This window comes from Nicotiana tabacum, chromosome 18 (assembly GCF_000715075.1).
Source record: "Nicotiana tabacum cultivar K326 chromosome 18, ASM71507v2, whole genome shotgun sequence".
Classification (NCBI taxonomy): Eukaryota; Viridiplantae; Streptophyta; class Magnoliopsida; order Solanales; family Solanaceae; genus Nicotiana; species Nicotiana tabacum.
Window position 1 is genome coordinate 5,175,337 of NC_134097.1, and position 72,089 is coordinate 5,247,425.

The window sequence follows — 72,089 nt, forward strand, 5'->3', positions numbered from 1 at the left end:
CGGGAACTTAGTCGCATTTGCGACGCTGCACCTGCGGAAAAACCATCGCAGGTGCGGATTCCACTTATGGCCATGGTTTCTGCTTCTGCGGACCAGGGAACGCACCTGTGATCCCGCTTCTGCGGAGACCCTTCTGCTTCTGCGATCCCAAGCCTCCTAGGCCTCTCCGCTTCTGCGCTCAATCTTCCGCAGAAGCGACTCCGCTTCTGCGGCCTTCATGTCACACCTGTGACCACATGCCAAACTCCTACAGACCACACCTGCACCCCTTGGCTCACTTCTGTTGGTTCGCACCTGCGGTCAACCTTGTGCAGGTGTGATTACTCCAGAACTAGTGCCTTCAGCCATTCTCCCAAAACCAAATTTGATTCGTTAACCATCCGGAATCCACCTGAGGCCCCTGGGACCGCAACTAAATATACCAACAAGTCCTAAAATACCATACGAACTTAGTCGAGCCCTCAAATCACATCGAACAATGCTAAAACCACGAATCACCCTCCAATTCAAACTTAATGAACTTTGAAACCTCAAACTTTTACAACAGATGCCGAAACTTATTAAACCACATCCGATTGACCTCAAATTTTGCACACAAGTCATAATTGACATTTCAGACCTACTCTAATTTCCAGAATCGGAATCCAACCCCGATATCAAAAAGTACACTTCCGGTCAAACTTCCCAAAAATTCAACTTTCGTCTTTTCAAGCCTAATTTAGCTACAAACCTCTAAAACACAATACAGACACACTCCTAAGTCCAAGATCACCCAACGGAGCTAACGGAACTGACGAAACTTCATTCTGGAGTCATTTTCACACAGTTCCAACTACAGCCAAAATCCTAAGACTTAAACTTCCATTTTTAGGGACTAAGTGTCCCAAATCACTCCGAAACCACAACAAAATCTCCCGGCAAATCACATAAGCAGAAAAAGATACGGGGGAAGTAGTAAATAGGGCATCGGGTCTAATACACTCAAAATGACCGGCCGGGTCGCTACACCTCGATCACCAATTCTGTATCTCGAGATATTGCTACTAGTGTTATGTGCTTTAGAACTACAAAGGAAGTTTGGACTGGTATTATTGAGAGGTTTGGACAATCAAATGGATCCAAATATCTCCAGATGCAGAGAGAAATAAGTGGTACTGTTCAGGGGTCTTCAGATATTGCCACCTATTTCACCAAACTTAGAAGTCTTTGGGATGAGTTGAATTCCTCATATGTAGGGCCCATATGCTCCTATGGGGCCCTTCCCAAGTTTATAGAAGATCAATAACTTTTGCAATTCTTAAATGGTCTCAATGACTCCTACTCAACCGTGAAAAGTGCAATAATGATCATGAATCCACTTCCACCTATTAGCAAGGCTTATTCTCTCCTACAACAGGATGAAAGTCAAAGGAAAACTCCATCTACTATTCCAAACTTCTCAACTGATTTTGCTTCTTTCTGTGTCTCTTCAACTCCTACTACAAATAGAACTTTCACACATAAGGTCAACTTTGACTCTAGGAAGAATATGTCTTTTGTTTCTTGCAAGTATTGCAAGAAACCTGGTCATACAGCAGACAAGTGCTACATGTTACATTGGTTTCCTGCAGACTTTAAGTTTACTAAAAACAAGAAGTCACCCTCTTGTGTTCAAACCAACATTCCTCATGGACTGCCAAGTGTTCCTACATCTCCATATTCTGACAGTTCTCCTCATGGGTTCACAAAGGAACAATAACATCACCTAATGACTTTATTCCAACAAGTTCAAATGTCTCTTGGTACTAGTTCTGAGACTTTTCCTGCTGAGAACTTTGGCTTTGCACACTTTGCGGGTTTGTTTACTACTTATGTTGTTGATTCTGATAATTCTCATGTATGTGCAACTTCTCAATTAGGAATAAATCCTTGGATATTAGACTCAGGGGCAACAAATCACATAACTCCACATAAACATTTACTTCACAACCTTGTACCCTTACCTAAACCTTTTCTTGTTACTTTACCTAATGGATATAAAGTTAAGGTAATGTCAACTGGTTCTTTACACCTTAGACATGATATAACCTTACTTAATGTCCTTCTTGTACCATCTTTCCACTTCAATCTAATTTCCATACATTAGCTGATTTCTCAGTTGGATTTTATAGCTATTCTTACCAAGTTCAATTGTTCTTTACAGGGCACTTCTCTGAAGAGGCCACTGGTAATTGGTAAGGCTGCTAGAAGGTTGTACTATCTTCATCCTGATGCTGATTTGTTCCCTAATCAGCTTTATTTTCTTTTTCTAGTTGTATGTCATGTAATAAGTCTGAGTCCACTATTCCCTCTGTAAATACTATTCCATGTGATCAGACACCTATTGTAAATAAAATGAATTTGTTTTGGCATCAAAGATTGGGTCATATGCCTTTTCATAGAATGAAGTCTATTCCTTTCATATCTGATAAAGTCTCTTCCAAGCAATCTTTTATTTGTTCAATTTGCCCAATGGCAAGGCAGCAAAGGTTGCCTTTCCCTGATAGTCAAATTCATTCAACTGCCCCATTTCAACCAGTACATATTGATATATGGGGGCCTTATAACTCTAAAACTTACAATGGTTTCAGATATTTTTTAACCTTAATTGATGACTACAGTAGAGCCACATGGACTCATTTGTTTTCTTGTAAAAGCAATGCACTTCCTATCCTTAAAGCTTTTACTTCCATGGTTACAGTCCATTTTCATTCTTCAGTTCAAACTTTCAGATCTGATAATGCTTATAAACTTGGCAGCAGTCATGAAACTGCTTCTTTCTTTTCTAACCAAGGAATTTTGCATCAATCCACCATTCCTCGCACTCCACAACAGAATGGGTTTGTGGAAAGGAAACACAAACATCTCCTAGAAGTATCTAGGGCTCTTCTCTTTCAATCTAAACTACCTCTCAAATTTTGGGGAGACTATGTATTGACTGCTACCTACCTTATTAATAGGATGCCTTTTAACATTTTAAACAATATCTCTCCATTTGAAAAGTTGCATGGCCACCAACCTCCTTATGCTCTCTTAAGGTCTTTTGGTTGCCTGTTGTCACGACCCCAAAATCCTAATCTATCGTGATGGCGCCTAACATGGTACTAGGCAAGCCAACTTCTCACAAAATATTTCCAATACTTTTAACAAGAATGAACTAAAACAGTTCTCATAAACGGGATTAAAAAAAACCCAAACAAAACGCGGAATTCCCAACTATCGGGGTGTCACAGAGTACATGAGCATCTATACATCATAAGACTGGGAAACACGGTTCATAATAGTCTGAGACCAATTATAGTAAACAAGAAGATAGGGAAGGAGAGACAAGGTCTGTGAAACATCGGCAGCTACCTCGGAATCTCTGAAAAATCAAATGTGCGAAGGAATCAACACCCACTGTGTCCTGGAATACCTGGATCTACACATGAATTGCAGGGTGTAGTATGAGTACAACCAACTCAGTAAGTAAGAATACTAAATAAAGAACTGAAAGTAGTGACGAGCTTCACAGCTAAGTCCAATTGCAGTAGTTTCCAACATAAGAAGGTAGGCATGCTTTCAAGTTCGACATTTAAGACCCAGACAGTAATTTCATATCAAGTTCAACTGAAACAGAAGATAATATCTCTCAGAAATCTTTCCAAAAATAGTGATATATAACAGCTAAACTGCAATAATAATGAAACCAATGCATCATCTCAGATCAACAGTCACTCAGTCCTCCCATTCACTCCAATCTCACAATCACTCTTTCGTCAGAGTCACTCATTCCTCTCAATCACTCAGCACTCGGCACTCGCACTCAGTAGGTACATGTGCTTACTGGAGATGTGTACAGACTCCGGAGGGGCTCTTTTAGCCCAAGTGCTATAACAAGCCAATCATGGCATAAATCAATGAAATATGCTGCGGCGTGCAGCCCGATCCCATAAATATCCTCACAATCAGGCCCTCGGCTTCACTCAGTCATCAACCTCTCCAGTCTCTTGGGTTCAAGATGTCATGAAAATCAGCCCAAAATGATAATATGATGTATCAATAAATAGCAATAGAGACTGAGATATGATATGAAATGAATGAACATGACTGAGTGTGAAATTATAATTTGAACATATAATTCAACCGCAGAAATGACCCCAGCGGGTACCAATAATAACAGCATATGCCTAAGCATGATTTTTAATACGAGTCTCAGCTCAATTTTTCTAACACGTGGAAAATGTACGGATATCGACTGATTATTCAACTACATAGTTCCATGGAATTGACCAAGTCACAATTCCTACGGTTCACGCTCACACGCCCGTCACCTAGCATGTGCGTCACCTCAAAACCAATCACATATCACAAAATCTGGGGTTTCATACCCTCAGGACCAAATTTAGAATTGTTACTTACCTCAATCCGAGCAATTCTTTATTCTGCTATGCCTTTGCCTCGCGAATCGGCCTCTGAACGCCTCAAATCTATTCACAATTAATTCGATTCATTTAATACATATTATAGGAATTAATTCCATTTAAAAATACTAATTTTCCAACAAAAATCCGGAATTAACTCAAAACTCGTCAGTGGGGCCCACGTTTCGGAACCCGACAAAAGTTACAAAATATGAACGACCCTTCAACCACGAGTCCAACCATACCAAATTTACCAAATTCCAATATCAACTCAACCTTTAAATCCTCAAATCAAGGCATGGAACGGAGTTTAATTCATCGCGATAGTATTTGTGATTGTTCTAGAAGAAGGCCCAAACCTTCGAATTTCACTCCAAAACAAGTAATCTAGTAGGAATATTCGATGATAATTCCATATTATTGACTAACAATCACCACAAGTGACTTACCTCAAGTTTCCCATGAATTCTCGCTTAAAAATTGCCCAAAAACGAAATTGAAAACTAGGGTATGGAACCTTATCTCTTAGATGAAGAACTTGAGGGATTTCTTGTTGGATTTCAAGGCTTGGACAAGATTTTGATGAACAAAGCACTTGAGCTTCTTCCTCTCTCTAAAACACTCTCTCTTATCTCTAAAATATGAGATATTCCCTTCAAAAATAGTCCCTTACATCTATTTAACGAGATAGGGTCGGGTTGTAAAGATAGAAGAATGGACCCTCCAAATTTCGGAGAGGGCTACAGACCAGGCTAGGCACACTATGTAGAGAGCTATAGACCAGGATTTGCGAGCTCTGTAGCGAGCTATAGATCAGGCTTCAGGAGGGATATAGCGCGGTCTAGCACGCTACAGACCTGGCCTCGCGAGGTATATAGCACGGTTTAGTGCGCTACAGACCTGGCTTTGCGAGGTATATAGCACGGCTAGCGTGCTACAGACTTGGCTTCGCGAAGTCGAAATGATTCAACTCCCCAATGCACTGTTCAACCCAAAAGTCTGAAAATGCAATACAAACTTAGTAAAGGCCTCAAACCATGTCAAACAACATCGAAATTACGAATCGCGCATCGAATCGAATTATGAGTTTTCAAATCTTCCAACTTCTATATTTTGGGCCGAAACATATCTAAGCAAGTCCGATTGACCTGAAATTTTGCACACAAGTCATAAACGACATAACGGACCTATAAAAAATTTTAGAACTGGATTCTGACCCCGATATCAAAAAGTCAACTCCCCGGTCAAACTTCCAAACTTAAATTTCTCATTTTTGCCATTTCAAGCCTAATTTAGCTACGGACCTCAAAATAAATATCCGGACATACTTCTAAGTCCGAAATTATCATATGGAGCTATTAGAACCATCAAAATTCTATTTCGGGGTTATTTACATATATTTCATCATCCGGTCAATTATTTCAACTTAACATTTCATCCATGAGACTAAGTGTCTCAATTCATTCTGAAACCTCACCGGACCTGAACCAATTACCCCGACAAGTTATATAATAACTGTAAAGCACAAAATGAGTAGTAAATGGGGAAATAGGGCTGAAATGCCCAAAAAGACTGGTTGGGTCATTACACTTGTGTTTTTCCACTTCTCCCAGAATTGGTAGAGATAAATTTCAATCTAGGGCCATTCCTAGTCTTTTCCTGGGTTACCCTTGTGGTAAAAAGGGTTACAAGCTTCTAAATCTTTCCACCTCATCTGTTTTTTACTCTAGAGATTGTCTTCCATGAACATGTCTTCCCCTTTCACTCTTCCAACCATACTGTGCATGCCTCTCCTCCACAGCTCTTTGTGGACATTCCTTCTACACCTACATCTTCTTCTCCTCCTTCTTCCAGTCTTCCCAATTCATCCCCTACCAACTGTTCCATAACTTCACCCAGTCCTCCCTCCCCTACTGTACATGTTCAAGTTGTCAGGAAATCCACTAGGGTTGTTACTCAACCCTCTTATCTCAAATACTACATATGTACTTTTGTTCTACCCAATGTTCTTATCCCTGATCCTTCTAAGGTGTCCCACACTGAGTTGCATATGCATGAGCCTCAGTTCTACCAGCAGGCAGCTTCACATCCTGCTTGGCAAGAGGCCAGGCTACATGAATTTCAAGCTCTTCAGTCCAATCAGACTTGGGACATTGTTCCACTCCCTCCCCACAAGAAGGTTATTCCTTATAAATGGGTTTACAAGATTAAACAGAGGGAAGATGGTTCCATTGAGAGGTACAAGGAAAGGATGGTCATCAGGGGTGATACTCAAATGGAGGGCATATATTTCACTGAAACATTTTCCCATGTTGTTAAATTGACCGCCATCAAAAGTCTCCTCACTTTGGCTGCTAAAAGAGGTTGGACTGTTTATCAGTTAGATGTCAATAATTCTTTTTTGCATGGTGACCTTCATGACGAGGTTTATATGAAGATTCCTCCTGATTTGGATGTATCTTCTCCTTCTGCCTTTTCTCCTTTAGCTTGCAGACTCAAGAAATATTTATATGGCCTTAGGCAGGCTTCCAAACAGTGGTTTTCTAAACTGTCTGAAGCCTTGCACTCTAGGGGCTATATTTTTAGTCTCAATGACTATTCCTTTTTCACCAAGTCATCTTCTGGTTCTCTTGTTGTGCTGGTTGTCTATGTTGATGACATATTGCTAGATGGGGATGATGTTGCTGAGTTAGACTCCTTGAAGTTGTTTCTGGACAACCAGTTTAAAATCAAGGATTTGGGAACAGTTCATTACTTCCATGGGTTGGAAATCTCCTCTCATCCTCAGGGCTATCTTATGACTCAGTCCAAATACACCACTTGTCTCCTAGCTGAGTTCAACTGCCAGCATTTTTCTCCTGTTTCCACACCTCTGGATCCTTCTGTCAAGCTTTATTTCCGATCCTAGTCTATATAAAAGGCTGATTAGGAAGCTGAACTTTCTATAACACACAAGGCCTGACACATCTTTCTCTGTTTAGCATCTCAACCAATTTCTTCAACATCCTCAAGTTCCCCACATGCTAGCTGCACTTCATGTTTTGAGTTATCTCATGAATGACCCCACACATGGTATTTTTCTTTCCAATTCTGCTGACATGTCCCTTATGGGTTTTTATGATTCTGATTAGGGTTCTTGCACTATTTCTCGAAAGTCTGTCAGTGGTTATTATATCACTTTTGGTGGGAGTCTTGTTTCTTGGAAGAGCAAGAAAGAGCCTACTATATCATTGTCTTCAGCAGAAGCTGAATATAGAGCTCTGGAGAAATTTGCTGCTGAAATAGCTTGGCTGATCAGATTGTTTGGTGACCTTGGCTTGACAATCTCCAATCATGTTCCTGTGTATTGTGATAGTTAGGTTGCTCTGCATATAGACAAGAATCTTGTCTTCCATGAGCGCACAAAGCATATTGAAATTGATTGTCATTATGTGCGTGAATGCCTACATGCTGGACTTCTTTCTTTACATTTTGTTTCCAGTGCAGATCAGTTGGCTGATATCATGACCAAGACTTTGTCTACTCAACTGATTTTGGTATACTTGGCAAGCTTGCCATTTCTTCACCCTCAAGGGGGAGGGAGGGTTAGAGCCCAAACTGCTGGTCCTTCTACATAACAGGCCTAATAAGACATTGTATAGGACCCGAGCCCAATTACTTGTAAATAACCATTTATTGATGTAAATATAAATACTTCAATAATGAAATAAAGAAAGCATGATGGTCATTTTCTTTCTCTCTATCTCTCTCCTCTTCTCGACCCTTCTAGGGTTTTCTTATTCAATTTCTTCCATAGCTCGTCTGAGTTTCATTCCAACATAATTGTACTAATATTTAGAATTTAGCATATAGTGAACTTTGAATTTGATTAGAGTTGTGTCCTTTTAAATCTTTTGTAAATCCACGTGCAATTCAAATAGAAGAAGGATCAACATCACGGTTAAATGTATGAATTGTTTATCTTTATTCTTTTCACATTATCTTATTTTAGAATTTTGTCCTATTAGAGGGGCAGATATGTCACGACCCCAAATTCCCTCCGTAGGATGTAGTGATGGCATCTAGTTGTGATGCCCCAAAAGGTCATATTATGTTTTAGAACTCAAATTTGTGCTCTTAAGCCTTAAAAATCTCATTTTTACCCTCCTCAATTTGCGTGCGCAGTCCGGGCAGGTTTCCGAAAAGCTTTTATGTTAAAAACTGATGAAAATAAAAAATTTTGCCTTAAAAGTTGATTTTTTGGTAAACGGGCCCGGATCCGTACTTTGACGGTCTCGGTAGGTCCGTATCGAATTATGGGACGTGGGCGTATGCCCAGAATCGAATTCGGAGGTCCCTAGCTCAAGTTATGAATTTTTGATGAAAATAAAAAGTCTGAAAATTATTTATTTTTAAGAATCAATTGATGTTTGGCATTGTTAGTACCGGATCCGTATTTTGGTTTCGGAGTCCGGTACAGGTTCATTATGATATTTAAGAGATGTCTATGAAATTTGCTGAGAAATGGAATTGATTTGATGTGATTCGGACGTCCAGTTGAGAAATTAGAAGTTTTAAAGTGTTCTTGAGAATTTCATTTGATATGGTTCTAAATTTAGAGTTCTAGGTGTTATTTTGGCGATTTGATCACGCGAGCAAGTTTGTATGATATTTTTGGACTTGTGTGCATGTTTGGTTTGGAGCCCCGAGGGCTCGGGTGAGTTTCAGATAGGCCACGAGATGTTTTGGACTTGGGAAAATTCTAGTTTCTGCAGATTCTGGTGTCTGTCATATCCTTCTTCGCGTTCGCGAAGGTCCTCTCGCGAATGCGAAGAGTAATCTGATGAGGCTGAGACTTCTTCTTTGCGAACGCGACCGGCTCAACGCGAACGCAAAGCATGTGGGGACCTGGGGGAAGGGGGGTGGTCGTTTCTTCAGCGCGAACGCGAGACATTCCTCGCGAACGCGAAGGCCAGAGGGGAGTGATCATCGCGAACGCGAAGGCTTGGCAGCCAGTACCCTTTGCGAACGCGATAGTGCTCTCGAGAACGCGATGAACACTGTCACCCAGCATTTAACAGAATCCAAAACGGGATTTTTGCCAAAAAACTCATTTTTCTCAGAATCCAAACGGTGAGGGGCGATTTTTCAAGAGTCATTCCTTCACCAAATTATTGGTAAGTGATTCTAAACCATTTCTTTCAATTACCCATTGCATTTCTTGAATTTTCCGCCTAAAATCTAGAGTTTTTATGGTAGAATTATGGGTTAGGGTAGAAAATAGAGATTTCGGGAATTTGGGGATTTAGACCTCAATTTGAGGTCGGATTCCAAAACTAATTACATATTCGGGGCTCGGGGGTGAATGGGTAAAAGGATTTTGGTCCGAACCTCGGGTTTTGACCAAGCGGGCCCGGGGTTGATTTTTCGACTTTTTTGGAGGAAAATTTGGGAAACTTAATTTATGCAATATAATTGATTCCTTTAGCAATATTTGATATTATTGTGTCATTTTTGAATAGATACGAGTGGTTTGGAGGTGAATTCCAAAGGAAAAGCTGTGATTGAGAATTAAGTGGCCTTCGAAGCGAGGTAAGTGTTGTGTCGAACCCTGACTTGAGGGAATTAGGAACCTTAGATTATTTGCTAAGTGAAATTCATGTGAGCGGCATATATGTGAGGTGACGAGTACCTATGCGCCACCAATTTACCTGTTTTCCATGTTTCTTTGTTTTTCTGATATTGTCTCATTCGTATGTAAATTTTCTACGTGTTATACTAGTGTTGTTCAAATTATCGTTCTTATCATATTTACGGAATTTTCTGGTAATAATTGAGTTTTTATTTCAAAGTTAAGATTGATATTATGGAACCAAATGTTGAAGTAAGGTTTGTACTTGTTATTCTATCTCTCTATTGTTATTTATGCATTGCATTATGGTAATGGAGAGTGTTAATGCACGAAGGCTGATGCCGTGCCGTATTGTGAGTATTAATGCACGAAGGGTGATGCCGTGCCATATTATGAGTGTTAATGCATGAAGGGTGATGCCGTGCCGTATTGTGAGTATTAATGCATGGAGGGTGATGTCGTGCCATATTGTGAGTGTTAATACACGAAGGGTGAGCCGTGCCATATTTTGAGTGTTAATGCACGAAGGGTGATGTTGTGCCATGATATGAGAGTAAAAGCACGAAGGGTGATGCCGTGATGTTTCTATTAATTTTATGGTGAGATTGAGAGTAAAAGCACGAAGGGTGATGTCGTGCATTCTTCTTTACTATATTCACTATTCCTGTTGATTCATGGTATATTGACTACTTCGGTGATCATTATGTTGTAGTTCTTTATCTTGTATTCCCCTCAGTATGTCTCCCCTCCCGACATTTCTGTTTAGTTCTCCATTCCTGTTATTTGCGTATACACTGTTAAATTGTACATGTTGATTGTAGGTGCCTTGCCTTAGCCTTGTTACTACTTCGTCGAGGTTAGGCTCGACACTTACCAGTACATGGGGTCGGTTGTACTGATGCTGCACTCTGCTCTTTCTGTGCAGATTTTGATACTGGCTCAAGTTGATCGAGATTTGCTATTGGTCCGCTGTCCGGAGACTCAAGGTAGATCTGTCAGCGTTCACAGACCTTGAAGTCCCCATCTATCTTTTTATGTCCTATTGTTTTCTTTCATTCAGACAGTTGTATTTCTTTTAGAATATTACTTGTAGTAAGTTCTAAAATGCTCGTGAATTGTGACTCCAGATCCGGGTGGTAGTAGTTAATACAGATTTATGATATTCCGCACTTGTTATATTTCATCGTAGTTAATTATTGCCAATTACTGAACGGAAATAAGGAATTGGTAAATGATTCTCTAACATTGGCTTGACTAGTAAGTGAAATGTTAGATGCCATCACGGTCCCGTCCGTGGAAAATTTCGGGTCGTGACAGTTGTTATCAGAGCACTAGGTTGCCTAGGTCTCACGATTCGCGAGCAAGCTTAGTAGAGTCTGGAGGATCGGTACGGAGACGTCTGTTCTTATCTTCTAGAGGCTATGAAGTTAGGAACAAGTTTCATTTCTTTTCTTCTCTGTCGTGCGATTTTGCTTCCTCAATGTTGATTGAACTCTTCTACTCTTATTCTCTCACAGATGGCGAGAACATGTACTACTTCCTCAGCTGAGCAGCAGCCAGAGCCCCTAGTGACAGCTCCTACACGGGGCAGAGGTCGAGGATTTGCCAGAGGCCGAGGGAGGGGCAGGGCTCAGCCTAGAGCCCGAGCAGCAGCCCCAGCAGTGGAGACTCAGATAGAGCTTGACAAGGAGGTTCCATCCCAGACTGTTCCTGCCGGACCAGCTAAGGTTCCGGAGGGGTTCATTGCCACCCCAGTACTTCAGGACGCTTTGGTCCGTTTGGTGAGCCTTATGGAGAGTGTGGCCCAGACTGGCGCATTTCCCATGGCACCAGCAGTCTCTCAGGATGGAGGAGGAGCCCAGACTCCCACTACTCCCGCTTCGGAGCAGATAGCTCCCCAATATCAGGCTCCAGCAGCTCAGCCAATCGGATTAGTTCCGTCGGTTATTGCGGTGCAGGTCGGAGATGGGCCAGCTATGTCTTCTGAGGCTTTATGGAGATTGGACAGGTTTACCAAGCTCTTTCGTGTTCACTTCAGTGGTGCTCCTTCAGAGGACCCCCAAGAGTATCTTGACAGCTGTCACGAGGTTCTACAGAACATGGGTATAATGGAGACCAATGGGGTTGATTTTGCTGCATTTCAGATGACTGGTTCCGCCAAGAAATGGTGGAGAGATTACTTGTTGACCAGACCAGTTGGGTCGCCTGCTCTTACTTGGGACCAGTTCTCTCAGCTAGAAATAGAGAAGTTTCTGCCTATCACATTGAGAGAGGAGCGTCGCCATCAGTTTGAGCATCTCCAGCAGAGCGGTATGACTATTACTCAGTATGAGACCCATTTTGTGAATTTGGCCCGTCATGCCATTCTTCTGCTTCCCACCGAGAGAGAGAGAGAGAGAGAGAGAGAGAGAGAGAGAGAGAGAGAGAGAGAGAGAGAGAGAGAGAGAGAGAGAGAGAGAGAGAGAGAGAGAGAGAGAGAGAGAGTGAGGAGAGAGGTTTATTGATGGACTTGCTCAGCCTATCAGATTGCAGATGGCTAAAGAGACTAGGGTGAGATTTCTTTTTAGGCAGCTGCTAATGTTACCAGACGAGTCGAGATGGTTCTTACTCAGGGAGATCAGGGGTCTGACAAGAGGCCTCATCATTCCGGTGAGTTCAGAGGTGCCTCATCTAGAGGAAGGAGTACATTTGGTAAAGGCCATCCTCCCAGGCCATTTCATTTAGCACTCCAGGTATCCCACGGTTCCTCGGGTGGTCGTGGCCCTCAGATGCATTATTTCGACCAGCTAGCCTACAGTGCACCACCAGTTCCTATTAGTGCACCTCCACTCTAGAGTTATCAGGGTGGTCATTCAGGTCGACGGGGTCAGTTTCAGGGTCAGTAGTCACAGCAGCCAAGGTTATGTAATACTTGTGGTGATCTGAGGCACATTGCTAGATTTTGCCCCCGGGAAACGGGCAACTCAAAGCATCGGAGTTCTCGTGCCATGGTTCTGGCACTAGTTGATGCACCACCTACTCAACCAGCCAGAGGCAGGGGTCAGGCAGCCAGAGGTAGAGGCCAGACAGTTAGAGGTGGAGGTCAGGCCGTTAGAGGTGGAGACCAGCCAGCTAGAGATTGTCCCAGGGACGTAGTTCAGAGTGGTGGGGCCCAGCCCCGGTGTTATGCTTTCCCAACCAGGCCTGAGGCTGATTCATCTGATGATGTTATCACAGGTACTGTTTCAGTTTGCAGTAGAGATGCTTCAGTTCTATTTGATTCGGGATCTACTTACTCCTATGTGTCATCCTATTTTGCTTCCTATTTGGTTATGCCCCGTGATTCTTTGAGTGCTCCTATGTGTGTGTCCACACCAGTGGGAGATGCTATTGTTGTAGATCGTGTTTATTGTTCATGTGTGGTCACTATTGGGAGTCTTGAGACTCATGTAGATCTTTTACTTCTCGACATGGTTGATTTTGATGTCATACTGGTATGGATTGGCTGTCACCTTATCATGTTATATTAGATTGTCACACCAAGACGGTGACCTTAGCCTTGCAGGGGTTGCCTCTATTAGAGTGGAGAGGGAATCTTGGCTATTCTGCCAGCAGGGTTATCTCTTATGTGAAGGCTCGACATATGGTCAAGAAGGGGTGTCTAGCTTATTTGGCTTATGTCCGCGATTCTAGTGCCGAGGTTCCTTCCATGGATTCAGTGCCGGTTATTCGTGAGTTTCCAGAGGTGTTTCCTGCAGACCTGCCGGGGATGCCACTTGACAGGGATATTGATTTCTATATTGATTTGGCTCTGGGAACTCAGCCCATTTCCAATCTGCTATACCGCATGGCCCCGCCAGAGTTGAAAGAATTAAAGGAGAAGTTGCAAGATTTTCTTGATAAGGTCTTCATTATACCTAGTGTCTCGCCCTAGGGTGCACCTGTGTTGTTTGTGAAGAAGACAGATGGATCGATAAGGATGTGTATAGACTATCGGCAATTAAACAAAGTCACCGTCAAGAACAAGTATCCATTGCCGAGGATTAATGATTTATTTGATCAGCTTCAGGGTGCCAAGGTATTTTCAAAGATTGATTTGAGATCTAGCTACCATCAGTTGAGGATTAGGGCATCTGATGTTCCTAAGACAGCTTTTCGGACTCGTTATGGGCATTATGAGTTTCTAGTAATGTCATTTGGGCTGACAAATACCCCAGCAGCATTCATGGATTTAATGAACCGGGTATTAAAACCCTACCTGGATTCCTTTGTGGTTGTGTTTATTGATGATATCTTGATCTACTCCCACAGTCGAGAGAAGCATGAGCAGCACCTTCGAATCGTTCTTCAAACTCTGAAAGACAGCCAGTTATATGCTAAGTTCTCAAAATGCGAGTTTTGGTTGAGTTCAGTTGCTTTCTTGGGTCACATTGTATCAGCGGAGGGTATTCAGGTAGATCCTAAGAAGATTGAGGCAGTCCAGAATTGGCCTAGACCCACATCAGCTACAGAGATCCGTAGTTTCCTGGGTTTGGCGGGCTATTACCGTTGATTTGTAGAGGGGTTTTCATCCATAGTAGCCTCGTTGACCAGACTGACCCAGAAGGGTGCCCTGTTTAGGTGGTCAGATGAGTGTAAAGCGAGCTTTCAGAAGCTCAAGACAGCTTTGACTACGGCACCAGTATTGGTGTTACCCATAGGTTCAGGATCTTATACAGTATATTGTGATGCATCTCATATTGGTCTGGGTGCGGTATTGATGCAGGGTGGCAAGGTTATTGCATATGCGTCATGGCAGCTGAAGGTTCACGAGAAGAATTACCCTGTTCATGATCTAGGGCTGGCGGTCATCGTTCACGCACTAAAGATTTGGAGGCACTATCTTTACGGCGTGCCATGTGAGGTATTCACTGATCATCGGAGCTTGCAGTATTTGTTCTAGCAGAAGGAACTCAATTTGAGGCAGAGGAGGTGGCTGGAGCTATTGAAAGACTATGATATCACCATATTGTATCATCCCGGGAAGGCAAATGTGGTGGCCGATGCTTTGAGTAGAAAGTTAGTCAGTATGGGTAGCCTTGCATATATTCTAGTTAGTGAGAGACCGCTTACATTAGATGTTCAAGCCTTGGCCAACCAGTTTGTGAGGTTAGATGTTTCTGAGCCCAGCCGTGTTCTAGATTGTACAGTTGCTCGGTCTTCTTTATTTGATCGCATCAGAGATCGGAAGGATGACGATCCTCATTTACTTGTCCTTAGAGACACAGTGCGGCACGGTGGTGCCAAGCAGGTTACTGTTGGATATGACAGAGTTTTGAGGATGCAGGGTCGTATTTGTGTGCCTAATATGGATGGACTTTGTGAGTTGATACTTGAGGAGTCCCACAGTTCCCGGTATTCTATTCATACGGGTGCCGCCAAGATGTATCAGGACTTGAGGCAGCATTATTGGTGGAGGCGAATGAAGAAGGACATAGTTGCCTATGTAGCTCGGTGCCTAAATTGCCAGCAGGTAAAGTGTGAACATCATAGACCTGGTGGTTTACTTCAGAGGCTAGATATTCCTGAGTGGAAGTGGGAGCGTATCACTATGGACTTTGTTGTTGGACTCCCATGGACTTAGAGGAAGTTCGATGCAGTTTAGGTCATTGTGGACAGGCTGACTAAGTCTGTGCATTTCATTCCTGTGGCTGTTACTTATTCCTCAGAGCAGTTGGCAGAGATTTATATTCGTGAGATCGTCCGTCTTCACGGCGTGCCCGTGTCTATCATTTTTGATCAAGGTACGTAGTTTACCTCGCACTTTTGGAGGGCAGCTCAGCGTGAGTTGGATATGCGGGTTGAGTTGAGCACAACATTTCATCCTCAGACGGACGGGCAGTCCCATCGTACTACTCAGATCTTAAAAGATATGCTCCACGCCTGTGTTATTGACTTTAGAGGTTCTTAGGATCAGTTTTTGCCGTTAGCGCAGTTTGCCTACAATAACATCTACCAGTCGAGCATTCAGATGGCTCCCTATAAGGCATTATATGGTAGACGGTGCAGGTCGCCAGTTGGGTGGTTCGAGCCGGGGGAGGCTCGGTTATTGGGTACAGATTTAGTTTAGGAGGCCTTGGACAAGGTCAAGATTATACAGGATCGACTTCGTGCAGCTCAGTCTAGGCAAAAGAGTTATGCTGACCGTAAAGTTTGTGATATTGCATTCATGGTTGGAGAAAGAATATTGCTTTGGGTATCACCCATGAAGGGTGTTATGAGATTTGGGAAGAAGGGCAAGTTGAGCCCTAGGTATATCGGGCCATTTGAGATTCTCGAGAGAGTGGGGGAGGTAGCTTATAGACTTGCGTTGCCTCCAGGGTTATCCTCAGTTCATCCGGTATTCCATGTGTCTATGCTCCGAAAATATCATGGTGACCCGTCCCACGTGTTAGATTTCAGCTATGTCCAGTTGGACAAGGATTTGACTTACGAGAAGGAGCCGGTGGCCATTCTAGTGCAGTTGAGGTCAAAGAGTTACCCTTCAGTTCGAGTGCAGTGGAGAGGTCAGCCTGTTGAGGCAGCTACTTGGGAGTCTGAGTCCGATATGCGGAGTAGATATCCTCATATTTTCACCAGCCCAGGTATTTTTCTATGTCCGTTCGAGGACGAATGATTATTTTAGAGGTGGAGAATGTGATGACCCAAAAGGTCATCTTATGTTTTAGAACTCGAATTTGCGCTCTTAAGCCTTAAAAATCTTATTTTTACCCTTCTCGATTTGCGTGCGCAATCCGGGCAGGTTTTCGGAAAGCTTTTATGTTAAAAACTGATGAAAATAAGAATTTTTGCCTTAAAAGTTGATTTTAGTTGACTTCGGTCAACATTTTTGGTAAACAGGCCCGGATCCGTGCTTTGATGGTCCCGGTAGGTCCGTTTCGAATTATGGGATGTGGGTGTATGCCCGAAATCGAATTCGGAGATTCCTAGCTCAAGTTATGAATTTTTGATGAAAATTAAAAGTCTGAAAATTAATTATTTTTAAGAATCAATTGATGTTTGGCATTGTTAGTACCGAATCTGTATTTTGGTTCTGGAGCCCGGTACAGGTTCATTATGATATTTAAGACATGTCTGTGAAATTTGGTGAGAAATAGAATTGATTTGACGTGATTCGGACGTCCAGTTGAGAAATTAGAAGTTTTAAAGTGTTCTTGAGAATTTCATTTGATATGGTTCTAAATTTAGAGTTCTAGGTGTTATTTTGGTGATTTGATCGCGCGAGCAAGTTTGTATGATATTTTTGGACTTGTGTGCATGTTTGGTTTGGCGCCCCGAGGGCTCGGGTGAATTTCGGATAGGCCACGGGATGTTTTGGACTTGGGAAAAATCTAGTTTCTGTAGATTCTGGTGTCTGTCATATCCTTCTTCGCGTTTGCAAAGGTCCTCTCGCGAACGCGAAGTGTAATCTGATGAGGCTGAGACTTCTTCTTCGCGAACGCGACCGACTCAACGCGAACGCGAAGCATGTGGGGACCTGGGGGGAGGGGGGTTGGTCATTCCTTCAGCGCGAACGCGAGACATTCCCCGCGAACGCGAAGGCCAGAGTTGAGTGATCATCGCGAATGCGAGCTGGGCCTCGCGAACGCAAAGTCTTGGCAGCCAGTACCCTTTGCGAATGCGATAGTGCTCTCGCGAACGCGATGAATACTATCGCCCAGCATTTAACAGAATCCAAAACGGGATTTTTTCCAAAAAACTCATTTTTCTCAAAAACCAAACGGTGAGGGGCGATTTTTCAAGAGTCATTCCTTCCCCAAATTGTTGGTAGGTGATTCTAAACCATTTTCCTTCAATTACCCATTGCATTTCTTGAATTTTCAGCCTAAAATCTAGAGTTTTCATGGTAGAATTAGGGGTTAGGGTAGAAAATAGAGATTTCGGGAATTTGGGGATTTAGACCTCAATTTGAGGTCAGATACCAAAACTAATTACATATTCGGGGCTCGGGGGTGAATGGGTAAAAGGATTTTGGTCCGAACCTCGGGTTTTGACCAAGCGGGTCCGGGATTTTGGTCATTTTTTAATAGATACGAGTGGTTTGGAGGTGAATTCAAAAGAAAAAGCTGTGATTGAGAATTAAGTAGCCTTCAGAGCGAGGTAGGTGTTGTGTCTAACCCTGAATTGAGGGAATTAGGAACCTTAGATTATTTGCTAAGTGAAATTCATGTGAGCGGCGTATATGTGAGGTGACGAGTACCTATGCGCCACCAATTTACCTGTTTTTCCATGTTTCTCTATTTTTCTAATATTGTCTCATTCCTATGCAAACTTTCTACGTGCTATACTAGTATTGTTCAAATTATCATTCTTATCATGTTTACGGAATTTTCTAGTGATAATTGAGTTTTTATTTCAAAGTTGTGATTGATATTATGGAACCAAATGTTGAAGTAAGGTTTGTACTTGTTATTCTATCTCCCTATTGTTATTTATGCATTGCATTATGGTAAGGGAGAGTGTTAATGCACGAAGGGTGATGTCTTGCTGTATTGTGAGTATTAATGCATGAAGGGTGATGCCGTGCCATCTTGTGAGTGTTAATGCACGAAGGGTGATGTCGTGCCGTATTGTGAGTATTAATGCACGAAGGGTGATGTCGTGCCATATTGTGAGTGGTAATGCACGAAGGGTGATGTCGTGCCATATTGTGAGTGGTAATGCATGAAGGGTGATGTCGTGCCATGATATGAGAGTAAAAGCACGAAGGGTGATGTCGTGTCGTTTCTATTAATTTTATGGTGAGATTGAGAGTAAAAGCACAAAGGGTGATGCCGTGCATTCTTCTTTACTGTATTCACTATTCATGTTGATTCATGGTATATTGACTGCTCCGGTGATCATTTTGTTGTAGTTCTTTATCTTGTTTTTCCCTCAGTACGTCTCCTCTCCCGACATTTCTGTTTAGTTCTCCATTCCTGTTATTTGCGTATACACCGTTAAATTGTACAGGTAGATTGTAGGTGCCTTACCTTAGCCTCATCACTACTTCGTCGAGGTTAGGCTCGACACTTACCAGTACATAGGGTCGGTTGTACTGATGCTGCACTCTGCACTTTCTGTGCAGATTTTGATATCGGCTCAAGTTGATCGAGATTTACTATTGGTCCGCTGTCCGGAGACTCAAGGTAGATCTGTTGGCGTTCACAGACCTTGATGTCCCCGTCTATCTTTTTATGTCCTACTATTTTCTTTCATTCAGACAGTTGTATTTCTTTCAGACTATTACTTGTAGTAAGTTCTAGAATGCTCGTGAATTGTGACTCCAGATCCGGGTAGTAGTAGTTAATACATATTTATGATATTCCGCACTTGTTATATTTCATCGTAGTTAATTATTGCTAATTATTGAATGGAAATAAGGAATTGGTAAATGATTCTCTAACGTTGGCTTGCCTAGTAAGTGAAATGTTAGGTGCCATCACAGTCCTGTCCGTGGGAAATTTTGGGTCGTGACACTAGTCTCTAAGACTAGGTAAACCTATCAATGCGGAATAACTGAATATAAACTGAAATTCAATCCTTAACAGTTGAATAAATAAGAACTACAAATTTAATAATTTCAACTCCCAAAATCCGGTAGGAATAAGTCACAAGCTTCTAAGAATTTATCCTCAGTGTCTCTATACATCAGAGTCTAAAGAAAATAACGAAAAAGACATAATAAGGATAGAAGGGGACTCTAAGGTCTGCGGACGCTGGCAGATATACCTTGAAGTCTCCGCGTACGGCTAGTTCACTGATGCCTGGTCTGATAGGAAGTACCTGGAACTGCACAAAAAGATATGCAGAAGTGTAGTATGAGTACACCACAGTGGTATCCAGTAAGTGCCAAGCCTCACCTCTGTAGAGTAGTGACGAGGTCAGGTCAGGCCCTACTGGAATAATAAAAGATATGGTGAAAAGTTTAACAATATAATAATAAAAATGACAATGGGGGTGAATCAAGTAAGTAGTATGTGACAATTTAACTACATAGAATCAGGGCAAATAACACCTCGCAGAAGGAAAACAGAAATTTACAACCTTAAGAAAAACATCAAAATAACCAAAGGCAAATGCAGCCATAAAGAAATATCAACAAGGGCACTCCCTAGGTACTGCCTCGTAGTCCCAAATAATAAATAAATTCACAATATCTCATTTTCTTATATCACCGCGGGAGCTTTCACATTTAATTTTAAAGAAAAACTTTTTCCCGAAATAGCATCATGCGCTTTAGCCACCCTTATCACACCGCATGACTTCTAGTAGCTCCCCTACTAGCCACGCGTATCAAGCCACCCTTATCTCATCGCATGCGTTTCAACACCCAGACATTATACCATCGCATGCGTATCAATATCACAATATATCACAATTTACACCTCAAGTGTCCAAATATTTTGACTTGCCAAAATAAATCAACAACAATAATATTTTCTACAATAAGGAGCTCATATCTCAATCACAAATGAGTATAAAAATCTCATAAAATATTCGAGAATAAATAACTCAGCAAAAATAATATTTCACAATTTTTTTAGCATGTTGCCTCAATACCAAATTTAAAAATGTCAAATACTTTATATTAATACTAATTCAATTAAGAAATTCAATCTTCGATAAATGCACAGAATCAAAGAAATAAAGTTTTAACTAAACAAGTAAGGCAATTAGCAAGAAAAGGTCAGGCAAATTTCAGAAATATAAAAATAGATCAATGATGATGAATATAACAGGATAAAATGATTTAATTAATATGCAACAGTGATATACACAATTTAAAGACATAACCTTCCAAATTTAGTCCGTATACACACTCGTCACCACGCGTACACGACTTTCAACACATCACAATTATCACATCAATACCAATCCTAAGGGAAATTTTTTCCACACAAGGTTAGACAAGTCACTTACCTCGAACCGGGTAATTCATTACTCTGCTATGACCTTGCCTCGTGAATTGGCCTCTGAAAGCCTCGTATTTAGTCACAATTAATTCGATTAAATCAATACAAATTATTGAAAATTAATTCTATATGAAAATACTACTTTTCCAACAAAATCCGAAATTTAACTAAAAATAATTGCCCGTGAGGCCCACATCTCAGAACACGGGTAAAGTTACAAAATATGAACGTCCATTCAACCACGATTCCAACCATATAAATTTTACTAATATCCGACATCAACTCGACCCTCAAATCTTTAAATTAAACAAAGAGGGTTTCCTAAATCTTCCAACTTAAATCCTCAATTAAATGTTAAAAACAACCATGGATTCTGGTAATTTGACAAATATTGAGTTAAGAACACTTACCCTGTTGGTTTCCTTGAAAATCTCCCGAAAATCGTCTCTCCCCGAGCTCCAAATCGGTAAAAATGGAAAATGGGACGAAGTCCCATTTTTAGAACTTAAAGTTTCTGCCCAGAGATTTCTTCTTCGCGAACGCGACCCTTGCCTCGCGTTCGCGAAGCACAAAATGTCCTGCCCAAAATTTCCTCTTCACGTACGTGAGGGTCCTCTCGTGAATGACCAGGGGTCCCATACCATCGCGAACGTGTAGGCTAACGCGTGAACTCCACCCCAACCCTCACTCTTATTCGCTAACGCGTGGCCTCTCTCTCGCGTTCGCGATGCACACTGGCTCTCACCCTTCGTGAACGCGTCCCTTGCTTCGCGAACGCGAAGAACAAACTATTGTTTGCCCCAGTTCCCCTTCTCGAACGCGAGACCTCTCTCGCGAATGCGAAGAAGGAAACTAGAGTTGGACATCAGAAATTCTTCAGATGTTCTCCAAGTCCAAAATTGATCTGTTAACCTTCCGAAACTCACCCGAGGCCCCCGGGACCTCAACCAAATATACCAACAATTCCTACAACAGCATACAAACTTAGTCGAAACCTCAAATCACATCAAACAATGCTAAAACCATGAATCATACCCCAATTCAAGCTTAAGGAACTTAAGAATTTCCAGCTTCCACATTCGATGCCGAAACGTATCAAATCAAGTCTGATTGACCTCAAACTTTGCACACAAGTCATAAATGATATAACTGAGCTATGAAAATTTTCAAAGCTAGATTTTGACTCCGATATCAAAAAGTCAACTTCCCGGACAAACTTCTAAACTTAAACCTCTATTTTAGCCATTTAAAGCCTAATTTAACTACGGACTTCCAAATAAAATTTCGGACACGCTCCTAAGTAAAAACTCACCATACGGAGCTATTGGAATCATCAAAACTCTATTCTGGGGTCGTTTACACATAAGTCGACATCCGGTCGACCTTTTCAACTTAAATTTTTATTTTAGAGACTAAGTATCTCAATTCATTTAAAAACCTCATCGGACCTGAACCGATTACCCCGACAAGTCACATAACATCTATAAAGCACAAATTGAGAAGTAAATGAGGGAACGGGACTACAACTCTCAAAACGACTGGCAGGGTCGTTACATCCTCCCCCTCTTAAACAAATATTCGTCCTCGAACGGGTTTAGAATTATACCTGGAGTGGTGAAAAGATAAGGATAACATCTGCGAATATCATGCTCGGTCTCCCAAGTCGCCTCCTCGACCGGATGACCCCTCCACTATACTTTTACTGAAGCAATGCTCTTTGATCTTAGCTTTCTAACCTGTCTGTCCAAAATGGCCATTGGTTCCTCAATATAAGATAGATCCTTGTCCAACTAGACTGAGTTGAACTCTAACACATGAGATGGATCGCCGTGATACTTTCGGAGCATGGAAACATGGAACACTAGATGAACTGCAGAGAGACTAGGTGGTAGTGCAAGTCTGTAAGCCACCTCTCCAACTCTCTCAAGAATCTCAAAAGGTCTGATATATCTCGGGCTCAACTTTCCCTTCTTTCCGAACCTCATAACACCCTTCATAGGCAAAACCCATAGCAAGACCCGCTCACCAACCATGAATGCAACATCACGAACCTTCTGATCCGCATAAATCTTCTGTCTAGATTGGGCTGTACGGAGCTGATCCTGAATCAATTTATCCTTTTCCTAGGCATCCTGAACAAGGTTTGTACCTAATAGCCTAGCCTCACCCCGCTCGAACCAACCCACTAGAGACTGGCACCGCCTACCATACAAGGCCTCATACGGAGCCATTTGAATGCTCGATTGGTAGTTGTTGTTGTAAGCAAACTCCGCAAATGGAAATAACTGATCCCAAGCACCCCCAAAATCCATCAGACACGCACGGAGCATATCCTCTAATATCTGAATAGTGCGGTCGGACTGTCCGTCCGTCTGAGGATGAAATATTATACTCAACTCCACACGAGTACCCAACTCTCGTTGTACGATTCTCCAAAACCGTGATGTAAACTGCGTACCCCGGTCAGAGATGATAAATACTGGTACGCCATGAAGCCTAATAATCTAGCGAATGTAAACCTGAGCTAGCTGCTCCGAAGAGTAAGTAGTAACTACAAGAATTAAATGAGCTCACTTTGTCAATCTATCCACAATCACCCAAACTGCATCGAACTTCCTCTGAGTCTGTGGGAGCCCAACAACTAAATCCATAGTGATCCGCTCCCATTTCCATTCTGGAATCTCTAACTTCTGAAGCAATCCACCCGGTCGATGATGCTCATACTTCACCTGCTGAAAATTTAGGCACCGAGCTAGATACTCCACTATGTCTTTCTTCATCCGCCTCCACCGATAGTGCTGTCTCAAGTCCTGATACATCTTTGCAGTACCCGGATGAATGGAGTACCGCGAACTGTGAGCCTCCTAGAGAATCAACTCACACAAACCATATACATTGGGCACACATAGCATGTCCTACATCAGTAATACACTGTCATCTCCAATAGTAACTTCCTTTGCATCACTGTGCTAAACTGTGTCCTTAAGGACGAGCAGATGGGGGTCATCATACTGACGCTCTCTAATACGATCATAAAGAGAAGACTGAGAAAACACACAAGCCAAAACTTGGCTCGGCTCAGAAATATCCAGTCTAACAAACTGGTTGGCCAAGGCCTGAACATCCAAGGCTAATGGCCTCTCTGCTACCGGTAAATATACTAAATTGCCCAAACTCTCCGTCTTACGACTCAAGGTATTGGCCACTACATTGGCCTTCTCGGGATGATAAAGAATGGTGATGTCATAATCCTTAAGCAACTCCAACCACCTCCGCTGCCGCAAATTAACATCCTTCTGTTTAAACAAAAGTTGTACACTCCGGTGATTAGTGTAGACCTCACAATGGACACCATATAAATAATGCCGCCAAATCTTCAAGGCCTGAACAATAGCTGCTAACTCGAGGTCGTGGATCGAATAATTCTTCTCATGTACCTTAAACTGTTTGGACGCATAGGCAATCACCTTACCGTCTTGCATCAACACTGTCCCGAGACCAATGCGCGACGCATCACAATACAAAGTATAAGACCCTGAACCTATAGTTAATACCAATACTAGGGCTGTAGTCAAAGCTGTCTTGAGCTTTTGAAAGCTCTCATCGCATTCCTCAGTCCACCTGAACGGAGCACCCTTCTGAGTCAATTTGGTCATAGGTGCAGTAATAGAAGAGAAACCCTCTACAAATTGGCGATAATACCACACCAAGCCAAGAAAACTCTGGATCTCAGTAGCTGATGGCGGTCTGGGCCAACTCTGCACTGCTTCAATTTTCTTCGGATCTACCTGGATCCCTTCACACGAAACTATATGACCCAAAATTCCCACTAAATCAAGACAGAATTCACACTTTGAAAATTTTGCATACAACTTATTTTCTCTCAAAGTCTAAAGCACAGTCCTCAGGTGTTGTTCATGATCCTCCCGACTTCGGGAATACACCAGAATGTCGTCAATAAACATAATGACGAAAGAATCAAGATAGGGCTGAAATACAGTATTCATTAAGTGCATATATGATGCTGGGGCGTTGGTCAGCCCAAATGACATTACAAGGAACTCATAATGACCATACCGAGTCCTGAAAGTAGTCTTCGGGATATCTTGCTCCTGAATCTTCAACTGATGATAGCCTGAACGCAAGTCAATGTTAGAGAACACCCTGGCACCCTGAAGTTGATCAAATAGGTCATCAATACGAGGCAATGAGTACCTGTTCTTCACTGTAACCTTGTTCAACTGGTGGTAATCAATACACATCCACATAGAACCATCCTTCTTCTTCACAAATAAGACAGGAGCACCCCAAGGTAATAAACTGGGCTGAATGAAGCCTTTATCAAGCAGCTCCTGTAACTGCTCTTTTAATTCCTTCAATTCTGCTGGGGCCATACGATATGGTAGAATAGAAATGTGCTGAGTGCCCAGTAATAAATCAATGCCAAAATCAATATCCCTGTCGGGTGGCATACCTGAAAGAATCGCTGGAAATACATCGGGAAAATCCCTTACTACCGGAACTAACTCGATGGTAGGAGTATCAACACTAGCATCTCTAACATAGGCCAGATACGCATCACACCCCTTCTCAACCATTCGTTGAGCCTTAAGAAATGAAACAACCCTGCTAGGAATATAATCCAAGGTACCTCTCCACTCTAGTCGTGGTAGACCTGGCATAGCCAACGTCACCGTCTTGGCGTAACAATCAAGGATAGCGTGATAGGGCGACAACCAGTCCATGCCCAAAATAATATTGAAATCCACCATACTAAGCAATAATAAATCAGCTCTAGTCTCAAAACCACTGATAATAATCAAACATGACCGATACACGGTCAATAATAATAGAATCACCCACGGGTATAGATACATAAACAGGAGAACTCAAAGAATCATAGGATACACCCAAATACAGGGCAAAATAAGATGATACATAAGAATAAGTGGATCCTGGATCAAATAAGACTGATGCATCCCTATGACTGACCGGAACAATACATGTGATAACAGAATCGGATGCAACTGCCTCCATCCTAGCAGGAAGGGCATAATATCTGGCCTGGCCTCCATCTCTAGCTGGCTGTGCAGGTGGAGTGGCAATTGGTGCAGTAATCATGGCTTGAGAAACCTGAGTGCCCTGTGGAATAGGTGGGGCCTGAGAAATCTATGAAGGTGCGCCCCTCCTAAGTCTGGGGCAATCCCTCATTATATGATGAGTGTCACAACACTCAAAACAAGCCCTTGGAGGACATGGCTGCTGGGACTGGCTCGGGCCTGATCGGCTAGACTGACCGCTGAAAGCACCCCATGCAGGAGGTACACTAGACAATGACAGTGCATAATAAGGAGCCTAAGGTCTGGGCGTAGCCGAAATACTGTTGGAAGCTGGAAGTGCTGAATGAATAAGACGGATCACATAGCCTTTACCATGACGGGCTGCAGCTGGGGCACAAGAATTGTTATATGTACCAGAATCTCGAGGTCTCTTAGCTTCCCCCTCTTCTCTCTCCCCCACACTGAATCTGATACTAGGGTGGAGCCCCTCAATAAATCGACGAACCCGTTCTTGAACAGTAGCAACCAAGGCTGGTGCATGCCTAGCCAAATCACTAAATCGGACCGCATACTTTGACACGGTCATAGAACCCTAGCACAACTGCTTAAACTCCACGCGCCATATATCTCTGAGACTCTGAGGAACATACTCCCTCAAGAACATATATGAAAACTGAGTCCAAGTGAGTGAAGTTGCCTCAGCCAGACTATCTAACTCATATGCTCGCCACCACTAGTAGGCCGCTTCTCTAAGCTGGAATGCCGTGAAAGAAACCTCGCTAGAATCCACAATACCCATAGTATAGAGCATACGGTGACATTCCTCAAGAAAACCCCGAGCATCCTCTCAAGCTAAACCGCTGAAAGTGGGAGGGTGGTACTTCTTGTACCTCTCGAGCCTGAGTTGCTCCCCCTCCGAAACTGTTGCCCTAGCCTCGGGCCAAACTGGGACAACTGGCTGCACTAGTATAACCTCTGGAACATGGTCAACCTGGGCCAGTGGCTCTAGGGGTACGGGCAGCGGGAGTCTGTGCTCCTCTTCCAGCCTGAGATGTGGTAGGAGCAAATGGAATCAACCCTGCCTGAGCTAGAGTGCCAAACATGCTCAGAAACTACGCAAGAGTCTCCTGAAGTGCAGGGCTAGTAACACGCGTCTCAGGTGCATGCTCTCTAACTGGAGCTACTGGTGGCTCAACTACAGAAGCTCGTGCAGGTGCTCTGGCTGCACCATGTGGTCTTCCTCGGCCTCTGGCTCGACCTCTGCCCCGGCCCCGGCATCTTGTGGCTCCAACAGGAGGTGCGAGTGTCTGATCATCGGATCTAGTTGTGCGTGTCCTCACCATCTGTGAGAGAATAGGAAGACAATGGTTTAGAATTTCGAAGTCAACAATGAGCACGATAAGGAAATCAAAGAAGTGAACATTTTCCTAACAGTTCCATAGCCTCTCGAAGATAAGTACAGGCGTCTCCGTACTGATCCGCAAGACTCTACTAAACCTGCTTGTGACTCATAACACCTATGAACCTAGAGCTCTGATACCAACTTGTCACGACCCCAAATTCCCTCTGTAGGAGGTCGTGATGGCACCTAGTCTCTAAGACTAGGTAAGTCTATCAATGCGGAATAACTGAATATAAACTGAAATTTAATCCTTAACAGTCGAATAAATAAGAACTGCAAATTTAACAATTTCAACTCCCAAAACCCGGTAGGAATAAGTCACAAGCTTCTAAGAATTTATCCTTAGTGTCTCTATACATCAGAGTCTAAAGAAAATAAGGAAAACAACATAATAAGGATAGAAGGGGACTCCGAGGTCTGCGGACGCTGTCAGATATACCTTGAAGTCTCCGTGTACGGCTAGTTCACCGATGCCTGGTCTGATAGGAAGTACTTGGATCTGCACAAAAGGATGTGCAGAAGTATAGTATGAGTATACCACAGTGGTACCCAGTAAGTGCCAAGCCTAACCTCGGTAGAGTAGTGACCAGGGATCCCATGCCTTCTGTTAGGACCCAAAATCCCACCACAGACGTCGTGATGGCACTTAGTCTCTAAGACTAGGTAAGCCAATTACAATTACATTTCAAGCCTTTTTTTTAAAATTTAATACAGGTGCCAAAAACCAACTGCGAAAACAATTATGAAAACTTCCCAAGACTGGTAATATTGAGTCACGAACTCTAACTGAATACATGGAATGATCTCAAGGATCGAATACTCAATAATATTTGATTAATAATTAACAGTACAATAAAATGGAAAGACTCCAAGGTACTGTGACGACCAAGCAACTCTACCTTGAGTCCTTGCGATCACGCTTTAACTTTGTCCGAGTCCGATATCTCCAATACCCAGCTCTGCACAAAAATATGCAGAAGTGTAGTATGAGTACACCACAGTCGGTACCCAGTAAGTATCAAGACTAACCTCAGTGGAGTAGTGACGAGGTACAGTCAAGACACTCACTAGTGTAATAACTTGTGCAATATAGTATACAAAAATAATAGGAAACAAAAAACAATAATGGAAACACTAATCAACCAGTGATATACACAGCAGGGCAACAAGAACACCATTAATATTGCTCAAAAAATAATAAATACAAGTACAACCAATTAATCTAGTCCTTCAAACATAAATCTTTCGCTTATATATTTCTCAAATAATAATCTTCAGAATATAATACTTTCCAATAAATACATTTCAAATATACTCCCTTCAAATAAATATTTTTCAAATATAATTCTTTCAAATATAATTCTTCAAATAAATATCTTTCGAATAAAAGTCACAATGTGACACCTCATTTCAAAATCATAGAATACGGGTCTCAACCCACTTTCATAGTTCCACGGCACCTCGTGCCAATATCTCTATCACAACTGCACGGACAACACACATGCCAATATCATCATTATTTAACCACGGCACCTCGTGCCCACATTTCATATCACAACTGCACGGACAATTCACGTGCCAATATCATTATTATTTACTCACGGCATCTCGTGCCCGCATTTGATTTCATAATCCGCCTGGCAATAGCCAGAGGCTCCCAATTTAAACATAGATCAGACTACTATCAAGTTTACCGAAACAACAAGACAAATTGCACAAGATATAAAAATAAACACAAGGAAAATCACAACATCACATAACAATTACCAACACAGTAACTCCACATCATCACATATCATCCCTGACAATAGCCACCCTTATCTCTACTATAGCCACCCTTATCACTCCTATAATAGCTACCCTTATCGCTCATATATTAGCCTCCCTTATCACTCCGTTTAATAGCCACCCTTATCGCTTCGCACAGACAATATCCCAACACACATAACCACAGTGAAATGCCACCCTTATACCCATATAATATCAACAGTGGAATGCCACCCTTATCCGCCGCATAACAGTAACCTAAATCACACAACAATTTACACGGATATTACCACGATAACACAAAACAACAATTCATATTATAAATTTCCCGTATGCCACAACCAATTCCAAAGATGCAACAAAATTAATTAATTTCACAGCAAATAGCCCAAGGCTCCACACAATATATATAAACCTCGAAAACAACAATAAGGAAGGAAAATTATCTCAGCATAACACAACACCTTCTTTAGTCCAAATGTTTGAAAAATATATTAGTACCTCAATTTAAACTTATTTAATAAATTATTTGCATACGGAAAAATTCATAATATAATTATTTTCAGAAAATATCAAATCAACAAACACACGAAATTCTCATAAAATTTCAAGTCGCAATCACACCAAATTATCATATAAATACAAACTCAACAAACAAAGAATGAGGCATGACAAATCAAGGATTTCCTAAATTTCCAAAATTTTTCAATTTAATACATAAGGGTGTCTACAAATTTTTAACCGATATAGTTTGCACATGTAAACCAAGTACGTACTTGTCACCTCACGTACATGGTTTTCCGATCACACAATTTCCACATAACACTCAATGCCTAGGGGAAATTCTCCCACATAAGGTTAGGCAAGATACTTACCTTTTTTAAGCTAGGCCGATATTCCAAAATTGCCTTCTTGCTTGATTGACCTTTGGACAGCTCAAATCTATCCAAATTAATTCAATTCAGTCAATACTAATTATAGGAATTAATTCCATATGAAAATACTAATTTTCCAACAAAATCCGAAATTTAACTCAAAAAGCGCCTGTGGGGCCCATGTCTCAGAATCCGACGAAACTCACAAAATCCGATAACTCATTCAATTACGAGTCCACTCATACCAATTTTATCAAATTCCGATAACAATTCGACCTCCAAATCTAAAATTTTCATTCTTGAAAAGTTTTGCAAAAATCTTGATTTCTTCCATTTAAATCTGAAATAAATGATGAATATAACCATGGATTTATGAAATATAATCACTTTTGGATATAGGACACTTACTCAAGTCGAAGTCATGAAGAAATCCTCAAAATCGCCCAAGAACCGAACTCCAAAAATCCAAAAATGAAATGAAGGAAATGACCATTTTTGGTCCTTAAGTTTCTGCCCATCTGTCACTAAAAGTCCATTTTCCGTCACTAAAATTCTACACCAGAACTTGCTTGCACCAGCAGTTAAGGTAATAATAATAATAATAATAATAATAATAATAATAATAATAATAATAATAATAATAATAATAATAATAATAATAATAATAATAATAATAATAATAATAATAATAATAATAATAATAATAATAATAATAATAATAATAATAATAATAATAATAATAATAATAATAATAATAATAATAATAATAATAATAATAATAATAATAATAATAATAATAATAATAATAATAATAATAATAATAATAATAATAATAATAATAATAACTCGTTAAACAATTAACTCATGTTTCGCATTAAAAACCCAATGGCGACTTGATAAAATTAGACCAAACTTTCCAGATCACTCCTATAATTCATTATCAAAATCTCGGAAGTCTCGAAATCAAATTTCGATCTCTAGAACTAAAAATAGACCTTTGGATCATTACATGCTTATGCTGAAAACATCAAACTCTTCCAAAACTCTTCCCCGACAGCCTGTAGTGTATCAACCATAACTTCTTGAACTTAACTCCAACTACAAAACGGTTTATATTTCTGCAAACTAGATACAAAGGGATACAACTTTCATGTTTTTCTCATCATCCAACTCCCTATAGATTGCGAGATATAAGCTCCCAAAGTCAACCCTGTGCAGCAGAAATATCTGGCGATGCACACTGTTGTAGCCAAAATCTCCAGTACTAGCTTCAGCCAATTGATCATAACTTTTTGTATAAATGTCCGAATGATGAATGATTTATCATTCTAGAAACTAGAATCAAAGGGATACAACTTTCATGTTTTGATAATTTCCATATTCCTTATAGATTTCGAGATATAAGCTTCCAAAATCAGCTCTGCGCATCAGAAATTTCGCACATTGCTGTAAAAAACACAGCAATTAACAATGATCTGAAACCACTCTGAAACTCACCCGAGGCCCTCGGGACCTCAACCCAATACACCAACAAGTCCCAAAACATCATACGAACTTAATTGAAACTTCAAATCACATAAAACAATGCTAAAACCACGAATCATACCCCAAATCAAGGTTAAGGAACTTAAGAAATTTCAACTTCTACATTCAATGCCGAAACCTATCAAATCAATTCCGATTGACCTAAAATTTTGCACACAAGTCATAAATGACATAACGGATCTATGAAAATTTTTAGAACTAGATTCCGACCCCAATATCAAAAAGTCAACTCCCCAGTCAAACTTCCCAAAAATTCAACTTTCGCCATTTCAAGCAAAATTTTACTACGGACTTCCAAAAATATTTTTGGATACGCTCCTAATTCCAAAATTACCATACGGAGCTATTGGAATCATCAAAATTTTATTTCGGGGTTTACACATAATTCACCATCCGGTCAATTATTTCAACCTAAGCTTCTAAAACAAGAATTGTTCTTTCAATTAAATCCTGAATCATCCGAAAACCAAATTTGACCACCCTCGCAAGTCATAATACACATTTCAAAGTTGCTTGAGATCTTAAGCCATCGAACGGAACGTAAATTCTTAAAATGACAAGTTGGGTCGTTACATCCTCCCCCTCTTAAAACATACTTTCGTCCTCGAACGTGCCAAAAATTATTCTGAGGATATTAAATTTCTTAGTGTATTATTACATACATACTCGCGGGTGATTCTACGTTACCACAATTTAGCATGGGTCCGACAATATCATCTCAGTTGAGATTATTTCTTTTATCCTCATTTATAAACTTTAAAACCAACTTCTTACACTCTAATTAATTTCAAAAGGTCATATTATCACATCAACGCACGGTATTAGTTTTAACCAGCTATAGAAACTCGTGCCTACGCACACATCAACGTATGCCCATAACCACATCTCTGGTCATAATAGTTGTTTATAATTAATTCCAGCATCCTCAATTAATCTCATTTTAACTAAAATCTCATTTTAAATTTTTGCAACATTGACAACAACACGCGGGACATGAAGACCTCATAATTATTTATTCGAATTAACGAGTCGCATTTAACACCACCTGTGCACTCACCTTATAGGCTAAAATACAATGTTTACAGCACGAATATGGCTAAATATTCACAGAAACATATAAAAAAATTATAAAATAAGCCTAACAGGCATGACTCCCCATTAATACTATAGTTCAAATTTAATTTCACAAAGGGAGAATTTAAACACATAAAGTTTTCACCACAAGGACCTCGTCCTTATATAACTTCCACTGCGGCTTGTAGTCCCGTTTAAATATTCCACATCATATAAAAATGTGAGGATCTCGTCCTCATCTCTTAATCACAAGTAATTTGCACATTGTGCCAATTGAAATTTTCCATTTCCTTTCTTTCTTCTTTTGAATAAGTTCCGTAAACAATTTTCACAACATATAATGAAACCCCATACCGGTAGGGCATATAATTCATAAAATTGAATTCAATTATTCCGAAATCACATCAAAACCCACTGTAGAGAGTAATAGAAAGTCACTTTTGGACTTATAACCCTCAATAGTGTACAAAATAAAAATGTTAGACATGGGCTAGCATCATCGAATCTCCCAACAGGGATAAACATATAAGTGAGTCACAAAATTACGAAGTTCACCCATAAGCGGAGCATAATAGAAAGACTCACCTCAATATTCAGAAACGAATCAAATTAAGGAAAAATATCCTTTTATAACAAATCAGGATCATACCTGTAACGACACCATCTGACGTAGTGGCCTTAGCCACACCATAGAAAATATATCAACGGACTGGGCCTTCCTCTCTAGGGCGCCCTCTACCCGCCTGTCCTCCACCTCTAACTGGTTGTGCGCGTGGGGTAGTAACTACATTGGGGCCCATCGCCTGAGTGTTCTGATAAAATCCACCCCTCCAAAGTCTGAGACAATCTCTCATGATGTGCCTAGCATCACTACACTCATAACAACCTCTCTGCAGGTTCGGCTTCTCATACTGAGCCTGTGCCGGATAACTGAAATAACCATTATAGGAACCCCGTGTCGGTGGTACATTAAAAAAACTTACTGGAGCACCACGAGTATTCTGAAATTGTTTCCATGACCCCGCTGATACTGAAATGTATAATTATTAAGGACGCGGGAATACCGCAAGTCCCAACATCATCCCATAAAAATCTCAGCTCTTAATTATATACAAGTTTCGGAGAACCTTTCAATACCACATAAATACATCTCAGGCCAAAACTGATATAACACATGACCCCGAAATCTGATCATTGATAGTGGACTCCCCTCACTTGGCGTGAAGCCATAGGACACATTCCGATGATCCACAATACTAACCTTCATCGCTCGTACGACACCGGTCATAAGACACTTCAAGCCATTTATTTGGCGTATGTCATTCTCGTGACAGATAAACTCGCTTCCTCCACCATCTTGGATGCTAGTATGTACCCTTCGCTAAATAGAATTGGATACGCACCACATAGTCTCTAATACCACCAATTATCTTCAGGTCTACATCCACCTCGTGACCCTACCACGATTGTGACGATTAGGCAACTAATTAAACCTTCTTAAGATCGTACTTATCAACCAGATGTAAGAACCTGTTGCACCCCCATGTGCACAACTGAATGATCTCTCAATACTTCCACATCCTCGATCTGGACGACACGTGGTAATAATGGTTAAGCAACCTGGCTCCCTTATAACCCCTCCGTAGTATCACGAACCATTGGCGCATAGTTGATACCGAGTGCGCAATTTCATACACGAGTGGATGCAAAAAAACATAAGATATATGCTTCAAGCTGAATAAATGTCGCACGATAAGGAATGAAAGAAGTGTAAATTTTTCTTACTAGTTCTACAGCCTCTCGAAGATAAGTACAGACGTCTCCGTACCGATCCGCAAGACTCTACTAAACTCGTTCATGACTCGTAGAACCTATGAACCTAGAGCTCTGATACCAACTTGTCACGGCCCAAAATCCAACCACATGCGTTGTGATGGCACTTAGTCTCTAAGACTAGGTAAGCCAATTATAATTACATTTCAAGCCTTTTTTTTAAATTCAATACAGGTGCCAAAAACCAACTGCGAAAACAATTATGAAAACCTTCCAAGACTGGTAATATTGAGTCACGAACTCTAACTGAATACATGGAATGATCTCAAGGATCGAATACTCAATAATATTTGTTTAACAATTAAGAGTACAATAAAATGGAAAGACTCCAAGGTACTGCGACGACCAAGCAACTCTACCTTGAGTCCTTGCGATCACGCTTTAACTCTGTCCGAGTCCGATATCTCCAATACCCGGCTCTGCACAAAAATATGCAGAAGTGTAGTATGAGTACACCACAGTCGGTACCCAATAAGTATCAAGACTAATCTCAGTAGAGTAGTGACGAGGTACAGTCAAGACACTCACTAGTCTAATAACCTGTGCAATATAGTATACAAAAATAATAGGAAACAAATAACAATAATGGAAACACTAATCGACCAGTGATATACACAGCAGGGCAACAAGAACACCATTAATATTGCTCAACAAATAATAAATACAAGTACAACGAATTAATCTAGTCCTTCAAACATAAATCTTTCGCCTATATACTTCTTAAATAATAATCTTCAAGATATAATACTTTCCAATAAATACATTTCAAATATACTCCCTTCAAATAAATATTTTTCAAATATAATTCTTTCAAATAAATCTCTTTCAAATATAATTCTTCAAATAAATATTTTTCAAATAAAAGTCACCTTGTGACACCTCATTTCAAAATCATAGAATACGGGTCTCAACCGACTTTCATATTTTCATGGTATCTCGTGCCAATTTCTCTATCACAACCGCACGGACAACTCACATGCCAATATCATCATCATTTAACCACGGCACCTCGTGCCCACATTTCAAATCGCAACTGCACGGACAATTCACATGCCAATATCATCATTATTTACTCACGGCACCTCGTGCCCACATTTCAATTCATAATCTGCCTGGTAATAGCCACATGCTCCCAATTTCAATATAGATCAGACTATTATCAAGTTTACCGAAACAACAAGACAAATTGCACAAGATATAAAAATAAACACAAGAAAAATCACAACATCACATAAAAATTACCAACGCAATAACTTCACATCATCACATATCATCCCTGACAATAGCCATCCTTAGCTCTCCTATAGCCACCCTTATCACTCCTACAATAGCCTCCTTTGTCGCTCATATATTAGCCTCCCTTACCGCTCTGATTAATAGCCACCCTTATCGCTCCGCCTAGACAATATCCCAATACACATAACCACAGTGAAATGCCACCCTTATACACACATAATATCAACAGTGGAATGCCACCCTTATTCGCCGCATAACAGTAACCTAAATCACACAACAATTTACACGGATATTACCACGATAACAAAAAACAAAAATTCATATTATAAATTGCCCATAGGCCACAACTAATTCCAAAGATGCAACAAAATTAATTAATTTCACAGCAAATAGCCCAAGGCTCTACACAACGTATATAAACCTCGAAAATAACAACAAGAAAGGAAAATTAACTCAGCATGACACAACACCTTCTTTAGTCCAAATTTTTTAAAAATATATTAGTACCTCAATTTAAGCTTATTTAATAAATTATTTGCATACGGAAAAATTCATATTATAATTATTTTCAGAAAATATCAAATCAACAAACACACGAAATTCTCCTAAAATTCCAAGTCGCAATCACACCAAATTATCATATAAATACAAACTCAACAAACAAAGAATGAGGCATGACAAATCAAGGATTTACTAAATTTCCACAATTTTCCAATTTAATACATAAGGGTGTCTACAAATTTCTAACCGATATAGTTTGCACATATAAATCAAGTACGTACTCGTCACCTCGCGTACATGATTTTTCAATCATAAAATTTCTACATAAGACTCAATGCCTAGAGGAAATTCCCCCACACAAGGCTAGGCAAGATACTTATCTTTTTTAAGTTAGGCCGATATTCCAAAATTGCCTTCTTACTTGAATTGACCTCCGGACAGCTGAAATCTATCCAAATTAATTCAATTCAGTCAATACTAATTATAGGAATTAATTCCATATGAAAATACTACTTTTCCAACAAAATCCAAAATTTAACTCAAAAATCACCCATGGGGCCTACATCTCAGAATCCAACAAAACTCACAAAATCCGACAATCCATTCAATTACGAGTCCACCCATACCAGTTTTATCAAATTCCGATAATAACTCGACCTCCAAATCTAAAATTTTCGTTCTTGAAACGTTTTGCAAAAATCTTGATTTCTTCCATTTAAATCTGAAATAAATGATGAATATAACCATGGATTTATGAAATATAATCACTTTTGGATATAGGACACTTACCCAAGTCGAAGTCGTGAAGAAATCCTCAAAATCGCCCAAGAACCGTGCTCCAAAAATCCAAAAACGAAATGAAGAAAATGACCATTTTTGGTCCTTCAGTTTCTGTCCATCTGTCACTAAAAGTCCATTTTCCGTCACTAAAAGTCCATACCAAAACTTGCTTGCACCAGCAGTTATGGTTTTCACTAAAAAGGCTCTAACTCCATCATACGAACTCGGAATTCGACGATTCTTGTTCCTATGAGTAGCAAATAATAATAATAATATGAACCTAGTCGTTCAATCGAAACTCAATTCGGAGCTCATTTGCTCAATGCGATACCAATTTGGCTCGTTAAATAATTAACTCATGTTTCGCATTAAAAACCCAATTGCGACTTGATGAAATTAGACCAAACTTTTCAGATCACTCCTATAATTCATTATCAAAATTCCGGTAGCCTCGAAATCGAATTTAGATCTCTAGAACTAAAAATGGACCTTTAGATCATTACATGCTTATGCTGAAAACATCAAACTCTTCCAAAACTCTTCCCCGACAGCCTGTAGTGTATCAACCATAACTTCTTGTTCTCAACTCCAACTGCCAAACGGTTTACATTTCTGCAAACTAAACAGAAAGATATATAACTTTTATGGTCTGCTCATCGCCCAACTCCTTATAGATTGCGATATATAAGCTCCCAAACTCAGCCCTGTGCAGCAGAAATTTCTGGCGATGCACACTGCTGTAGCCAAAATCTGCAGTACTAGCTTCAGTCAATCGATTATAACATTTTGTACAAATATCCGAATGATGAACGGTTTTTCATTCTAGAAACTAGAATTAAAGAAATGTAACTTTCATGTTTTGATCATTTTCAGATTCCTTATAGATTTCGAGATATAAGATTCCAAAGTCAGCCCTGCGTATCAGAAATTTCGCACATTGCTGTCAAAAAAACCAGCAGTTAAAAATGATCTGAAATCACTCTGAAACTCACCTGAGGCCCTCGGGACCTCAACCCAATACACCAACAAGTCCTAAAATATCATACGAACTTAGTTGAAATCTCAAATTACATCAAACAATGCTAAAACCGCGAATCATACCCCAATTCATGCTTAAAGAACTTAAGAATTTTTAACTTCTACATTTGATACCGAAACCTACCAAATTAATTCCGATTGACCTCAAATTTTGCACACAAGTCATAAATGACATAACAGATCAATAAAATTTTTCAGAACTGGATTCCGACCCCAATATCAAAATGTCAACTCCCCAGTCAAACTTTTCAAAAATTCAACTTTCGCCATTTCAAGCAAAATTTCACTACGGACTTCCAAAATATTTTCCAGACACGCTCCTAAGTCCAAAACCACCATACAGAGCTATTGGAATCATCAAAACTCCATTCTGTAGTTGTTTAATACATAATTCACCATCCGGTCAATTATTTCAACTTAAGCTTCCAAAACAAGAATTGTTCTTTCAATTAAATCCTGAATCATCCGAAAACCAAACTTGACCACCCTCGCTAGTCATAATACACATTTCAAAGTTGCTCGAGACCTTAAGCCACCGAACAGAATGTAAATTCTTAAAGTGACAAGTCAGGTCATTACACATTCGCGAGCGCGACGCCTCACTCGCGAACGTGTAGGCTAACGCGTGAAGTCCACCCCAACTCTCACTCTTCTTCACGAACACGTGACCTCTCTCTCTCTCGTGCGCGCGTTCACGATGCACACTGGCGCTCACCCTTTGCGAACGCGTCCCTTGCTTCGTGAACGCGAAGAACAAACTCTCGCCTGCCCCAGTTCCCTTTCGCGAACGCGAAGAAGGAAACCAGAGCTGGACATCATAAATTCTTTAGTTGTTCTTCAAGTCCAAAATTGATCCGTTAACCTTCCGAAACTCACCCGAGACCCCGGGACCTCAACCAAATATACCAACAAGTCCTACAACAGCATACAAACTTAGTTGAAACCTCAAATCACATCAAACAACGCTAAAACCATGAATCATACCCCAATTCAAGCTTAAGGAACTTAAGAATTTCCAACTTCTACATTCGATGCCGAAACCTATCAAATCAAGTCTGATTGACCTCAAACTTTGCACACAAGTCATAAATGACATAACGGAGCTATGAAAAATTTTCAGAATTGGATTCCGACTCCGATATCAAAAAGTCAACTCTCGGGTCAAACTTCCAAACTTAAACCTCTATTTTAGCCATTTAAAACCTAATTTAACTACGGACTTTCAAATAAAATTTCGGACACGCTTCTAAGTCCAAAATCACCATACGAAACTATTGGAATCATCAAAATTCTATTTCGGGGTTGTTTACATATAAGTCGACATCCAGTCGATCTTTTCAACTTAATTTTTCATTTTGGATTCTAAATATCTCAATTCATTTCAAAATATCACCGAACCTGAACCGACTACCCCGATAAGTCACATGACAGCTATAAAGCAAATTGAGCAGTAAATGGGGGAACTGGGCTACAAACTCTCAAAATGACTGGTCGGATCATTACAAGATATAACCCTAATTAAAGGGCAAGGCAACCCATGGTCTCACCATCAAACTAGGTATTTTATGTACATATTTTTTAGAATTAGTCTAATATTATCTGTTGGCACCCATGCTGCAAAAATATTGAATGGTGTACTTTGTTGAATATTGGGTTATTTACCTTGAGAAATAAGGATCAATTCTTATTTAATACATTTTTTTCTACTTTTTCTAGTGATGCACCCATATTCAAGAAATCCTAAATCTGCCTCAGCCTATTAGTGTTGCACTGTTTGAGGATTTCTTCATGGAATGATTCTTCCACTGTTGATCTAGCTAAGTATGACCAACATTAATTATTTTGATCACGAACTTACACCTTTTTTTTAATTTTTAATTTTATAACTCAAACATATTATTTAATGATATTTATTAAATTTTATTAAATATATCAATTGAGATAGGTACACACTCAAAAGCGCGTACCATAAGATTGGTACTATATATTAAATAAAGCAAGAAACTCCCACACAAAATGTCCGTCAATTTTTCTATCCTTCATAAATATATTACATGTTGGGCAAAATGATAATTATAATGTATGATTAAAAACTTTCATATTTAAATTTATTATATTTATTTTTTGATCTTTATTTAATATAAGATTACTTACCACAAGAAAACTATAATCTTTGTTAAAAAGTTACAACTAATCTTTAAATTTCATATTTCATTATCTCTATTTTTGAAATTTTCAAATAATTATAAAAAAAATTATTATTTCCTTGTATGGTCATGACATTAGGAATGTAATAAGCCCCATTTCCAAAAATTTTAAGTTATTATTTCAAGTTTTCAAAAATAAAACTTTGCTTAATGTTTTAAAACTTTGAATTAACTACTCAAATCTTCATATATGTTAATTATAAGTTTTTTGAAACAAGAACCAAGGTAGTATATTTACACAAATGATTAACTGATATGCTAAATATTAACTTGTCATATACTTTAATTTTTATCTTACAGTAAAAGTATTTACTAGTTATAAATAATAGTAGTAGTAGTAATTAGTAGAGGCTTTTTAACTCTTGGAGTCATAAATAACTACTAGACTAAATCTAGCACTATGTCTACTCCACACATCATGAGGTAACCTATGTGGCTCAGCAACACGAACATATATAGACAAGTGATCACAATAGTCTCCGTCCCCTTTGAGAAAAATTGAAATTTACCTAGAAATAGAAAAAGAAAATTCACAAATTTGGCATGTAGATGTATTGCTAGCACATAGAACTAAAGAACTAAACAACTACTATCTATAACCATTAACTACAAAAAGTACGAGAGAGTAACCGTTTTTCTTTCAAACAAGAATTGTTTTGTATTCTCCAAGTAAACTTCCATGTCTTAGTAACCATATTGGTTCTTGCTTTTGCTGATAACTCAGGCATCACCTTATCTTTTTGATCTTCTATTCCTAAGAAAATATGCACACCAAAAAGATATGGACTCTCAATGTCAATGACATACTTCTAAAACAATCATAAAGAAAATATGCACATAATCATAAAGAAAATATGCACATAAAAAATATGCAATAAGACTGTAAAACTAAAGAAGTTAGTTTGTGTGTTTATTATACCATCTTTTCTTGAATCGTTTGTGCAGCTGAAAAAGATTGAGCCCATGGTTGATGGTCGGCTAGGTGGCGGCCTGGGATATTTTTGTCAACTAAAGAATCATAGAAAACGCTAGGGATTGTAAAGTTTCATTGAATTATATGCAATAGGTATTACGCTGTGTCTCTGGTTCAAGTCCATGATGACTCAACTAGTTCCAATATGCTCATGCTAAGCCCAGGCCCAAACTTAAAATTGGTTCTAAATTCAATTAATGTATAATTTGTATCACATTTTTCTATTGCATATTTATCATTTTTCATTTTTTATAATTAAAACTAGCTATTATTCTGAATTCTTAAATTCTAAAAGTAAAATTTCAGGATTATTTTGATGTTTTATTTGAGAATTTGAAACTTCATAATAGTGATAATTTCAAAGACATGATAAGGGAGCGCTATTCTTATAATATTATATGAATGTAGGGTTAATTTGGGTCTACTATGTAGTTTATGGGTTCATGTGAATTTAGTAATTTTTGTCGGATCTCGTATATATATATATAGAGAGAGAGAGAAATCTACTAAATAATTGATCATAAATATAACTATTATTATTATTATTAATTTGAAATCGTTGGAAGAATTCATAAATTTCAAGTTTTAAATCCGGAAATAAAATAAAAATAAAAAGAAAAAGAAAAACCCCCCACAGCAACAAGACACAAATGAAAAGGGACTGCTGCAACTAGTCCCATTGTCTGTTTCTAACAGCCACCACTAGATAAAACTCTCAAATCAAAATCCCAAAATCCTCCACTCCACTGCTTCACTACTTCACTTTCCATTATCCTCTAAATAGCTTTCATTCCCCTTTTCATTTTCTGCTCCATATTCAAGGTAAGCCTTTTAAAAACTCAATCTTGATAACACCCACCAACCCCTTTTAGCTAACTTTTTACTTTGTTTTATAAATTTGGAATAGCCCTTTAAAAATCTAATCTTGATAATTCCCCACCAACCCCTTTTAGCTAAATTGTGACTATTTTCTAATAAAGTTTGAATCTTGATGAATTAATGCTGAAGTTATTAGCTTTTCTTGAGGCCACTTTGATTCATGGCCTCTTTGAAATTGTCTTTTTATGTAGACAAGTCATGGGAATCCAAGAAACTTAATTTTAAAGTGAAAGCTTCGAACTTTACTGATTCTAAGTGTTTGGTTCCTTCATTTTTGGGTTGTGGATATGTTGGTGGTGCATTTGTGGTTAACCCCTTTTGTAGTTTGAAGCACATTAGAGTTTCAAGATTAGAAACTGAGGATTTAGAGATTTCTCAGTTGAGTTTAGATGGTGAAAGGGTAGAGAATTTTGAAGGTGATTTAGGAAATGAGAGTTTGGTTTCTGAAAGATTAAATCTTGGTGGGGTTTCTCAGAAAGGGAAGTTTAATGTTTGGAAGAGATTTAGGAGGGTCAAGAGGGTAGCGAACGACTCGAAATATAGGTCTAGTTTCAGAGAGAAAGATAGGAATCATGGAATGCAAGAAAAACCCAAGGTTGTGTTTGATGAAATTAGTGAGGAGAATGTGATAGATAGTCAAAATGGGGTTGATTTTGATGCTGGGAATATCGGGTCTGACTCGAGTTTGGAACGCTGCAATGCGATATTGAAACAACTCGAAAGTGGTGACGATGGGAAAGCGTTGAGTTTTTTCCGATGGATGCAGAAAAATGGGAAATTAAAGCAAAATATTGCTGCCTATAATTTGATACTCCGTGTCTTAGGGAGAAGAGGGGACTGGGATGGTGCGGAGGCTATGGTTAAGGAAATGAGTCTGGAGTCGGGTTGTGAGCTTACGTATCAGGTTTTCAATACCCTTATTTATGCTTGCTATAAGAAAGGGCTCGTGGAGTTGGGTGCTAAATGGTTCCACATGATGTTGGAGAACGGAGTTCAGCCAAACATAGCAACTTTTGGTATGCTAATGGCTCTATATCAGAAAGGTTGGAATGTTGAGGAAGCAGAATTCACATTTTCAAAGATGAGGAGTCTCAAAATTATGTGCCAATCTGCATATTCAGCTATGTTGACTATATATACGCGAATGCGATTGTATGATAAAGCGGAAAAAATCATTGGCTTTTTGAGGGAAGATGAAATAGTTCTGAATTTCGAGAATTGGTTGGTTCTGCTCAATGCTTACTGTCAACAAGGCAAGTTAGTCGAGGCTGAGAAGGTCTTAGCTTCTATGAAGCAATCTGGTTTTTCGCCAAATATAGTTGCATACAACACGTTGATCACTGGATACGGGAAGATTTCCAACATGCGTGCTGCACAACGCTTGTTTGGTGGTCTTAAAAGAGTCGGCGTGGAGCCTGATGAAACAACCTACAGGTCTATGATTGAAGGGTGGGGCCGTGCAGACAATTATGAGGAGGCAAGGAGATACTATGTGGAACTGAAAAGAATCGGACACAAACCAAACTCGTCTAATTTGTACACGATGCTGAATTTACAAGTGAAGCATGGAGATGAAGAGAATGTTGTTAGAACTCTTGAGGAAATGATGCACTCTGGCAGCGAAAAGTCAACCGTCCTTGGCATTCTTTTGCAAGCATACGAGAAGCTTGAATGCGTTCACAAAGTTCCTTTGATTTTGAGAGGTTCTTTATATGATCATGTTTTGAAAAACCAGATATCTTGTTCGAGTCTGGTAATGGCTTATGTGGAAAACAGCATGATAGATGATGCATTAACAGTTTTAAGGGAAAAACGGTGGGAGGATGCTTTATTTGAGGACAACTTGTACCATTTGTTAATTTGCTCGTGTAAAGATTTCGAATATCCAGAGAATGCTGTGAAAGTGTTCACTTGTATGCCGAAATCTTATAAGCCGAACTTACACATAATATGCACTATGATAGACATTTACAGTACAATCAACGATTTTGCTGAAGCTGAAAAGCTTTATCTAATGTTGAAAAATTCAGATGTTAAACTGGACATGATAACTTTTAGTGTTGTGGTAAGGATGTATGTAAAATCTGGAGCTTTAGAAGAAGCTTGCTCTGTGTTGGATGCAATGGAGAAACAAAAGAACATTGTTCCAGACACATATTTGCTCCGTGATATGCTCCGGATCTACCAGCGATGTGACAAGCAGGTCAAATTGGCGGATCTTTACTACAAACTTGTGAAAAGAGGAGTCATTTGGGATCAGGAAATGTACAGCTGTGTCATAAACTGTTGCGCTCGTGCATTGCCAGTTGATGAGCTTTCAAGGCTTTTTGACGAGATGCTTAAACATGGATTTTTACCCAATACAGTCACCTTCAATGTTATGCTTGACGTTTATGGAAAGTCGAGGCTCTTCAAAAGGGCAAGAGAAGTTTTCTCGATGGCTAAAAAGCGTGGTTTGGCTGATGTTATCTCTTACAACACACTCATAGCTGCATATGGAAGAAGCAAAGACTTCAAGAATATGTCATCAACCGTCAAGAAAATGCATTTCAATGGCTTTTCGGTTTCTCTTGAAGCTTACAATTGTATGTTGGATGCCTATGGGAAAGAAGGACAAATGGAGAAATTCCGTAATATCTTGCAAAGACTGAAGGAATCCGGTCATTCTTCTGATCATTACACCTATAACATTATGATAAACATTTATGGTGAGTTTGGGTGGATTGAAGAAGTTGCAAATGTACTGACTGAATTGAAAGAATCAGGAATTGGACCTGATTTGTGCAGCTATAACACATTAATAAAGGCATACGGAATTGCTGGTATGGTTGAAAGTGCAGTAGATTTGGTCAAGGAAATGCGCAAAAATGGAATTGAACCTGATCGAATAACCTACGCTAACCTAATCAATGCATTACGGAAAAATGATATGTTTCTCGAGGCTGTTAAGTGGTCTTTATGGATGAAGCAGATTGGATTATAAGATCCAATCTGAGAATATTGCTGTTATTCATCGTGGCTCACCTCATCTCCAGTTAAAAGGTAATACTCAATATACACACAGATGTTCATATTGATCTTGAATTGTACTGTATAATTTCTTGTTGACTGCAAGTGTCCAACCTGCTATATTTTCTGCCACCGGAAATGCACCTTCCCATGAAGTAGTTTGCATCCACTACTCCCTCCGTCCCAATTTATGTGACAGTGTTTGGTTGTGCAAGGAGTTTAAGAAAGAAGGAAGACTTTTGAAACTTGTGGTCTAAAATAATCCATAGAAATTTGTGTGGCTAGAAATCATCTCATTAAGGGTAAAACAGAAAATTTAAATTTGATTTGTTACTAAATATAGCAATGTGTCATTCTTTTGTTACTGACTAAAAACGTCACATGAAATTGGGACAGATGGAGTAATATATTTGGCATATTTTATTGCTGTATAACCTAGAGTAAGACTGCGGAACTTTTACGAGCTCATGCAAATGTTAGTATCTAAACTGATTCATAAAGGATTTTAAGTGTTTTCACCTGCTGACTTGCTTATAACTCGTGTAACTGCATGTCTTTCAATGCCAATTTCTCTACTTATTAACAGTGTGATTCATTTTGGCCTTTTCAGGTCTAAGGCTTGTATTTTCTTGTATAGTTGACACTATAGTTTCCGGCGAAGCTTTTACTGAGTAACCTGGAGTATCAGCGATGCTGGCTTCGCATGTTACAGCAGGTCGTAGAAGACCACAGATATGCAGTCGTCTGCTTGCGCACAATTTGTGCAACATATTTTAAAGCAACTGTGTATTATTGTCCCATAATACACCGGTTAAGTTAGTGTATAGTTGTAACTGTTTCAAGAGAGAAGATAGATCATCTTTATCTTCAGGAAGTCATCTCTCTGTTGTAATAAATCAAAATGGTAAAGGCTCTAAACCTTTTAGAGTGTATTAGCTGCTATATAACTGAGCCATTTTTGGTATAGTTTCAATAAAAATCTCTGCCATTTTGTTATCTCCATTTGAAGTTCATTTCTCTTAAGTATCAAAATGAGAGTTTTCATTATGAATTTTAGAGTTGAAGCCAAAATCTAAGGGGGAAGTACACAAATAGCCATTTTTAGGATTGCTATTTAGCCAATATTTATTTTGTCCTGAAAAATTCTTAACTTCGGGAATTTGTGTTCTGAAAAATTAAAATTCGGGACACACTAGCTAGCTTCTAAAGAGCAGTCCTCTAGAATGGTTACTTGGTGTCATTTCTACAAATTCTAAGGGTGTAGGTGGGGCAGCCCAAGACATTTATCCTTGTGATACCTTTATATATCTTATGTGACCTATGATTGTAGAATCAGTTTCCCAAATGTGAAATTCAACAAACATTTAAGACAGTGAGTTAAGTAACCTAAAAAACTATTATAAATCTTGATTGATGCTCGATATGGGACATTATGCAACTCAACAACCATAACAAGTGGCTTCCTTTTTTTGCATTTAAAGGTGTGACCTAGCAATCAATGAAATAGGTAAAGCGAGGGGAAATCAGGGTCAAATTTTAACAAGGATAAAATAACACTTGGTAATTTCTTCTTAATTCTTGGTGGGCAGTACCTATGCTAGTGAGATACTGCATGTTTCCGGTGGAATAGTCAAGGCTCAGTTAATCTGGTTAAGACCTCATCTTTATAGAATTAAATATGACTTTCCTTTTTTTCGTTTTCCCTTTTGTGGAAATATATGATGTTTGACTGGTGTTGGTGTTATCTTCAATTTCTTCTTCTTGTTGATGCACCACACTAAAACTATAAATGGGATTCTTTGTATCCTAAATTAGAGAGCCATCTTGAGAGATTTTTTTCGTTATAACTATCTGGTATTCGGAACTCACTGACCCGACTAATTCAAATTCACATCACGTACAGTCAATTCAAGGAGAAAACGATCTTTATCATGGATTTCTTCGTTCTCAAGGCTCGAATCCGAAACCTCTTGTCAGGGCGAAGGATCCGTCCATTCCACTACATCTTTTGGTGATGACTATTTGTTGTACGGAATTCGTAACCTCATGTTATAGTTTTCCTTATAGACATCTTGCTTTTTTGCCTAGTAAAAAGTAATTAGATTTTCTTTTTTGCTAATTTTCACATATTCTTGCTTTCTATATCACCCTTTGCTCACCAAGTCAATAGCCCGTGGCCTTATAAGAAGTCTACAGCGGCAGTTAGCTCAGGTCGAAGCAAGATGCCATCGGGCGTTCAACATGTAGTCTCACGATCTGGTACTTATGCTCAGATATTGTCATTGTATACTCCCGTGGGTCGCCGCCAGGTAAAGGAGGACACTGGGCGAGATCTATATATATAAATACATGTCACGCGTTTATTGAATTAATGTGAATACCGAATGCGAGTAGATTTTTACACTAACATAAACCTAGAACTTGTACATAATGCAAGTTTAGAGATCAAATTCACCTTAGCCAAAAGTCAATATCATAATGCCATTGGACGTTCAACATGTAATTTCACGATCTGGTACTCATGCCCCGACATTAGCATTGTATAATCGCGAGGGTCGCTGCTTGGGGAAGGAGGGGAATACTGTGTGATCTATATACAAACATATGTCATGCATTTATTGGATTGGTATAAATATAAACCTATTTTGCACTAGTGCAAATTTATAGTTCAAATTCGCCTTCGCCAAAAGTCAATATCATGATATTACGGTACCAAGTAATTAAAAAAAATTGACTCAAGTTTAGACCCATCATATTTGTTCCTAATTATTTCTTAAGTTTTAATTTTAAGCTACATATAGAGTTTTTTCTTTATACCTGCTACTTTTACACGATTGCCATAAAAACTTTTGAAATTTTGTTTTTTAGATACAATTAATACTGGTTATATGCAATTGTAATTTGACATGTTAAAAGCTCAACTTTTTAGAATAATAACGTACTCGTACGTAATATTGAAACTACTGGTTATATGCAATTGCAATTTGCTCTCCTTAACAGCTTTTGGAAATTGCACGTGTTAAAAGCTCAACTACTTTATGCATATTGTTACCTTTTGAAATTTGAACTATTAAACTCTTGGCCTCTGTAACAAGGCTAAATGTAGCTTCTGAAAATTGCGATTGAATTCATTTCCTTTAGTAAGTGTAAAGACAAGCCAAAAAGAAACAGTATCATATAAAATATTAGTATCACTTGGGGTAAATTTATAGTTTTATTACTAAAGGAAAAGAAAACAATATTTGTAGATTCATTATTTAAAGTAAGTTAATGTGAAGTACCACTGCAACTACTACTCGTTATAATACACATGAATTTTAATTTTTTTATTGGATTTTATTACTTAATATAACTCGAGGAGAAAATAACGAGTGTATTTACATTCATTAAAAAATAAGTACATTCACCAAGATCTTTGAGACATGACTAGGAAAAGAACTAACATGTCAATCGATGTTTTTTCTTGAGGAAATGATGAAGGCTTGAAAAAATCGATAAAATAATAATATCCAAAATTAATTGAAAACTTGAACTCAGTTTAATTGAGTTGAAGTTTTTATTTTTTAATCGATCGATTAATCTCACGTAACAACAAGCAACCTAGTTAATGTTGTTTAATTAGGTTGTCACATGAGATAACAATGTCACAAATGTTCTCATATTCATGTCACAATCATTGGTATCAAAATTGATATTTCCATCTTATAACAGGGGCTAAAAACTTAATATAACTTCAAATCCAATAATGGATCAAAAGGATTTCGAAAAATAGGGGCAAAGTATTTGAAATTGCCAAAAGGGGAATAAGAAAAATGGTCCTTTATGTTTGCAGTAGGCTTAAAATAATTCTTAAATATAACTGTGAGCAGTTTTGATCCTTTAAATTTGCTAAATATAAAGCACTTTTGATTTTCGTTAAATATTTTATATTAAATTTAATGAGAACGGTAAAAATAAAAATGATTTAACGGAAACACCGAGTAGAATTCAATGTCAAATTCCCACCACGCACGATAAGTGAAAGTTTGTGCGAATGGATTTAAATAAAATAATAATAATTTAATGAAAACTCACATTTGAAGGTGTAGTTTTTATTGTTTCTGCTATTTTTAGTCTATTTTTTGAAGTATGGTGTAATTTTTTGAAGTGTAATTTCTACTCTGGTCTATTTTTAGAATTTGACAAGATCTTTCTAGAATTTGACAAGATCTTTCTGATATTTCTAGTTAAATCACTTTTTTACTTCCTATAAATCTAAATGGTAGCCCGATGTATGAAGGCATCAATGACTAATTTTACGACTTAAACCCATAACCTATAAGTCATACAGAAACGACTTTACTATTCGTCAAAGGTTTCCCATTCAACTAGAATAGCAAAACTTATTCAAAGGAGACAAATGTTCACTTTTAAAATTTAAGGTCTATTTTATACCTACTTAAAAATAAGGCATAATACATAAACAAGCCCTCAAATTTGGCCTCAACTGGCAAATATGCGCTCTAATTTTGGGTGTGCACAAGTAGGCACTTCAATTTGTCTCCACTTTATCAGTTGCACACTTCAACTTATAAAATGATCATCTAGGCACATCCAAAATTTACGTGTTTAACTTTATACAAGTTGAGGTACCTATTTGTGTATATCCAAAGTTGGGGGCATAATTGCTAGCTGATGCTAAGTTTGAGTGCCCGTTTATGTATTATGCCTAAAAGTAATGGACCATGTTTGTCAATGTTCTTTTCTTTTCCTCTCTTTGTCACTACATTACACGTGAAAATTGGACTAGAAATTGCTTGATTGCCTCTTACTTCCCTTTTATAATTCCCTTTTTCTATGGTCCTCCTCTTTCCTCTATTTTGATCTCACCCCCCCCACCCCCCCCCCCAGCCCACAAGATTTGAAGCCTACGTGCACACCCTTATACTGAGATCACCTTTTTCTGTTCAAATCACATTCGTCTCCTACTCTGTCCACTTCCACGTGATACGGTAATTATATCTCCAATCTCTCTTCTCTGTTAATTTCAGTGTAAATCTCTTCCAAATGGACAAATTTTTTCTGGGTTTATCTTTTAATTTACAATTTTACTTTTGGATCTTGGATTTTATTAGGAATTGCTGATTCTGGGTTTTAATCAATTTATGGGAATAAAGTTTAAATCTAGCCGTGGTTTGATAATGGTGTTTGTTAATGTATGTATTGCTTACCCCAATTGGCAGAATTTTCTGGGGTTTTTGTTTGATTGGCTATTGTAGTCTTGGATCTTAGATTTTGGCCGGGGGAATTGGGTATTTGCTTATTCCTTATTTGGTGATTGTTTTATGTGAATAAAGTTTGAATTTTGAAGTAGTGAACTTAATTAGGTTGAAAGTTAGTTAGTGGAGAATGTCGTGATTTGAAGTGATTGAATTAGTGATTTATTATGCTATTTTCTGGGTTTGTTCGGATCAGTGATGTTGACTTTTACTTATTTACTAAGTAGTGAGATGAATGTTGAAACCTGTAGCAGTGAGATTTTGGGGTCAACTATCTTGGTCCCTGTGTAATCTTGTGGTTTCTGTCTAAGCTTTGACCTTACTTCTTTAGTCGTTCCTCGAACTTCTGTGACGATCTCCATGATTGAATCAGAAATTTTCTGCTTCAACTTTTCGATTTGTGCACTGTCAATCTGGAGGGTCTATCGGAAACATCCTCTTTGCCTTTCCAGGGTAGGGGTAGGGGTAAGGCTTCTTACATCCCAACCTCCCCAAACTCCACTTGTGGGAATACACTGGGTTTGTTGTTGTTGTTGTTGTTGTTGTTGTTGCACTGTCAATCTAAAATACAGTGCCTTATCACTTTTAGGTTCTTTTGTTGATAGAAAAGTTAAGGTATTTTATAATAAAAGCACCAACGTAGTGCTTTGTACGCGGAGATATATGCAGAATTTTAGAGAAGGCAGGGAACTCAATTAGTCTAACTTTTCTTATACATTGCTTACAACGTCAGATTTACTCCAAAAGAACAGAAGATGAAGACATAAGCCTTTCAGTTGCTGAATTGTCTATCTTAATCCTCCATTTCAATTTAAGTGTCTTAGTTTGACTAGGCATAGAGTTTAAGAAAATAAGGGAGAATTTTGAATCTTGTGGCCTAAAACTAAAGATGTGTGTAATGTACCAAAATTCCCTTTGAATCTTGAGGTTTTAAATAGGCCATTTAGAATATTGGAATTGGAGACTTACTAAATATAGAAAGAGGCATTCTTTTTGAAATAGATTAAAAAGGAAATTAAGAAACTTAAATTGAAACGGAGGGAGTAGTTGGTATCTTGTTGATGGATTTTTTCTTCCATTGTGTTCTATTTTTAACTAAGTTTGTAGATGAGATAACCATGCTATTATTAAATCTTTTACCACATTAGGGAGACATTTTCTGCTCGAATTGATCCTCAATTATTTGGTTGATTTACTTTGGCAGTTGCTAACCTAAAGAACTGCCTAAAAACTGTAATGAAGTACAAGTCAATTTCAAGTCTAATGAGGTGGATTTGGTCATTCCTTTGGTAATATATAGACTTTATGGACTCAATAGAGAGCGATAGGTCTAAACTCTCAAAATAAAGTCAGTGATTGATTCCTTGAAAGGTTAAGGATTAGTAATCATTTTCAGAGATCGAATGGACTCGGTCTTGTACATACACGAGGAAGGTGATCAAAACAGCAAGATAATGGGTTCTTCTTTCTTTTATCACTTAGAAGCCATGTGAGATGAAGTCTCATGTGCGGTTTTGAATGAGAGTAAGAAGTGAGAATCCTCTTTTCGAATCTGAATCTCCCAAAGTAGCTGCTTCAGCTTTAGCCACTCGAAATTTCGGTCTCAGCCCTAGGTGGAACAGTGGAAGTCAGTTATATTATAGTTAAAATTTTGAGTTATGTATTGTTTCAGGTACAGTTAACTGCCTTTTGATAGGTTAAAAGTGCACTTGGATCAAATATCCAAATTAATAGTACCTCCGTTCTCACAATTGAATTAAAACAAGATAGATTGATGCGATTGAATTGTTGACAGTAAAGCTCAATTAGTGTTTTTGGGGTTCTCTTTTCAGCTTTGTTTTCTGTATTTGTTGCAATATTCGTTTTTCTTCCTAGGAAAACATTTATATATCCTGTGTCTAATTGGCATCTTTTAAATGTGTGGAACCTATAACCTGTCAGGTTTTGAGGCATTTCTTTGGAATCTATACAGAATAGAGGAAACCCAATCCAGATTCTGGTTATTCGGTTAGAGGCTAAAGGATTTTAGATTTGAAAAGCTTAGTCACAATGCCAATGGAGAACGCTGAGCTTACTACAGAGCAGGTAATATCACATGCATAAGCACGATAACGAAGCTACATTATGCATAAGCACATTGAATAACATACAATTTTGGAGTGATAACTAGCTTGGATAATTATCACGGCCATCATAGTAAAAATGCATCACGGGATCTACATCTCTTAGTCTTAGCAGTTAGTTAGAATAGTATGTCAACATGAAAAAACACTACCGGAAAGAATTCTGTGCATTTAATGATAGATGAAGATACTTTTGGTTGCCAAATTTTTTAATGGATTGGCTATGGTGTCTATTTTGATTTTCATGTGGTCTAAAGGGGATAGAATTTGTACTTTCGGGATTTTCTTTTGTGGACTGTTCGTCATGGTTATCTTTGGATTTGGTGGAAGAACAATGGAATATCCTTTTTCTTCATCTTTTATCATTTTTACTGACTATGTCAGCTATTGATAAACAAAAGCTTTATTTCTTTTCGGTTGTGGGGAAAACGGGGTGGGGGGAAAAACTGTAAAGAAATAGTCATCAACTGGGTCTTTTAGCACAGCTGATTGTTTAATAACATTTTTATGTCCTATTTTCTAAGGTTTTGAGGAGGGATATCCCATGGGAGACATACATGACCACAAAGCTGGTCACAGGAACAGGTTTTCAACTGTTGCGGCGCTATGACAAGAAGGCAGAAAGTTACAAAGCCCAATTGCTGGATGATGTAACATTTCTCACTCGAGTTCTCGTTGGCTATGAATTACATTTTGGTTGAAAACAAAGTCTAATTCATGCATCTTGTACTTACGCTACCACTTTCTGCTGAATTACTCTTGTTTTTAGGTATAGTTCTTCTAAATTTCATATGGAGCAGGTCTAGATGTGGTAGTGTAAATTTTTCTTTTCGCATACCAATGACTATATGGAGTAGCTGTTAGTTGGGAAGTAAAGATAACATTGTCATCACCAATCTCTCCTTTATTAATCAATTCTGGCATACACCTGGCTCCCATATATATTTATTGTCTGAATTTTTTGGCCTTGTAGTATATTGGTTGGTCTCTTCATTTTCCAGAGTTCATTGTTACTTTGAAATAGTCATTTATAATCAGCATCATCTTGTTTTAGGATAAATGTATTTTTAGACATTATCAAGCTTTTTCCGAGTTACAGGCTTTTTCATGGGGTGTATGTGGGGAATGGAGTTCTTGCTACTGCTGATGTCTAAGGATTCCTATTTGTAGATTTTGTTTTTGGGTGCTTGGCCAACCTCTCAAGCTTTTGATTGTCTTATAATGGTCTCAGTTTTAGATACTCTTATAAAATGGATGCAATTATTACAGGATGGTCCAGGTTATGTCCGCGTCTTTGTTACCATATTACGTGACATCTTCAAGGAAGAAACCGTGGAATATGTTTTGGCTTTGATTGATGAAATGCTTACAGGTAATTGGAGAAAATGTAACTTTTAAAGTTCCTTTGACAAGTTGACTAATGTATTGCTTATTTCTTGGCAGCTAACCCGAAAAGAGCAAGACTATTCCACGATAACAGTCTTGCAGATGAAGATACCTATGAGCCTTTCCTCAGGCAATACTCTTCAACCTTTTTTAACTTTTTGGTCTTTACTCCTTTCAATGCAAGGTGCCTGCTGTCCTTTGCATGCACCCCTTCACTTGCCTTCATCCTATGTCTACAAATATCGGCAGATGTTAACAAATCTACCTCCCTTTTTCTGTACATTTATATCACATTATATGTATCAACTCATGCTATTATTATAGATCACATCTGCTGTGCCCTTATCAAAAAAAGGAAAAAAGATCACATCTGTTGTGTTTCTCATCTATATAGTATGCAGGTAGCAGTTGTTTAATTTTATGGTTCTGTAGTATGTTGCAAGTGTGCAAATTTTCCTTCTTTTCTTTTGACAACCGTGGTGTCCGGACCAGCTTGCGCACACCTCGACTAATTCTACGGGATACCTGCTACTTTCCACCAGCAACAGGTACCAGGTACCTGTGTCCACCAAGGCTTGGACAGATTTAGAGTCAAAAGGAAAAAATGTTAAACTTGTGTTCTCCCATATCCTAATTCACTCGACCCACTTTCTCTTTTATTTGTCCCGTTCTGCTTCATCTTTTATGCCTTTTAAGTTCCCTACTTTCCATTTTATAAGATAACTTAAATACGACAGCACACAAGCTTTTCTTAAGCGAAAGAATTTGTTATTAAGATTTCATGCCTTAATCGGAAAATGTTGGTGTACAAAACAAAGTCAGGATAACTTTACCTCGACTCTATTGATAGTACAGGTGACACACAGCTATTATTTTCCCTTCCACGCTGACGAAAGCATTTAGTTTATTAGTCATGATAAACAGAGATTATAATGTTGAAATGATAAATAGAAACACGAAAACACATATATATATATATATAGGTTGTTGAAAAAAGGTGATACCTTGTTGTATCTCGGAGTTCTCTGTTTTCTCCTTTTTCTTTCCCCAACTGTTAATCCTTATAAATAACCCAAGATTGTGTACTCATTCTTTCCGTAATATTCCTTTTCTCTTTCTAAAGATGAGTTAATTTTCCAGATTGCTCTGGAAAGGTAATTGGTTCATACAAGAAAAGAGCTGTAAGATTCTGTCTTTGATTGTGAGGTAATAAGGTTATAATCCCTCTCATGTCAATGATTTCAAAAGACTGAGAAGATATATGGACTTATAACTTTGTGGTTCTTTAATTACAACTCCAGTGCGAGGCCAAAAGTTCAGAATGGTGTTGACGCTAATGGAGATGCCTCGAGTTCAAAGAAGAAACTCACTACCATTGAAGATGTTCTGACTGGTCTGGTGGAGTGGCTTTGCGCACAGGTTTGTGTATATTCTTAGATTTCCACGTTTCCTTATTGCTCCACCCCGCCAAACATGCAATTACTTGGATTTGCAAACATTTCAAGAAGGATTCAGTATAAATGTCTTTAATTGTTATGGAAGTACACGTAGAGGGATAGTATTCCCAATAAAGGTCGTAGAGACAATAAGTGGTGAAATTAGATAGAAGGGGCTAGAAGCCTAGGACCATGAGGTGCGGATAAGTAGTTTAATGTGTATGAAGCATTGAAATAAATCCATTGAGTAGGAAACGGAAGCTTTTGCTTCTCATCAAGCTCTTTTCCAAACCTTACAACAGAGTTTATGGCCTATTTTTTCACTTTCAATGTAAATAATTGAGGAAAGGGGAAAGAAGCTTTGTGGAATTTAGTTTTAGCACTATGTCGATCATGATTTTCCTGTATCTATGCAGCTGAAAAAGCCTACTCATCCTACCCGTGGCATTCCTGCGACAATCAACTGCCTAGCAACTCTGTTGAAAGAGCCAGTGGTTCGATCTTCATTTGTTCGAGCCGATGGAGTGAAGTTGCTTGTTCCTTTGATTTCACCAGCATCCACCCAGCAATCTATCCAGGTTTTCTTCAGTCCTTAATGCCACATATTGCTTAACTTTATAAATTCTATTCTTGTCATGCTAGTAAGTAGCGGTGGTTGAGAGGGTTCTGTATTTCATTCAATGTATCATGCAACTCCGAATGCAACTCCGGAAGCTAGACGATAAAAGAATAATTGTTTTCTTTTTTTCTTCCTGATTTTATTTTCTTGCTTAAAACAGCTTCTCTACGAGACATGTCTATGTGTCTGGCTATTGTCTTACTATGAACCTGCAATAGAGTACTTAGCTACTTCAAGGGCCCTCCCTCGATTGATAGAAGTTGTTAAAGGTTCAACAAAGGAGAAGGTGAGCTACTTTTGTTGCTTTATCCATAATAACAATTTCTACTCCCTATTTTTATTTCTTAAATTTGATGTTTTACTTTCTACATTGGTTTTCCTTGGCTCATCACTGTTCATGGTCTGTGGTGTTTCTATAACCATAGGTCGTACGGGTTGTCATCTTGACTCTTCGGAATTTGCTTTCAAAAGGATCATTTAGTATACTGATGGTAGACTTGGGAGTGCTGCAGATTGTTCAGAGCTTGAAAGCGCAGGCTTGGAGTGATGAGGTGATGAACCGTGTTCTATGGTTTATAATCTGATAGTATATCTTAATTTATCTCTACATCATTTGCAAACAGAAAGCAGTTCCATCAAAAAATGAATTAGGACAAATGAATGCCTCACACTAGTTACATAGAGAAACAGTCGCTAAATATCATATTTCTGTTTCATTTATCTGCAAGTTTATTGCTGTCTTCAATCATCATTACACGAAGAGAGTCGCTATATTATAGCTACTTGCTCCATTCATCTCAGTGATTCGCTATATTTTGACAGTTTAACATGTTACTATGTCGTTGAACAATGAAATATTCTTTAACTTCAGACTCATAAAGTTAATTACCATATCTGTAGGATCTTTTGGACGCTCTGAATCAACTAGAAGAAGGATTGAAGGATAACATCAAGAAGCTGAGTTCATTTGATAAGTACAAGCAGGAAGTCCTTCTAGGCCATCTTGATTGGTCTCCGATGCACAAAGATCCTATATTCTGGCGCGAAAACATAAATAGTTTCGAGGAGAATGATTTCCAGGTAATACTTTGTGAATTGCAGAAATCCCCAAGCTTACATGTCTTTAAAAGGCTGTAAAGAACATTCTGCATATCAGTGTAAAATACAACACTATCTTGGTGCAACATTAACAAATGCTTTTCATCTGAACAACCAGACATTTCTGCTGGGTTCTGTTGGTGTTCAATCTTTTACTTGCTTTTACCAAGTTTATGTGCTATTCAAATCAAAAAGCTATTTTTAAATATTCATGTCTAAGTAGTAACTTCCATCAGTAGAGGTAAGCAGGTGGCCATAGAAGCGTTCATTATCGTAACATAATACTGTTTTTAACTTTAGAGAGCGAATCTTCGAATCTGTAGAACAAAGTTGTTTCTAATACTATATAAGGGGTCGTTGGTTCAGTTCTGGGATATCCCATGGGATTATCTATCCCACATCCTATATGGGATAGCTAATACCTGAAATCTCAAATTTTATACAGAGATTAGTATCCTTGTCCTGGTAACCAAACAACCCCTAAAATCTATATCGTCCCGAGGGCTTTGAGCTAGTGATAAGAGTGCAGCGTGTGATGTGTGGGTTAGATACACGTCACAAGTTCAAATTTCGTCATAGATAAAAGCCTGGTATTTAAGTGAAGGTTAGAGGGGTGAGTCGATTATCCACCTAGTTCGAATCGCACACCCAACTGAGTCTCGGGGATTTCTCGGTTATCATAAAAAATAAATTGAGACTGATATCTTTTGTGTTGTGTTGCAGATCCTGAGGGTGCTCATTACAATTTTGGACACATCAAGTGATCCAAGGACACTTGCTGTTGCTTGCTATGATCTATCGCAGTTCATTCAATGCCATTCTGCTGGGCGAATTATAGTGAATGACCTCAAAGCTAAGGAGCGCGTAATGAAACTGTTGAACCACGAAAATGCAGAGGTCACGAAAAATGCCTTACTCTGTATCCAAAGGCTTTTCCTAGGTGCAAAGTATGCTAGCTTTTTGCAGGTTTAGTTCTCATCGAAGGGTTTGATTGTTCAGACGATGAAAACTAGACATATCTTGTTATTTCATTGAAACAAAAGGAGTTTGATCGTGTTCGTGTTAATTTATTTGTTGTATCAGTATTCGAGTATTGTATCTAAGGCGTCCTCCGGATGAGATTCTCATTCCAAATAATGTTTACAGAGTTAATTTTATTTGTCCCTCCAATAAAAGAAAGTTTGTATCGACTTGTTTATCGAACAAGGGAATTGTTTTGTGATATATACTCTGGAAATTGTCCATCAAACAACTTACTAATATGTTTTTTTTTGCAGAATGAGTCTGTATTACTTATCAGGGTTTATGATGTATTGATATTATTAGGAGTCTTCTGCATAATATGTGGGTTCAAAATCTCACTGTTTTTCTTCTCTTTCCCTTTCTTGATCCTCTATGTAATAGAAGAAAAAAGGGTTGCTTTACTTCCATGGGTTTGTTTCATCTCCTGGTGGAGGAGGGAAATGGAAAATAGAGAAGGAAAAAATATATAGAAAGAAACTATTTGGTTTATTCTATTGTTTTATACTATCGGTGTATAAAAGTTATACTATAAAAAAAATGACTAGTAAACTACAGAAAAGTATGAAAATCCTTCTCATAGTAATTATTCTTTCTAATTCACTTCAAGGCTAATTTCAACGACCTAAAGAAATTATCATTTCGGGTTTAAAACGCAAAGACGAAAAAGATTGGTTTTAAAATTCATCCCACGAAAAGTTTATTTTCTAAATTCTGGGTCTTAAATCAAGTACACAAACATTTTTTGCTACTTATTTGGATTTAAAATTAAAAGAATTTATTTTCCTTGATATATTTAGATATGATATGAGTGTTAAGGTTGGAATTTCATTGCCAGACAAAAATATTAATTATGAAATTTGAATTAAAAAATTTTGCTTGTACAGAAAGGCATGCAAATAATAAAAATAGAGAACAATCAACAGAAAAGTTACTATAAAAGAAAAAAAAGGATTAAAATGTTAAAACAAAGATTCTATTTCATGATAAGCCGAAGCAAACATTCCTACAAACGAGAACTACTTGGAAATTCTAAGAAACTAAACTAACTACCCTAGAACAATTATTTTTATCAACTAACCTTAAGACAAAACCTAAAGAAAAATATGTGATCAATAAGATATTGATCCAATACTATTTCTCTTTATATCTTCAACTAATTCTTCTCTCCTTTATCTCCCTTAGGTGGAGATGGAACAGGTGGATGCATGAATGGCCATGGATGACGATGAAACCATGGATGAGGAAACTTATAACCACCAGCAGGCATAGGTGGATGCGGGAATGGCAATGCATGATGAAAACCGCCGGCTGGCATTGGCGGATGAACGAACGGCCATGGATGTGGATGATGAAACCATGGAAAATGTGGATGGAACCACGGATGGAACCAATCTAAGTCTGTATCTTGTGACGACGATGAATCAGATTTTTGCGTAGTTTCTATTTTCTCGATTGCAATACATAGGTTGAGAAGTAGAAAAATGCAAATGAGAAAAGTAAGAAAACTTTTCTTAGCCATGTTTAATAATAACAAAGAAATTTAGGGTTTGTACGAATTGTGAAAGTAGCTATGGTGGGGTTTATATAGGGTTGTATAGGAAGAGATTCATAAGCATTAGGAGAATTATTAACTTAATCGGATAATTGATTCTTTGATTTATGTTAATCATAACTTCTTAAGTGAAGTTAGTGTATTAACAGAGTTCTAGAAATACATTTAACTTGAAGATTTCTTAATATATTCAAACTCTTTATAATGTGAAAATAAAATAAATAAATTTAATAAAATGAGGATTTGTTTGGAACCAACTTCTACTATCTACTAGTTTCTACTAGTAATTGACTATCCATTTATATGAATATATAGTTTATTTTGATGCGATAGCTTATTTGGTTCGGATTTTTTGCTTAATTTAATCCTTTGCTAAGTTAAATAAATTATATACTTCAAGTCTTCAACTAATACACACGTGCTTTTAACTAAAGATTTTAAACAGAAAATCGATATTGTAATTATCACTTTGTTTAAAAAATTAGGAACAAATATATTATTTGATGTCAATATCCTAAAGTTTAGATTCCATAATGTTTAAATCATGGACATCCATAAGGATATGGAACCTTTTAATTTTATCACAAATCTAAATTTTCTGATTTATGTAAATCGTAAGTGAAGTATAGTAATAACAGAATTCTTAAACCAAATAAAATTTTGTCAATCATAAGTTACGTTTATGATTTCCGCATCATTGTATCAAGCATTTTTGTAACATTCCGAAATTAAAGAGTTTTATTTAAACTGAAACAGAGAGAAGTACCCAATTTTGCTCTTTAACAAGCCAAAAACCATTAAAAGAAAATGGATAATTCATGTTAAAAGGAAAATTAAAATAATTAAGTTGAGTCAGAAATAAATCTCTTAGAACTTTTGCAGAAACAACATTTGAATTCCATAATACGGAGACATTCACTTCTTGTGGATCCTTTAAATGTGTTGTTTCTCCTTTCATTTTTTGTTTCTCTTCTCAAAGTTGAAGTACCTCACCATTCAAATTAGACTCTCTTATTTTTAACAAATACAACATATATATATATATATATATATATATATATATATATATATATATATATATATATATTGTCACGACCCCAGTTTTCCTCCGTAGGATGTCGTGATGGCACTTGGTCTCTAAGACTAGGTAAGCCTATTAATGCGGAATAAAAATAGAAATCTGAAACTTTAAATAATTGCAACTCCCAAAACCTGATAGAAATAAGTCACAAGTTTCTAAGAATTTTATCCTCAATGTCTCTATATGTCACGACCCAGAAATCTATTTAAGGTCGTGATGGCGCCGAACACCGCTGTCAGGCAAGCCAACACTATATAGTTAATTAAATCCTCTTTTAGTGTTTTGAAATCAAAAATTTCTTCAATGAAATAATAAAGATAGAACTCATAGAGTAAATGATAAATATTTTTAGCAACTAAATTTCTAAACAATTCATAACCATTCCCAAAACCCGGTGTCACAAGTGCATGAACATTTACTAGGGAATTAAAAATAAAATGCAGCATCTGTCCAGAATACAAATTAGACAGGAAAATATAATAACTCTGAAGGAGATTCTGTTGGCTGCAGATCGTAATATAAAATGCAACTCACATATGTCCCCATAATTATTAACCAACCTTTGCGCCCACAAGGCCGTTAGACATATATGTACCTGCACAATAAAATGTGCAGCAAGTGCAGCATGAGTACGAAAATAACATGTACCCAGTAAGTATTAAGCCTAATCTCGAAGAGGTAGAGACGAGATGGCCGACTTTGACACTCACTAAGAGTCAATAATAATAAATGAAATAAAGATAGCAATGTTTAGATCAACATGATTTATAGAATTTACAATAATTTTTTTTAACCAGCATAAATAATTAAATTCCTTCAATTTCATAAATTTTTAATTTATCAATTAGCCTCATTTACAGGAATAACCATAATTTTCTTAACAAGCAGAGATAATTAATTCTTTCAATGCCAATAATTTCAAATTTATCAATTAAATTCCTTCAGATGCAACAATTCTCAATCTATTAATTAAATTCACAAGCTGCAATTAAAATAGCAAAGTATCGTGTAATTTTTATTATTAGGCACAATTTCTGCCGAGGTCGTACGACCCGATCCAGAGTGTTATATACACTGCCGAGGGACGTGCGGCACGATCCATAGATGCATCTATCATGCCGAGGCGTTCGGCCCGCTCCACAAGAAAGGAGGACATTTTCTTATGTACCTCCGGAATGAGAGTATATTTATTATAAGACAAATTCAGGAGGAAGAACAATTTCTCTTAACAATTAATTAATTTAAACAGAAAATTAAGCATATGAGATTTCCATCCTTTAATATTTTTATCTAACAATTCACAATATTATTAATTAAACAAAGAATATAATTTACACAAGTAATTCATACTTTGAGTCCTAAACTACCTGGACTTTAGCATTAATAGTAGCTACGCACGGACTCTCATCACCTCGTGTATACGTAGCCCCCGGAATTAGCAACAATTATTACTTTAATTACCTATGGGGTAATTTCCCCCTCACAAGATTAGACAAGAGACTTACTTCAATTTGATCCAATTTAATCCACTAGAAGGCCTTTTTCCACGATTATCCAACTATGTCTGGCTCGAATCTAACCAAAATAATTTGATACAATCACTAAAAATTATAGGAATCAATTCCATAAGAAAATACTACATTTTCAATAAAAATCCGAAATTAATTAAAAATTCGTCTGTGGGGCCCACATCTCGGAATCTGGCGAAAGTTACGAAATCCGACAACCCATTCAATTACGAGTCCAACCATACCAGTTTCACTCAAATCCGACTCTGAATCGATACCGAAATCTCAAAAATTCGTTTCTATGAGATTTCTAAATTTTTCCAAATTTCAATCTCAAAACACTAATTAAATGGTGAAAATAATGATATATTCGTGTATATTGACCAAATCCGAGTTGGAATCACTTACCCCAATGTCTTTCCTTAAAAATCTATCAAAAATCGCCTCTGCTCAAGCTCTAATTTGTCAAAAATGACGAATGGGACGAATGCCCTCCTTTATAAATCTACCTAGGCAGCCCTCGATCATGACCTCGATCCTCGGCCTCTATCGTGGTTCGATCATGGCCTCCATCCTCGGCCTCGATCCTCGACCTCGATCGTGGCTACGATCATAGCTCTCGAGCCTTTGTCTTCGATCATGGCTCTCGAGCCCTGCCTTCGATCATGACCCACGATTATGGCCTCGATCTTGGGTCTCGATCCTGGGCCTCGATATTGGGCCCGATCTCGGGCCAGAATTTCCAACAGAAGAGAAAAATTGCACCAATTGTCTTAAGTCCAACTTTTGATCCGTTAACCATCCGAAACTCAACCGAGGCCCTCGGGACCTCAATCAAATATACCAACAAGTCCTAAAATATCATACGAACTTATTTGAAATCTCAAATCACATAAAACGAAGCTAAAATCACGAATTATGCTCCAATTCAGCTTAATGAAACTTAATGCTTCAAACTTCTACATTCGATGTCGAAACCTATCAAATCAAGTCTGATTAACCTCAAATTTTGCACACAAGTTATAAATGATATAACGAAGCTATGAAAATTTTGAAACTAGATTCCAACCCCGATATCAAAAAGTCAACTCCCCGGTTAAACTTCCAAACTTAAATTCTTGTTCTAGCCATTTCAAGCCTATTTTAACTACGGACTTCCAAATAAAATTGTGAACATGCTCCTAAGTCAAAAATTACCATACAGCGCTATTGGAACCGTCAAATCCCGATTCCGGGGTCGTTTTCTCAAAATATTGACCGAAGTCAAACTTAGCATTCTAAGGCCAACTTATGGAACCAAATGTTCCTATTTCAACCCGAACACTCCCAAATCCCGAACCAACCATCCTCGCAAGTCATAATTTATTATAAGCACATATAGAGAGTTTTATTTAAGAGGAACGGGGTTCTAAAAGTCAAAACGATCGGTTGGGTCGTTACATTCTCTATATCAAAGTCTAAAGCAAATAAGAAAGCAACATAATAATGATAGAAGAGGACTCCGGAGTCTACGGACGCTGGCAGATATACCTCGAAGTCTCTGTGTACAGGTAACTCACTGATGTCGGGGATGGTAAGGAGTACCTGGATCTACACAAAAAGATGTGCAGAAGCATAGTATGAGTACACCACAGCGCTACCCAGTAAGTGCCAAGCCTAACCTCGGTAGAGTAGTGAAGAGGTCAGGTCATGCCCTACTGTAAATAATAATTGCATGGTAAAATGTTTAACAATATAATAAAATAAAATGACAATGAAAATTAATCAAGTAGTATGTCATCATTTAATTACACAAAATAATGGCAAATAATATATCGTGGAATCAAAACAGAATTCTTTTCAACTTTAAGAAAATCACAACAAATATACAAAGGCAACTGCGTCCATAAATCAATATCAACAAGGGCACTCCCGAGGTACCGCCTCGTAGTCCCAAATCATAAATAAATTCACAATACCTCATTTTCTTATCTTACCAAGGGAGCCTTCACAATTTATTTTAACGAAAATATTTTTTTTCCGAAATAGCATCCCGCATTTTAGCCATCCTTATCACACTGCATGACTTCTAATAGTTTTCCCCTACTAGCCACGCGTATCAAGCCACCCTTATCTCACCGCATATATTTCAATACCCAGACCTTATACCACCACATGCGTATCAACATCACAATATATCACAATTTGCACCTCAAGTGCTCAAATAATTTAACTTGCCAAAATACTTCAACAATAATATTTTTCCATAATAAAGAGCTCACGGCTCATGCCAACATAAACCATCAATAATATTTTTTCACAATAAAGAGCTCACGGCTCCATCACAATGAGTACGAAAATCTTATAAGAATATTCAGGAATAAATAATTCAGCAAAATAATATTTCAAAATTTTTAATACGTTGCTTCAATACCAAATTTAAAAATGTCAAATACTTCATATTAATAATATTCAATTTAAAGAAAATCAACTTCAAATAATGCACAAAATAAAAGAAACCAAGTTTCAACTAAACAAGTAAAACAATTAGCAGGAAAAGGTCAAGCAACTTTAAAATATAAATATTAAATCAATGATGAAGAATATATCAGAATAAAATAGTTTAATTAATGCGCAACAGTGATCTATACAATTTAAAAATATAATCTTTCACATTTAGCCCGTGTACACACTCGTCACCTCGTGTATACGACTTTCAATACATTACAATTTGTCACTTCAATACCAATCCTAGGGGAGATTTCCCCCACACAAGGTTAGACAAGTCACTTACCTCGACTTGCTCCAATTTAACCAAGTAGTATATTTTTTTCTCGATTTTCTGACTCCGATCGACTCGAATCTAGTCATAATTAATTCGATACAGTCAACAAAAATTATAGGAATCAACTTCATAAGAAAATGCTACATATTTCAATAAAATCCGAAATTAGCTCAAAAATCGCATGTGGGGCCTACGTCTCAGAATCTGGCGAAACTCACAAAATCCGATAACACATTCAATTACGAGTCTAACCATACTAGTTTCACTCAAATTCGACTCCGAATCGATACCGAAATCTCGAACATTCGTTTCTATGAGATTTCACAAATTTCCCAAATTTCAATCTCAAAATAATAAGTAAATGGTGAAAACAATGATATATTTGTGTATATAGACCAAATCCGAGTTAGAATCACTTACCCCCAATGTCTTTCCTTGAAAATCTATCAAAAATCGCCTGTGCTCAAGCTTCAGTTTGTTAAAAATGGCGAATGGGACGAATGCCCTCTTTTATAAATCTGCCCAGGCAACCTTCGGAACTGGGCCTCGATTGTGGCTTTGATCATGGCCCTCGAGCCTAGGCCTCGATCGTGGATTCGATCACAGGCTTGAGCCTGGACCTCGGTCATGGCCTCGATTATGGCATCGAGCCTGGTCCTTCGATCATGGCCTCGATCCTGGCATCAAGCCTAGGCCTTCGATCATGGCATCGAGCTTGGGCCTTCGATCATGGCATAGAGCCTGGGCCTTCAATCATGGCCTCGATCATGGCATCGATCCTGAGCCTCGTCTCTGGCTTCAACCCTGGCCGTCGACCCTGGGCTCGATATCTGGGCTAGGTCTTGGGCTCGATCATAGCCTAGAATATCCAGCAGAAGAGAAAAATTGCAGCAGCATTTTAAGTCCAATTTATTATCAGTTAACCATCCGAAACTCACCCGAGGCCCTCGGGACCTCAATCAAATATACCAACAAGTCCTAAAACATCATACAAACTTATTTGAAACCTCAAATCACATAAAGCGACGCTAAAATCACGAATCATGCTCCAATTCAAGCCTAATGAAACTTAGAATTTCCAACTTCTACATTCGATGTCGAAACCTATCAAATCAAATCCGATTGACCTCAAATTTTGCACACAAGTCATAAATGACATAACAGAGTTATGAAAAGTTTTGGAAATGGTTTCTGACTCCGATATCAAAAAGTCAACTCTCCGTCAAACTTCCAAACTTAAATTCCTGTTTTAGCCATTTCAAGCCTAATTTTACTACGAACTTCCAAATATATTTCCGATCACGCTCCTAAGTCCAAAATCACCATACGGAGCTGTTAGAATTATCAAAATTCTATTCCGGGGTCGTTTGCATATAATTCGACATTCGATCACTATTTGACTTAAGCTTTTAAAACATTTAATTTTTCATCAAAATTCCATATCTCGGGCTAGGGACCTCGGAATTTGATTTCGGGCATACGTCCAAGTCCCAAATCACGATACAGACCTATCAAAACTGTCAAAATACTGATTCAAGTCCGTTTGCTCAAAATGTTGACCAAAGTCAACTCAGTTGAGTTTTAAAGCTCTAATTCACATTTTAATCTATTTTTCACATAAAAACTTTTCGAAAAATTTTACGGACTGCGCACGCAAGTTGAGTAATGATAAATAGTGCTTTTCGAGGTCTTAGAACACAAATGTGATGACCCAAAATATCATCTTTAAATTTAATAAGTAATTTTATGTTCTAAGACCTCTAAAAGCACCATTTATCATTCATCGACTTGCGTGCACAGTCAGTACAATTTTTCGAAAAGTTTTTATGTGAAAAATAGATTAAAATAGAGCTTTAAAATTCAAGTGAGTTGACCTTAGTCAACATTTTTAGCAAACGGACCCGGATCGATGTTTTGTCTTTTCCTGTAACTCCATATGGTGATTTGGGACTTGGGAGTATGCCCGAAATTTAATTTGGAGGTCCCTAACTCAAGTTATGACCATTTAACGGAACTAGCAATTTAAAGGCTAAATATTTCAAGTTTGACCACGGGGTTGACTTTTTGATATCGGAGCCGGAATCCGATTCTGGAAATTTGAACAGCTCCGTTATGTCATTTGTGACTTGTGTGCCAAATTTGAAGTCATTCCGGATTCATTTAATATGTTTTGGCACGAGCTTTGCAAATTGAAAGTTTAAAACTCAAAGTTCGAATCGGGGGTGAATTGTAAGTTCAGTGTTGTTTGACGTGATTTTAGACCCTGAGTCAGTTCGTATTATGTTACGGGACTTGTTAGTATATTAGAGCGGGGTCCCGAGTACCCCGAGAGTGAAACGGATCGAAATCGGAACAAGAATTGGACTTAAGCAAAATCTAAAATTTTGAGTTCTAGTGTAATCGCACCTGCGGAATTTTGACTGCAGGTGCGAGCTCGGAGAAGCGAGACTTCCATCGCAGATTCAGTCTTCGCAAGTGCGGCCCTTTTGCGCAGAAGCGAACGTCGCAGGTGCAACATTTTGTCTGCAGGTGCGGAACCTTGCTGGGCAGCCCTACTTCGCAAATGCGAGCTTTGTCTCGCAAATGCGAGACCGCATGTGCGAAAATATAGCCTGCAAATGCGAAAATGCTGGGCAGAATGCATAAAATCGGGTCTTAGTCATTTTTACTCATTTTTGAGTTTTAAGTCTCGGATTTGGGCGATTTCAAGGGAGATTTTCACGACTTTGAACTGGGTAAGTATTTTTTATCATATAGTGATTGTATTTCACAAATCCATGTCTATATTCATCATTTATCTCGGATTTAGATAGAATAAATTAGAATTTTTGTTAAACTTTCTAAAAATAAAAAATTAAGATTTGAAGGTCCATTTGATATCGGAATTGGACAAATTTGGTATGGTTGAACTCGTATCGGAACGGGTGTTCGGATTTTGCGAGTTTTTTCGGGATTTAAGGCGTGGGTTCCATTGCCGAATATTTTAATAAATTTCGGATTTTTATCCGAAAAATTTATAAATTCATATGGAATTAATTCCTATGATTAGTATTGAATATATTGAATTGTTTGTGAGTAGATTTGAAGCTTTCGGAGGCAAATTTAAAAGGAAAAGTTGTGGTTGAATAATTAATTAGAATTTGCAAAGCGAGGTAAGTGTCGTGGTTAACCTTGACTTGAGGGAATAGAACCCTTAAATTATTTGTTATGTGAATTGCATGTGAATGATGTATAGGCGAGGTGACGAGTGTCTATACGTCGTCAAATTAAGTGTTTGCCTGCTTACTTGAAAAATCATAAATTATTTGTAATCATAAATTAATTATTATAATAATTATTTCTCTCTTATTCTTTGTCAAATATTAATACTTGAATTCCTACATTAATTATTACATGGCATTTGAATTATGTGCCTTAATTGTTATTTGACATTTAGCATATTAAATATTAAACTGCCTATTTGCTCCCTAATTTCTATAATGATTTGCTATTTGTCATTGTTTGCTTCATAATTAAATCATAATTATTGTATGCTTGTTGTCTTATAATTTTATATTAATTGTTACATTTATTGGGAAAATTTCTTCTATAAGAATTGGTAAATGAATATGTTGGAGGAGCGGGTTGCACGCCGCAATAGGATTGATTATAATAAATATATTGGAGGATCGGGTTGCACGCCCCAACAAACTTATTAAAAGTCTATATTAGAAGATCGGGTTGCACGCCGCAACAGACTTATTAAAAGTCCATATTGGAGAATCGGGTTGCACGCCGCAACAGACTTATTTAAAAGTCGACATACATATATATATATATATATATTGGGGGATCGGGTTGCACGCCGCAACAGACTTATTTAAAAGTCGACATACATATATATATAGGGGGATCGGGTTGCACGCCGCAACATACTTGATTATAAATGAATATATTGTGAGAGCGGGTTGCACGCTGCAACAGAATTGAATGTGAATATATTATGAGAGCGGGTTGCACGCTGCAACAGAATTGATGGAAGTGATAATTGGTTATGATTGCTGTGTTGACTTTAATTATTATAAATGAGTTACCTGATTTATTTCTTTTATTGTTGCTATTACTAATATTGCGTACAGGTAATGTAAGTGACCCGCCTTAGCCTCGTCACTATTTCGTCGAGGTTAGGCTCAGCACTTACCAGTACATGGGGTCGGTTGTACTGATACTACACTCTGCACTTCTTGTGCAGATTTTGGAATTGGTCCCAGCGGCGTACCGTAGACTTGCTCGGATTTCAGCTACCAGAGGAGACTTGAGGTATAGTTGCATGACGTCCGTAGTTCTGGAGTCCCCGTCTATTTTACTTTAGCTGTGTGATTATTTCCATACAACTTTATTTTATTCAGACCTTATTTGTATTTATTCTAGAAGCCCGTGCACTTGTGACATCAATTCTGGGATGGTATTTAGACACCGTTATTTTTATGAATTATTCACTATATTTTAAACTTGCTTCCGCATTTGTTCTTGGATTATTAATAATTTAAAAATTATTTAAAAATTAGTTAATATTATTCTAACGTTGGCTTGTCTAGCAAGTGAAATGTTAGACGCCATCACGGTCCGAGATGGAAATTTCGGATCGTGACAACAAAGAATGAAATCAAGATTATGTAGCTTTATAATTATTAATCAATTATGTGTGCCTCAATCTCGAACAAGATAAATCATATTTCATTTTAATACAAATAATGTCTTTAATAGCAAATTAAGGGTTATCGAATTGACAAACAATAGAAAAGAAATATTATCATAAAATTGCATATAGCAGTTTATCTCCTTATAAGTTCCAGAAAATCTGGAGAGGAAACAAGTTAATACATGTATCACTCTTATTAAATACCTCTGAAATTTAATTTGAAAAGCACGAAAGTATCCTTTTTCATGTATTAGATACAACAACAGTTCCCTAGTTTCTATAGGTCTAACTAAACTAGAAAAGTTACAATTCCCTCCAAAATTTGTACAACAACAACTGCGCCTCAATTTTAAGAAAATTGAGATCGGCTATATGAATTTTTACCGATCTTTTCCCCAAGATATGATATGATTTTCAGCTCCAAAGCAGAGATGCATGCCACACCTTTCAGTACTTGTCCTTCTACTTTCTAGTATTGCATGCACGTAGCGTAGTCAGAATTTTCATTGATGGTTGTTATGTATCGTTTCATAATTGTACTGTATAGTAGTGTATTTTATCGTATCATTTTGATGTATATAATATTCGGATAAATTGTATTGTTTGTTGTCGTTTCATGAGGTCATGCACCAATAATATGAATAATAAACTTGCAATATTATAAAGAAAAAGTAAGGTACGAAATAATATTATTATATAAAAAGATAGGGTAAAGGATAAAGTAGGATTATTTAATAATAAAAAAGGGCAAGATAAGAATTTCTTCAAATTGCTCTCCATTTCTAAGTCCATAGCCTTCGCGGTAGCTTCATCGATATTACCTACCAAATAAAAGGCCTGTTTAGGAAGACCATCTAATTCTCCGGAAAAGATCAATTGAAATCCTCGAATTGTTTCTGCTAGACCAACATATTTCCCCGAAGGACCGGTAAATACTTCTGCTACGAAAAAGGGTTGTGATAAGAAACGCTCAATTTTTCGCGCTCTTGCTACGAGTAAACGATCCTCTTCGGATAATTCGTCCAATCCAAGAATAGCTATAATGTCCTGAAGTTCTTTGTAGGGGAAGTTTCGCAGGTTTGTGAAGACAGATTCTCGTCACTCGATTTTTAGAGCTGAGCCAACTGATTCAGTGGTCTCCCTCTCTCCCTATACTTCGAACCAAGACTCTTCTTCAGACTTAGATTTTCTAGCTTCTATTCTCGGGGTACGTAGATCCACCCGTCTTCGTTTTCCTATTCATAGGTTTGTATCAACTAAGTCTCTATTTACTTTCCACGAGTCTTTTTTGCAATTTCATCCATCCTTTTTAACATGATACCTTTGCAAAGGCCATATCTCAACCCTGCTGGCAGCTCTATATTTTTCTGTTAGGTTAGCGCTTGCAAGTTCAATTTCTCTTACTAGTATAGAGAAAAGAAGTCTACCTTTCTCTATACTAGAGCATACAGAGAATCATATCTAAAAAGGAAAAAATAAGGTAACGATGCGACCACACCAAATCGGTCATTCCATAAAGTGACACTTTTCATCGTTACTCAACGACGAACTTAACGATATGATACAATATAATTTAAGTAACAATCAAAACAAATATTGTATTTAAAGTAACAATACAGTACAATACAACATGTAACAACCATCCAAACAAGCTGTAAGTGGGAAAAAGGGTGATTTCATTCTTGAAGTTTTGAGGCTTTTTTGTTTTGAATTTGTTTGAGATTTTATCACATGTAGGCTATACAGAGGTTTGATTTATAGGAAATTTAGTGGAAATGATGATAGAATATGAAAAAAGAAAAGGGAGTATTCGTGAGATGTGATAAATTGAAATCTAAGATTGCTGCATATAAATGGTAGGAAAAATTGTGATTTATAAATCGCATCGATTGAATGCGACTTATAAAAATGTTCGATTTTTTTTTATTTGAATTATAATTGACAAACAGAATTCTTATTACACATATAATTGATTTGGAGTAGATAACTGTCATGTATAGTTTTGTTTGGACCCATGAAGTAGAGTTATTATAAAAATGATAGGATAAAACGTAAAATATAATTATTAGATAATAAATAAGGACAAAATAGAAGAAAAATAAGGTAATGATGGGACCACACCAAAAGGGTCATTTAACGATTCGGTCGGTCGTTTTGAGTATTACAACCCCGTTTCCTCATTTACTGCTCAATTTATGCTTTACAGTTGTTATGTGACTTGTCGGGGATGATTAGTTCGGGTCCGCCGAAGTATTTTGGAATGATTTGGAACAGTTAGTTCAAGGTTTAGAACTTAAGTTGAAAATGTTGACCGGATGTTGACTTATGTGTAACGACCCCGGAGAATTTTTGCTAAGAAAATTAAGGTTTTGAGATGTCGAGGTAGATCAATTAGTACAAAGGTTGTAGAAATTTCTCGCGGCAAGATTGCGAGCC

General features: G+C 38.0%; 2 protein-coding genes across 3 annotated transcripts; both read left to right on the forward strand.

Annotated features, from left to right (window-relative positions):
• The first annotated feature begins 41,923 nt into the window (after window positions 1-41,923).
• LOC107783502 (pentatricopeptide repeat-containing protein At4g30825, chloroplastic) lies at window positions 41,924-46,120 on the forward strand. The gene is made up of 2 exons (XM_016604480.2): window positions 41,924-45,157; window positions 45,735-46,120. The coding sequence occupies exon 1, from the start codon at window positions 42,276-42,278 to the stop codon at window positions 45,096-45,098; it is 2,823 nt and encodes a 940-aa protein (XP_016459966.1). The 5' UTR covers window positions 41,924-42,275; the 3' UTR covers window positions 45,099-45,157; window positions 45,735-46,120.
• Window positions 46,121-49,905: 3,785 nt separating this feature from the next.
• Window positions 49,906-58,247, forward strand: LOC107783503 (V-type proton ATPase subunit H). Of its 2 annotated transcripts, none has more exons than XM_016604481.2 (12): window positions 49,906-50,115; window positions 52,324-52,467; window positions 53,030-53,155; window positions 53,775-53,877; window positions 53,949-54,021; window positions 55,032-55,097; window positions 55,193-55,310; window positions 55,744-55,905; window positions 56,107-56,232; window positions 56,372-56,497; window positions 56,847-57,026; window positions 57,768-58,247. In XM_016604481.2, the coding sequence occupies exons 2-12, from the start codon at window positions 52,432-52,434 to the stop codon at window positions 58,014-58,016; spliced, it is 1,365 nt and encodes a 454-aa protein (XP_016459967.1). In that variant the 5' UTR covers window positions 49,906-50,115; window positions 52,324-52,431; the 3' UTR covers window positions 58,017-58,247. The 2 variants fall into 2 exon arrangements, with proteins under 2 accessions (XP_016459967.1, XP_016459968.1); XM_016604482.2 differs by having other exon boundaries at window positions 49,922-50,115; window positions 52,355-52,467.
• Window positions 58,248-72,089: the final 13,842 nt, after the last annotated feature.

Bases quoted from the DNA above. Each gene is read 5' to 3' on its own strand.
- LOC107783502 (XM_016604480.2), top strand. From the start codon at position 42,276: ATGGCCTCTTTGAAATTGTCTTTTTATGTAGACAAGTCATGGGAATCC.
- LOC107783503 (XM_016604481.2), top strand. From the start codon at position 52,432: ATGCCAATGGAGAACGCTGAGCTTACTACAGAGCAG. The intron at 54,022-55,031 runs GCAATACTCTTC...TTAATTTTCCAG, and splicing joins ACCTATGAGCCTTTCCTCAG to ATTGCTCTGGAAAGGTAATT. The intron at 56,498-56,846 runs GTGATGAACCGT...CCATATCTGTAG, and splicing joins CGCAGGCTTGGAGTGATGAG to GATCTTTTGGACGCTCTGAA.